At 46.6% G+C, this 61,661-nt stretch overlaps 1 protein-coding gene across 1 annotated transcript; it reads left to right on the top strand.

Annotated features, from left to right (window-relative positions):
* Window positions 1–921: 921 nt before the first annotated feature.
* On the top strand, window positions 922–51,820 carry LOC149340583 (protogenin-like). Its single transcript, XM_089549407.1, has 17 exons — window positions 922–1,390; window positions 2,921–3,069; window positions 4,747–4,963; window positions 6,561–6,698; window positions 7,239–7,391; window positions 11,470–11,661; window positions 13,104–13,229; window positions 14,603–14,791; window positions 15,708–15,824; window positions 17,330–17,492; window positions 17,702–17,832; window positions 18,774–18,947; window positions 20,675–20,833; window positions 32,228–32,333; window positions 34,621–34,786; window positions 41,575–41,706; window positions 42,775–51,820. Exons 2-17 carry the CDS (start codon window positions 2,944–2,946, stop codon window positions 43,123–43,125), a joined length of 2,640 nt encoding a protein of 879 aa, XP_089405533.1. The 5' UTR covers window positions 922–1,390; window positions 2,921–2,943; the 3' UTR covers window positions 43,126–51,820.
* Window positions 51,821–61,661: the final 9,841 nt, after the last annotated feature.

Here is a 61,661-nt window from a genome sequence, read left to right as displayed (position 1 = left end):
AACCTTTTACTCGCATATTTTGCATTTCCTGCTGTGCAAGCACACCGGCATGCAAGTGGGTGAGCGCAGGGCAGGTTTCAGAAGATCGGCACGGCCATGTGCGGCTGCCAGAGGTGCGAGCGGCATCAGAAGAAGTCAGTAATTTGCTTGTAAATTTATTTCGGTAAGGAAAAGTAATTTACGTGCCATTTACCCGGCTCGATTGCACCGGCGGTCACCTTCCGGTATCCTCCGCGTGTGCATCATGCCAGAATCCGAAACTGCCGAACCGCTGGCTGTTCTGTTTGCCTCTGCTCAGCCGGGCCACATGTAAAGGCGCCGTTTTATTGCCTTGTATTGCCATTTGCCGTGGGTCGGAAGGAAGAGGGAATGGAGTCAACCTTTAAAGGAGGAGGGGGGGGGGGGGGGGGGGGGGGGGGGCAGCGAGGGACACGAATTGCGGGGTCAACTTATACATGGCAGTATACCGTATAAATTGCGCATTATGACCTTCGTGGAGTTTTTTAGGACGCATTCGCGCAATCTTTTTGAAACCCTAAGTTTAGGAAAAAGAGTGCGCATATTACACAAGTACACACAAGTACATAGTTGCTTTATTGCCCATCTTACATCCTGCTTTGTTCTGAAGGTTTTCATTGAGATTTGGTGTAGTCTTAAAGGCCGTGGTCCCTAATGGTCAGTGCTTGGACCAGCAGTTGGTATTTGTAAAATGGAATCACTGGCACCACTGCCACATCAGCTCTGGAGAGTACATTTGAAAACACTCATAGCACCCGGGCTTTATTGCACCCGGGCTCCTTGAGCTTTATTAGGACTCTGAGCCGTGCAGTGCCATTTCGGACAGGAAAAAGGAATGAGAAATTCTCTGATTTTGGTGTTGACCTAGTCAAAATTTTCGTTTTATTTCTAGTTATCTTTCGTAAACAGCCAATGGAACTGAATGATAAAGTTTTATAAGCTTTGTACTTCTACTTATCACACATTTGATATGAACTTTACAAGTTGACTGCATTTGGAGCTTTTGTGCTGATTTAAGCTGCTGGACTTCATATAGTGTGTGAGACTTGACTGGGGAGAGCCACTGAGGAAAAATGTTGAAATGGGGGTCGCTTTTCTGGTCATCGATTGTTGGTGACAGCTTCATTAAAATGTTCTCGTTTCTCTTATTGATTCTCACAGCTCTCATCTGAGTTTTCTCTCTTTCTTTTTTTCCAGGGGGAGTGGTTTTGCCCCGAAGGCCGCAGCACTTATTTCGGTCGAGGTAATCTGAGGATTACTAACCTGACTCGAAGCGACGCTGGCACCTATAAATGCCTTATCAGCACGTCACGAATCACGGCAACCGAGACACTTTCATTAGCATCCCAGTCACACACACTGATCATTTATGGTAAGTGGTTCCTTGATGATCTTTTTTTTCACCATTGCTGTTAAGTTTTGCCTTCAACACACAGTTTTCAAGTTGTTTTCATGCAACCCATTTATACAGTAAAACCTCGTTGATATGTCCCCACAGAGTTACATTATTTTTCTTTTGGTTAATGTGTTCGTGGATAGCACGATTTCTTAGCTAATACGTTCAAAATTGCAACAAATTCTGGTCACGTGATATGTTTGGTGACCAACCGCATAGGTGAAGGCATACAGGTTGGTCGAACCTGGGGCCTGTGACACACGCCAGAATGCAGCGGCAATCACAGGCTGTTGTGGCTTCTCTGCAGTGCCTAGGTGCATAGGGGCGGAGAATGAAGAAAAAAGTGTGATAACATACTGGGCTTATACCATGGGGCGCGACATGAAAGGAAGAAATGAATCGGCTTCTTCGCGGTACCTAAGGGCAAGGGAGACGAGCATCTGGGAATAACAATGATACATACGAACAGGCTGGGTCTGAGGAACGCAGCATGAAAAGTAAGAACACTGCGGCAGTCAGCTGTTGCAGCGGCTTCCCCCCCATGCAGTTATGCCAGGGGGCGAAGCATCCGAAAACAAGGACAAGATGTCTGCTATTTTCACCAGTACCGTCGACGGATAGGATGTGTTGCGAAGTTTCTTCCGCATTAAGGACAGTGCAATTTTGGCCTGAATTCTGTGAGCACTAGAAACGGGACTCTTCTGACCTTGTGCCAGGAAATGTTAATCGACAATTCTATGGAGTGAAATTGCCAGTAAGTGCGTGTGTTACTTCATTCAACACATATTTTTCAAAAATATCTGTTGGTTTGGATTGTACGTTTTCCTGGATAATACATCTTCTTCTCACATTTTTTGAGAAACTTATGAATGAGGTTTGCTATATATGCCCTTGTATTTTAAGTTCATTATTGTTTTCACTCATGTGTTAGGACCATTCTTGTTTGCTTCTCTTGCATGCACAACTTCACATCTAATGGAAGCTCACAGTGTGCTTTTTTGGAAAGCCGAAAAGAACAGTGCAAAAGAGTTTGTGGGTAGACAGAGAAAGGCAGAGGACAGGTGCTGCTTTTGTTCATAATCTCACGCCCTTTTGTGGTGTACTCTTTAAAAGAAGCATGATTGCCCAGCTCTCCTTTTTGCTTCAGAGAGTGTTGCGGTGAGGTTGGAAAGTAAATATTGTGGTGTAGTGTATGCTTAGCGTAATGCAGGACACTGGAGCTGGAAGTCCATACAAGTGCAAGGATGTCTTTTTTGTAAGATGCGATTTTTGGTTCTAGTGCAGGGGCTGATTGCTTTTCTTGCGCTACTTATAAGCGAGGCAGGAGCTTTCTGAAATCGCTTATTTTCCCCGTATTTGTTATATTTTATGGCATTTGTACATTTTATGGCATTTAAGCAGATGCAAGTTATTTTATTTGCGTGCATTTGTTTCATTCGTTTAAATTGCGAAGGTGAGGTCTGTGTGTTACTTCATAACTTGTTGTTCTGCCCTGATCCCTTGCAGAGCCCCCAACCTTTGCATCAGAGATGATAAGCCGAGTTCGCCCTGCTGCTCGCACGGTTCGATTCGATTGCAATGCCCAGGGATTTCCTGCACCTGAAGTGCGCTGGTTTAAAGATGGCCAGCCCCTAGTCATCAATGGACGCATTAAGGTGCGCATAGAGTCTTATTGTCAACTGGTTTCTATGCTTTTGCAGTGCAAGTCAGAGAAGGAGCAGGGAGCTTGTTGTACTTGTAGAGGCTAGGAATGATGAGTTTATGTTGCACACTGAGAAATTACACGGTGTTATGCTCTTAAAGGAACCAGCAGGTTCCTTTACAATGTCTCAGTGCCTGCAGGATGAATTGAGTTAAAAGTCCTTTATTAGGTAAGCAAGGCGCATGGCCTTGGGAGCGGGTAACGAGGAGTAGACAGAGTCCGCAGTTTTCACGGTCGTCAGTCACTTCACACTGCTCTGATCAGGCCACAAGGGAACCGTATCTTGCAAACACCATTTGGACATCAGAATTAGTTGCTAGAATATTATGGTGATTGTGATGATATTCTCAGAATATATATATATATATATATATATATATATATATATGTTACGATGAAAAAACTTGCTCGACTGCTGATAACATAAGGAAAGAGTTGAAGTACACTTCTTAGAGAAACATCGGTAAATAAATGTTTCTCTAAGAAGTGTACTTCAACTCTTTCCTTATATATATATATATATATATATATATATATATGACTGTAATGACATCTCTCGGACCAATGGAAAAAGCCTGTTCTAATCACGGAAACCTAAAGAATGTGATTGCAGGTGGTCCCTGCATACAGTGTGTCTGATTTCACCCTGCATTTTGTACTAGGTTCTGTACGGGCAAATTTCTAAGTTTGTTGAAGACATTGGCTTACCTAAAAAGCTTGAGCGGTATTTAAAATATTTTATGTCCATTTATTTATTTATGCTTATGTGCATACATACTGCAGCCCTTTCAGGGTTGTAGCAGGAGTAGGTATAACAGTATAAGGATGCCTTTTGCCATGACAAAAACATAAACAAACAAAATAAAACATACACACACCATTCACATATTTAGACACATTCATATATTACACTAACTAGGTCTAGTACTGTCTAGAAACTGGTTCAGTGGAAGTGCACAGCTCCAGCCAGAAAGCGACTTTCAGTCCTCTATTGTTCACAGGAAAAAACTGTATTGGAATAAGTTAGTCCGTGTGAAGAAAGGTGCAATGCTTAAAGGATCGTAGCTCCTTGATGTGGTTGGTTTAGCAAACATTAGATAAGCCTTTTGCGAGAGGCGGTAATGGGAATTGATAGTGTGATTTAAAAACTTTAGAGAATCAGTGCAGCGAGGTTCTCAAAGAGAAGTTAAATTCACTGACGAGAGTATGGAAGAAGGTGAGAAATTATGGACATATCACCAAAGAATGATATGGAACTGCTTGCTTCTACACCACCTCAGGTTTCCTAATTTCAGTTGCCAAGTGCAGGCTCCAGACCATGGACGTATATTCAGTGAGAAGGCAGACTGCAGATTTATACACCAGAATTTCAGTTTCTTTTGGGGCCTTAGACAGTGTACTGTGCAAATATCCAATTTTCTTCAAGGCACAGAATGTCACATGTCAGTTGTAATAGTATCTCTGAATTAAGAATAAAGGTGCTTAAGTTCTGGGACTTTTTTTAATAGGGGGGTGTGCGAATATTCAAAAGTTTAAGTGCAAAAAGAATAAGTCTGTGCCAGTTTCTGGTGAAGCATCACACTCGTGAGCCTGACAGTGAAGTGTCATTATGTCGTCTCGTTGCCTGAAGGTGATGCGGTCAGAAGACAACAAGTACCTGCGGAAGGTTCGACGCCACATGGCTGACGAAACTGGTGGCAGTGCACAACACCAGCAACGACGTGCTGCAAACAATGTGCTGGTCATCTCGCACCCAATCAAGCGGGACGCGGGCTTCTACCAGTGCTTGGCATCAAACATGGCTGGTCTCAACACCCTAGCTGCCCGGCTGGTGCTAAATGCCTCAGGTAATGCCTCAGGTAGAGGCGACTTGTCTAGTTGATGCTGTAGCATGCTGGAAGCGTGCAGTTCAAGAGATGAGGACACACATTAACTCTTTCCCTACCGCACCCATTGAGCATCGTTAGCCCGCTAACGATCATTTCATGCCCCGATTTCAGAACCTTCTGCATTGCTAATGACCACGCTGCAGATACAGCTTGTAGGCAATGAACCAAAGTTTTGTTTCCGATGTAGTTTTCTTTTGTCCTGCGAGGGGGCACTTTCTAACACGCTGCGAAGAAATGTAGACGCGGACCTGCGCTCATTGCCCGCCATGTTGCCCGCAGATGACACCTTCGCCGCTCAACTTCGGAGCCTTCCGTGTTGCTTACAGGCACGATGCGCATCTGGCTTGTAGCCGGAGAACTCAAGTTTTGTTTCCGATATAGTTTTTTTTTGCCCCTACAAAACGGCATTTTTTAATGTACTCCGAAGGTGCGGTACCATCAAAGTCACTTGGCAGCCTCCGCATGCGCGGCAATGCTCTAAGGCATAGCAAATCTCAGGACTCCGTTTCGTCTGCGAGTGATTTATTCGACGTCTTGTGCAACAGTGAGCCTGAAAATGTTGCATGGTGCTGAAGATGATTCAGTTTTCACATCGGTGATGAGGAAGCCAGCCTGAAACACAGGTGGTCGCGCTCCGATGCACAACTAAAGGGATTCCAGTTATTTTTTTTTGTAGCAACAATACTATTCAAGATAGAAATAATTTTTTTTTTTTTTTTTTGCAGAGAGTGGCCAATGGAGTAACAAACATTTCGCATATTTCAGAAAATTTCTAACATTTTTTTCTTTTTAAATACAAGCGTGTTTTTGCAAGTTTTGATGAATTTTTTTCTAAAATCTCGTTTTTAGCAAATAAAATTTTTTGTTGCAACATAGAATTTGTTGTTTAAACGTATATTAATAGAAAGCACCTTTATTCAGCTCCGTTTTTGGGTATTGCAATCAATATTGAATGCAATAGTTTTTACAGAAAAAAAAAATGTACTGAAACATTCAGAAAATGGTCATTTTCCCCATGGTAGGGAAAGAGTTAAAGATGCACCTGATTCACACTTGTCCAGTGTGTTTTATTCCCTTGCTTTATTTTTTGCACTGAATGTACACAATTTTTGGTTCTGTTTATAATATCTTACTCTTTTCTGTTCTGACGATATGATGCTAGGGACATGTTTTGGTAATGCGGGAGCAAGGCTTTGGCTTTGAGTTCTCCGCTTCAATTTTTGGCTAGATTCTTTCGTATCAATGTCTCCATCATTGGAGTGAATAGCAACTTTGGCAAAACTGTTTAGTTGTTGACAAATGAAAATACTTAGTAGTGTAAAAGTAACTCGCGTTACAGTTGTAACATATTGAACCTGAAATAACTTCCTTATTTTTTACTGACAATAATGAAGCGCCCATTTTATTTGTAAGCATTAGCAAACGGGGTGGGTATTTTGCCCTACTTGAAAATGGTCTTGAATATGAACCATGAGAAAAAGAAGTGCACCTATCTGTGAGCGTAGTTACTGCAGGATGCCAGCATATCATATAATATTTTTTCTTACCAATGCAGGGGATCAGCCCAGCCCTCCCACTGGTTTGAAAGCTGTCACAAATTCAAGCACAGCTATTCTGCTTTCCTGGAATCCCTCTGTTATATCACCGGGACAAGTAATCCAGGCTTACTCAATCCACTACCTCCCCACATCAGGTACTGGGGGACAGTTTCTTCTCTTTTCCTCCTTTGGATGGATTGAGCTGTTTTGAGAGATGTGGAAAGATTTTTTTCTACTGGGCGTTTGTGTGCATAGGCTGGCTGATATATATGCCACTTGTAATATGGGAACATTGGGAATTAGTATTTATAGTTATGCTTATTTGTGAATACTGCAATCACCACTTGCCGACTTTAGCATAGTGGTAAAAACATGGAGTGTAATATAGTGGCATGTACAGAAAATGTACTGAATACAGGTAATACGACGGATATTGGAGTAAACACAATTATCATCAGACTAAGTAATGCATTTAGAACTACAAAATGGTGGTCAGGTGCTGTTGGACTGTTATTGTTTTTCAGTTATCATTTATTTCAACTCAGTGTCAATCAACTCAGCTAAAGGCACTGCCAGTGCGCTTTCCAACGACCATTAAAAGCATGCAAGTGCCACTCTGACCAAGTGTCTTTCTCCTGAATTTGATGCTGTTGCTGTCACTGTGCTGTGCATCTGAAAAACTCCCCACTCTGCAGGTGGCAATGAGCTTCAGAAGGTTTCTGTGAACACGTCCCTCCTCATCGAGAAGCTGATGCCCTTTACAAACTACACCTTTTATGTGCGAGCCTACAGCGGCAAGAGTGCCAGTGAGCAGTCGGAGAAAGTCATCCAGACCACTGGAGAGGATGGTATGCCACCGTGCCTCTTTAGCTGGCTACTCTTCCGGCTGCGTTGAGGTTGCACTGAGTTTTAGTGTACATGATTTCTGTTTTTCTGAGGGACATTTAAATTACTAATACTATAACTTTTCTGTTTGTTATAACCTGGAGGATTCCCAAATTCTTGCAACACGTTTGTGGGCTGCAGTTTCTAGGGCTACCACAATTATCTTAAAAGAAGTAAGTTCACTATCCAAAACAGGTAAATGCAAAAAATTCCATATATTTTTTCACTAGTAAACAAAAAGTGAGATAAAGTGTTATTGGCCATGAAAAGGGCCTATTTACCGTATTTACTCAAATGCTTTTGTACTCATTGTAAAAGTGAGAACTCATACCTTGTGTTATAATTCAATGAATATCGTTGAATGATTGAATAATTTTTGATCTGGTTCTGTGTCACCAAAAGCAACATTCATGTTACTATCATGGTCGCACTACATTCAATAAAATGTAATGTATAATCTTACTTCTTGTCACTGCATGTCGATATGCATCATAGCTAAAGCATGTTTTTAGAGGCTACGTGTTCATTATCATTAAAAATTTCTTATTGGATGCCGTAAACAGTGCTGTTCAGAACTGAAATTTAGAAGCCAGCATTGGTTATGAATTTAGCTGCTCTGAAAAACCCTTATGATAGCAATTAAAGGGACAGTGAGGAGGGCTCTACAGTGGAACCTCGATTATACGTCCCCGACGACCCGCATTTTACGACGAATTTGTGCGGTCCCGGCAAAACCCCCATAGAGACAATGCATTAAAAACCTCGGTTATACGACGCAAATTTTAGAAGGACCTCGCTTCGTACGACGTTTGGTTTGGCTCGTACCATCCGTCAAAAAAGGTCGTCAGCAAACGCAGGCCGGGATGTACCGTATTTTCGCGATTCTAAGCACCCCCCCCCCCCCCCCCCCCCCCCCCCTATTTTCGGAAAAAAATTTCTGAAAAAAAAAAAAAAAACTTTGCATGCGAATCTAAGCATCCCCTTTTTTGCGCGGAAGAGAGAGTTGCCGAGGCCGCCAAGTGCACTTGCTCTCTTTTTCGTCGAGCCTGTGCAGTCGGAGTCCCGAGGAGGCGCGGCCTGCGCGTTGTTGTTGTGACTGAGAGAAGGATGAAAAGGAAATTGCACGGGCCTGCCTAGCCACCACCGCTGCCAAGTGCAGATAGAGGACAGTTAAAAGATCAGAGGAAAGATAAAGATAAAAGATAAGACGCGCGGCGTCGTCGCAGCAACAAATGCGTCGGCCGGAGCGGACGCTGATGAAAAAGCAGATAAGCGGGCGAGGCCGCGCTCGCTCGCCGAAGCGAGGACAGCGGCGTCCACGGCGCTTTTTGTGTTGCTGCGTTCCCACACTACAAGACAGATGGCGGCACAGAACTGTCTGCAGCTATTTTTCTTTTGAATGTTTCCTAAATTTTTTCTCGCGCCCGTTTCATCGAGATTTCGCCGCGAAAAGAGGACCCCGGGGGGGGGGGGGGGGGGGGGGGGGGGGGGGGGGGGTCAGATTAGATTTTTCGAATCTAAGCACCCCCTCTCACTTTGGGCATCGCGATCGTGAAAAAAAGGGGGTGCTTAGAATCGAGTAAATACGGCAGGCACACTTTAGCCAGTCGATAACCAGTGCGCCTTAATCTTTCCACCCATCAAGAAAACCGCGCGAGCCGCTGCCCCACTGCTCACGGCAGCCTCAACGGCCATTTTTATCTTGTTTGTTGAAGACTAGCCGTCTGCCGGCAAAAATGTGCTGCATTTGTGTTCCGAAAAAAAAAAAAAAGAAAAGACGACGATGAAGTTCAGACATTAAAAAATATCACGCTTGATTTTCGATTATACGACACCCGGATTATACGACGGTTTCGCGCGGTCCCCTGAACGTCGTATAATCGAGGTTCCACTGTATTAATATTTTTTTATAGCAAAATCCGATAGTTCGGCATTTCATGGATTTGTTGCCACTTGGCCGGCAGCGAAAGATGCATTTATTTCTAAGAAATTTGGATTCGAAGTTGAAAAAGTTTTTCCCGCCGCTCTGATTAAAACTTTGGATTTTTTTATGACGACACAGGACTAAGTGACGTGAAACATGACGTGCACATGACGTAACGCAGACTCCATGATTTCTGGCTGCTAGCAGTGCGGCCTAGCAGCAGCCGAAATGAAAGCTACCGCCGGCCGCACGTTGAAGGCATCTATCGGCTATTGTGGCCGTCGCTACCGTCGCTTCGTTTACGTTTGCACCGGCGTTTTGCCAGCGTTATGATGGATTCCATTCTCGAAGTCGTCAACGAAGTTCTAGCAAATAGACACCTTTAGCATACCGTGTACCTTGTTACCGTTAGCAGAATACCGGGAGCCCGCCTATAGCCGGTGAGCAGGCTATAGGCGGGCTATAGCGCGCGCCTGCAGCATTGGTCCTGATGCTGCAGGCACGCGCTTAGCTGCCGGGTACGTGGCGCCATCTGGCGACGTCAAGGAGATTTGAGCATGCATTGGTTGCGCGTCAGTGATTCGTGGCTTCTCATGTCCCAGTGTTGCTAGAACCATTGGTTCTAGAACTGAAATTTAGAAGCCAGCATTGGATATGAATTCATTGGTTCTAGCAACACTGTTTTGTCCTATGACGTCATCACACTTGTACTTGCGAGTTTGGCCTGTGGCGGCGATACCTGTATTTTGGTTCTTGCTCTTTTCTACGTTACAAGAGCTTTGTTGTCAGTATGAGTGGCGTTTTTGTAATCAGGAGCTGGTACTCTGTCGATACAAGCCAACTTCAATTTCTCCTCAGTGTCCCTTTAATGAGTTCGGTTGTGTCGCACGTGAGTTGTTCTCTATTTGATTTTCTTGGCTTATTTGAATGGTAGGATTTAGGTTCAAATAAAATTGTAAGCAAATGCTATTAATACTTTAAAAACAATTTCGGTGCAAATGTTTTGGATACTTCTTTTTTATTTTTAACAGAGTTCATGCGACATTCCTTATATTTTGAACAGACTGCCTAAAATGCACAGATAACATTGTTGAGCAATACATAAATAATGATAAATAATATTAAATCCTTAAAAGCAAATACTTTATTAAAATAAATAGTGCTTTTAATAAATGAATACCTTGGGACTTTCAATGTTAAACCAAGCATACACATTGAACTGAACCTAAAATTAGGAGTGTGCAAATATTCGAAAGTTTGAATACATATCGATTATGTTTGATATTCAGTTCACATTCATATTCGAGAAATGTCAAATATTAAAATGTTTTGAATATTTCGAATAATTGTTAGCGGTCGTATACCACGCTGACTTTCTTAATTTCGACTATGGTAAAACCACAATATCTGGGCAGATTATCCGACTATTTATTTATTTATTTTTGTTTTCTTCACTGGCGTTTGTAGTGTGGACCGATTGCATTCAGCTGCTGCTAGGCTTGGCCTCGTGTGAAATTTCACAAGTGGGCTTTCCCACATATGACGCCTGATGTGAGCAAGAGTGCCCGCTGTTTCGTCTTGATCCCTTCATAATGTGTTACATACTTCATGCCCATACCCGTGACATGCGTGCTGTCACCTTCATAACTCTCCTAGCCCGAGGTCTGCCATCTTGTTTTGGTCAACTACGATATGTGGGAAAGCCCACTTGCGGAACTTTTCATGGGGCTCCCGGAAGGACGAGTCGATGTGTCACAATAGGGCAAGTGATGGTGTAAGAATGCTGCCTATTGCATGGTGCATTGTGACCCGTGCACCTCCGAAGTGGGCATTACGGCAGGCATGACAACAATCAGAGGGCCCGTGTCGCCTAGCCGCATAGTTTGCCTTCTTATCTTTTTATGAAATTCTTTTTCATGCTGGACAGGTTCAGTATTCAATTCTATATTCAAGGGCCTTTTTCCTTCATATTCGAAAATTTCATGTTCGCATACCCCTATTTATATTACATGCATTTGTTCCACTCGTATTGTTTATATGGCATGCATTCATTTCATTGCAGTCCAGCCTTGGAGTGCAATGCTTGCTCCATGTTTATTGACGTTGCTTTCCCACAGTGCCGCTGGGGGCACCCTCGGTGACCGTGACGAGCCTCACACCGACGACCATGCACATCTCTTGGAGTGAGCTGGCGCCATCAGTGGCCAGGGGTCACATTGCGCTCTATCGCATCCACTACCGCTTGCATGGGCAGAATTATAACAACGTCTTGGAAGTCAAGGGAACTGTCCGCGAGTACACCATCACTGGTAGGTCACACAGCTGCTAACATTTTTTAAGTCCTTGCGTGTTTTCACAATTGGGAGTAATGCAAAATTCTGTGTGTTTTGGAATTGCCAGTGGCAAACTGCAGAATGTGTGTTGGGTTTAGGGTTTGCAGTTGCAAAATTTCAGCAGTCAGCATGTTTGAACTACATAGTCAGCCCATACACAGTGTCTTTTGTCTTGCTTGAGGGTGTCTGCTGTAAGTATTGTTGTGCTCTTGATTAGGGGTTCTCAGTCTTTTAAGCATTGGGCAACCCAAAACAGTTTTCAAAAAATGCTGAGGGGCCCCGCATGTCATGGCTTTTGCTCCTTCCTGTCCGAGATTCGCATAAAGAGAGAGCATGTGGACACACACACAGCCCCCAAGGCACATGGCCAAATTAAATAACAATGACTGTAGGATGAAAGTTTGTTTTGCTTAATATCACCTCAACGTCTTCTGTGCTCTTTCAGGCAACGCAGGCTCAACTCTGTCATGGCAAGGCATGACACAAAGAAAAAAGAATTGTACTGCATTGTGCATGGCAAAACATACATAAACAACCTTGCATGATGCAGCTTTTACATAAGTGTTAGGATATTTTACGCAAGGATTTTTATCTAAGTTTGATTTGTTCTGTGTCAAGCTTTTGTAATGATCTCAGTTAAATCACAAAAGAAAGGTAACGCAAACACAGCCGAGCGCATATGTGCTCAAAGCAGTGCATGCACTTTAGACAGTTGCCAAGTATTAGCAACATGTCTGTGACTGAAGAAAAGAAAACAAAAGGCTTTCCTTAGATTTTAATGCGAGAGAATTAGGGATCCATTCAGCGGAGAGCCTGGTGTAGTTGGGCATTATTGCTGGTGTGTGTGGAAAAGCCAGATTGGTTGACAGGGTTATGACGTCACGTGTGGAACTGTGTAACGAAAAGTGATTAAAAAATTTGAAAACTGATGACTAGAAGGTCACAATATGACTCAAACGTCACTACGATATGGAAGTATCTAAAGTAAATGAATTGCACTGAAAAGAAAATTGAGGTAATTAGTCAGAAATCGAGCCCCGGACCCTTGTGTTGCGAATCAGACATGCTATTCCTAAGCCATGCAAGCGCGCTCATATGGCTTGGTTATAAAGGGGAGCTGTATATGTATGTCATGTGGTGTTTCACATAATATGGAAACAGTGTTCGTGTCTTCGTGGGGAAGAGGAGCTGCTGATGGGACCCATTAACACTGTCATGTCATACCCTTAAAGGCGGAGCTTAGTGTCTCCAAAATTTTTTTTTACAGTGCAGCCAAACTGCAGTTTAAGGTCCATTACCCTTCCCATTAGTGTAGAATGCTGAAACAAAGAAATCAAATTTCCTTTTGGTAATCTAAAGAAAGAGGGTAACCGTGCAAAGAGAAGAGTTTTACAGCACCGAATTCTTACATTCCACAGGTCTGGAACCTACAAAGGAATATGACGTTCGTGTTATGGCCGGAACAGCTGAAGGTTTTCCAGCCCTTTCCGATGAAGACTGGCCCTGGGTCACTTACCGCATGCCCGAGAAGTCCTCTTCAACCAGTGAGTTTCTTGCTCCCTCTTCATTTTTTTAATCATTAATCATTCAGATTCATTGTTTCATAGACCTTGCCTCAGTCGGTACTTATCGCAAGAAATATTGACTTCGTACTGCTCAAAATTCACTCCTTGACATCTTGCCTCGTAAGACTACAGTTTGTATGCCGTTGTTAGATGCATTCGTGGACTATCACGGCACTGCCTTGAGTTGAAATTATAAATACTGTACATCATACTTGTATTATACTACCAAGGTGCTATGCACCATTGTTATTAAAATACTGCACTGCAAAAGTTGTAAAAATTCACACTTTCTTTCACCAGTGATGTGGCTGTAGTGGCTCTTTCCACTGTCTTGTCATTAGCACTGACAGCACTCGTATAGCTTTCAAGCCAGTTTGCAGATGTAGGCCATGCGAAATTGCTGCACCCATTTTCCTGGTGTTATGTGGTGAGTGTGAAGATTTTTGTAACAGGTGTGGGGAAGAACAGGGAAATGTGCATCTTGAATGCACGCACACTACGTAATGTTCAGCTGTTACAGGGTGCACAGTGACGTAAAGAATTCTGACAGTGCCTTGTGTGACACGCATGCAACAAAATCAAATAAGAAAATGGAGGAGCACAGAAAAAGAAAGCATCCCGTCATGACTCTTCAACTGGTGCTCATAGTGATGAGTACGACGCCTTAAGATTTCGATTGGACATCAGCACCATTCAGGCTATGGGGGGTAGACTTCAGAGTCACTCGCTGACCAACATCGTCACCCCCGCCTGTCCAAATTAATCAAAGTGCAGCCAAATTCCTCCAAATCGACGAGAGTTTCATGTTTCAGATGGGGTGCTCGAATTATCCACTTTTCAAAATTGACGAGGATCGAATTAGCAAGCTTTTGCTGTGTTTTAGTTTGGCAAGCCCCCTTCAATGTCTGCAGCACTACCAGTGTTGTATGCCAGCAAAGTAATCGTTTAAACAAGGGTGGGAGTGCTACCCCATTTGCACTGTCCTGCTCCAAACTGCTATCCCTGTGCCATCCTGCTCCAAAATACAATTTTGCACCAAAACAGCTCCATACTGGCCACCTCTTTTCTGGCGCACTAGTCTCGCACCCTCATCCAAAAAAATTCCAATCGTGTTCGATCCTCGCAGGCATCAGGTATGACTTCGCTTTGGTTTCGCCTTGGCAGTGGCATCACCGATCTTCTCAAGACTGCCTTGGGAAGCAGGGGCATAAAAAATGCGAGAAAAAGTTCTTTTTTTGACAACCCTGGTAACATATTAGGAGTGCGCAAATCACGCAAGTAAATAAAGTATGTTGCAGCTGTTGTTGGTGCAGGGGAAAAAATAGAAAAGTTTGTTGTTTGGCTTGTTGCAGTGCCAATGCCTCCAGTTCTGTACCTGATTGTCATCAATGCCACCACCCTGGAGGCCCGCTGGTCTGTGTCCTCCGAGGAGAAGAACCCAGTGGCGGGTTTCAAGCTGCGCTTTCGTGAACAGGGCAGCCACTTTCCGGAGCCCGTTGTTCTGCCCAACACCACCTTTTCCTACGTGGTCCACAACTTGAGTGAGTTGCGTTGCCTCTGTGAAGCCAGTAACTTCAGTTGCACTGGCCTGTTTGATTATCCTCACTCCGTGACAGCTGTAGGAATTTACAGAACAGGAAAGCCATTAGAGGAAAAGTTTTGTCGCAGCCGTGGCATGGAACCTGGGACTGAAAAGTGCTCTGCATTGGTCAAGTGTGCAGGCATAGAATGCGCTATTCCATTCTGGGCGAGGGATTCATAGAGTTAAGGGGAAGGGGGCAGTGTTTGAGGTGTCCATGAAAAGAGGTACGGCAGCCTATAATGGGGTGGGTTATCATTTCAGAGAAGCCATATGTCCAGCGCTTTTGCAGTGTACAAGGGCAGTTACATATAAAATGGTTAGAATATCTCCGACACATATAGCACCTGTGTGTTGTGACATCAGTGTTTAATCGTTACCAACTAGTACACATGACAGTTTTGTTTGTTTGCAAAAATGTTGTCTTCTTCCTTCAGCCTACATTTGCCAGGCCATAGCAATCAAAGCACAGCTTGTATGCACTTTTTGACGGCAGTGAGGCATTTATTCTTCACACCAGTAGTAGTCTTTACAAAGGCATGTGAGTGTCGAGTTTTAATCACTGTACAAGCCGCCGCGGTGGCTCAGCGGTTATGGTGCTCGGCTGCTGACCCAAAAGACGCGTGCTCGATCCCGGCCGCGGCGGCTAGAATTTCTTTGGAGGAGAAATTCTAGAGGCCCGTGTACTGTGCGATATCAGTGCACGTTAAAGAACCCCAGGTGGTCGAAATTTCCGGAGCCCTCCACTACGGTGTCTCTCATAGCCTTAGTCGCTTTGGGACGTTAAACCCCATAAACCAACCAACCTAATCACTGTACAAGCATGCATCAAGGATGGAACTAAGAACGCCCTTACCTCTCGGTTAATCTCGTCGCAGAACCGCAAACCTGGTACGAGGTGCACGTGTCCTCCTTTAATCAGCTCGTGGACGGCCAGGAGGCTGTGCAGACAATCTTGACCCACCCTGAAAACCTGACAGTGGAGGGCGATGTGGGTGAGTGGGCTTGCCAGTTTTCTCTTTTTCTTTTTTTTTTTCACACTGCATGCCTAAATTTAGTTACTGATCTTTCTGTCTGTGCACATAAACTTTGCCACATGTGCATGTACTAGTTGCAGTATTACAGGGAACAGCTTGTTGTGGTACAGGGACAAATTTCGTCGGTCCTGCATGGAGGTTTTCTTTTTTGTTTTACAGTATTGCCCCGTGGTATAAAAAGAAGGGAAAGAAGTAAAGAAAGAATGGAGTGCAAATAAGAAGGAAGGCGGTTTAAAGAAAATGAATGCATTTAAGGCAAACGTGCAGTCATGAGCAATATCAGAGGGAACAAAGTTTCAGCATTCATTTATTGATTAATGCATAATTATTTGTGACACACACAGTTTCTTTTCTTTTTTTTTTTTTTTCATTTTATCACTAGTTCTCCTCTGGACATATAGTACTCAAAAGTCTCTCAAATTTCTCAAATTTAGTGGAGAAATAACCAAAACATTCGCAATTTTGTGCAAAAAGTATGCTCGCTCTCAAATTGCTTTGTCTGTAAGCTGCTTTGGTGAGGCTAAACACACCACTTGTGGAGACATTGTCTGTCATTTAAAAGTAGAAGTGAAAAATCACTGTCTCAGCACAAGCCAACCTCACAGAGAAGCCAGCCACGCATAGCTGAAGTCACAGGGCAGGACCATAATACCGCATTGATTCAAATATAATGCAATGACTGTAACATGAGGGCCGACTTTGCAGGCGTGAAATGCGGAGCATGTAATTGCATCTTCGTCCTGCTCTTTTATCTGGCTCCCACATGTAGACCTTTGGGCACATATGAGCAATAAACAGTTGGGTTGCCGTCTCTTCACTTCACATGACCAGATATTCTGCAAAAGTATGCGATGCTTATATACAGTGTATGAGCATTTGATAGGGGAATTGTCCTGCCCAAGAAACGAAAGAATAATTCCGGAAGCCAGTGTGCAGACAGCCATTCGAGATGAAATGTGTCGCTTATTGTAACTGCTACCCATCACTTGCATTTCTTCACATCTAATTGAGCCCAAACTAAAGCTGATGTTGTGCATTCTGACGTTCAGTAGTGTGTTGTTTGTATTTACACATTTTTCCTTCCTGTTTTGCTCTGTGGTGCTGTGGTAAGCATATCCCTGGTGAAAATCTTTCCCAGCCCAAGTGGTTTATGGAACAATTTCCAGCTGGTTCCAGTTGGAACCAACTGGAACCCAGATGGCTCCAACTGGAACCCACTGGAAATTGTTCCATAAACCAGTTGGGCTGGAAAAACTGAGAATAATCTACTTTGTGCACTGTGACAGATGTGTTCATGCTGATGTGCCAGTGCTTTGATAATTGCTTTTGCTGGCTCAAGGCCAACTTATGTAATCTGCAGAATATGTTTATGCATACTTTTGAGTTTTTGTGTGCAAAGCTGAATTGGTACAACTGCTGTGTGTGTGGTCTCTGCATTGACACGGCACATGTTTCCTGCACAGACCCACCTGGTGGCTTGGAAGCTGAACCAACTTCGCCACGTTCCATACGCCTGTCCTGGAAGCCACCAAACTCAGTTCACAACATCACCTACTACACAGTTCGATACAGTGCTGTCCACCCCAAGAATCATATAAACTCTACCGTGGTGCAGTATGTCCGAAGGTAACCAAAATATTAGCCTGTTGAACAAGTGCAGTTTGCATGTGGGCAAGTTAGCGTTGCCGCGCATTAAATTCTGATGTTATATGCCTTAGTCCTAACGCAGGTCATCTCTCTGCTTTTGTGCATGTGGCGAGCTTTTTTGTTGCATTGCCATGTGATTTTAAAGTTGTCCTGTCTCCTTGTCCTTTCCTTTTTCCCTGCAATTCCAGCACAACTCCTGAGGTGGTTGTGAAGGGCCTCCAGCCATTCACGCTTTATGGGTTTGCTGTGAGATCCCACGAGGCTGATCACCGCCCCGGCCATTTCAGTCAGCTCATCGAGTGCAGGACCAGTGAGGACAGTAAGAAGCCCCCCCTCTTCTTTACTCTTTGGTCTGTGTGCTGCTTGGTGTGATGATACTGGCTGGGGTAATAAAATATATACACCTGCAGTAAAAAGTTAATGGGAAATGTTGGCAAAAAAATTTAATTTCGAAGTCTTCTTTCCATGTGTCTTGGAAGACGTGTGCGCAATATAATTGTCGCTGTGCGAATTACCTCGTGCACCTTGAATCTTTGGCAGAATCTTGGGCAATATGCTTTTGGTGCAAAAAAAAAAAAATTAAATTTCTTCAACAGTCACTCCTTCCATAAACTTTTGATAGCGGGTGTACAATGAAGGAACGAAATATTTTTGAATTTTATCAAAGGACCCGATGTGTCTAATAAGTTCATTTAACTGTAATCATGGTTGTCAGCGTAAAATTTTGAGGTTATGTCCACAGTGCTAGACTAGACTACAGCAGGAATGCATTGTGTGCTGCCATTCACGTGTGCTAGTTGTCTGCTTCGTTCTACACATATGGAAAGCTGTTGGGGATTTTTGGGGCAAGTTTGAGAGAACCCTTGGGTTAAGAGAACCTCGCATTTCCAGCAGTTGCATCTGATCATATTGAAAAATGGGCCATATTAGCAGGTCCATGGTCATGGTCATGGTGATCATGCAGGTCATGGTGTGCTTGCCCTGGCAGTCAATAACGCCATTCACTGGTTACTTTTTAAGTGCGGGTAATGGAAAAGTGCTTTTTTTTTCTCAAGGCATCAAGAAATTTTTGTTTTTTATTATACTTGGTCAAAGCATGCACACACTTTTTTAAGCCTTGGTAGGAAAAGCTTACACGTGTTAAGTGGGAACTTATAATTTCAGACCTGTGCGAGGTAGCTTCAGCAGGTCCTAAGTCTTTTGTAACCACTAAAAACTTACCCGGTTCTTTGTTTTCTTCATTCGTTTTTGCCTTTCCAGAGCCCAGTGTACCACGAGAAATCACGTGGAATGCCATCGACCTTGGCTCCGTACGGCTGAACTGGCTGCCGCCAGAGTTCCCCAACGGCATCATTCTGGCCTACCACATCTTCTACAATGCCAGCGTAACCGACACAACGCAGGTCGACAAGTGGAAAACAAAAACTGAATCAGGCAAGTCGCATGACAGTTCTCCTCTTATCTGTACGACTTTTTAAAAAAAGTGGTGTAATCCATGCTACACATAGACTACTCCAAAGCAGGAATGCATACATGCTGACCCATATGTTTTGTTGCCATAAAGAAAGAACGGTTTTTAAGAAAATTTACTTTTATTCATGTGTGTGTTTTGTGCTCTTGCCCAGGACAGTGAGTAACGGCATGTGGCACCTGAAGTAAGACACGTAATTCTGTTGTCAAAGATCTTTCCTGAATTTTCCTTAGGCGATCACACTGTTGGTCACCTTCCATGGTTAAAGGTCTCGCCTGTCGCTCCTGAAGGTGGTCACGTTCGTGGCGATTAGTAGCGGCACTTGTGGAAGGTTCTGCTGATGTTGACGCCATTGTGTCGGGTCATAGCCACACAGTTAGCAAGCAAAATGTTCAGAGGCGAGTAAAAGTGGTCGGTCTATGTGACTTCTTAACAATATTGAGCAAAAACAGCAGAGAAAGCATCTTCAAATAAGTCGCTCATCCCCCCCCCCCCCCCCCCCCATCAAATGGGTTTCGAACCCATAGCACCGCGAACAGATCAGCTTCGCTGGCCACTGCACGAGGGCACTGTGATATCGCCACAGCCAATCACGCCTCCTGTTAAAACTGCAACACACTCTCATGCTGTGCACTGCACATCGTCGTCCTCATCAACTTCCATCTGCGGCGCGAACAGATCAGGTCAGCTTGACCTCGATCAGAGCTTAACCTGAGTCTAATATCGTCACCAGACGTGCCAACGACCCAGCAAAGCAAAACCTTGAGCCAACCAGGTTAAACACATGCTTTCGCACGGTTTAACTACATTAGAACCCTACCACTTTTTTTCATTTCCCCGAGTTAAAGTTCTACTTATACAATGCATCAGCCAATGCACGAGTAAAATTCCATATCTTAGGCCTTTTTCTGTGCTTAATACTCAACTGTAACGCGAGGGGTGACCTGTCACTTATTTATTTGGTAAAAAAACCTGCATTTCATTGAAGTAAATGCGATAGTAGTTGAGTAGTTCCAATACCTATGCAATGCAGAGAAACAAGCGGAGTGGTGTTATACTTTACTCACCATGTAAAAAGTGATCACTTTGTGACCTTTTTTGTTCATTTGGACTAGTATTGTAATTTCTTTTTTTTCTGTTTTGCTGTGCACTTTTTAGCAGTATTTGCAACACATTGACTGAGAGCACAGAAAAGGCCTTTTGTTGCAGCGTTTTGTAAGATCAAAGAGTAACCTGATTAGCTGCTGCGGAAGTACTCATCTGGGAAAAAAAGAGGAGAAAGGGTGCACACACAGACGAATTGTCAGGCAGCAGAAAAGAGCATTTGGGGCTGCATTTAACTTTTGGACTGCAAGCTGCAAACAGGGAATAATTTTTGGTCAGCACTTTTGGTAGCATATTGAGCAGGCCTTAAGGCATTAAAGTCCTTACATATAGGTTTGTAGAAAAATGTAATAATAATAATGAAAGAAGTACAGAAAAGCAGGAAGACCTTGATGGTGGAGTAAATGATGAAAAATATATGGGGAAAAAAAAAGGACTAAAGGCAAGTGCCAGGTTGTGCTTGCAAAATCAGCGAAACACAAGCATGTTTATTACATCTAGTTTTGGTGTAAATGACTGAGCTTATACGTTCTGCAGCACAGCTGTTCTGATAGCAGGCAATACTGAATGATTTCTGTATCTGCAGGCTCACACCTGACATCCATATTGAATGGGCTTTCCATCAACACGGCGTACTCGCTGCGTATGCAAGCCCAGACCTTGGCTGGCCTTGGTCCCCTGACTCAAGTCATCAAGTTTGTCATCAGTGTTCCATCACGCAGCACCATCTCCCCTCACCCACAGGGTAAGCACTGTTAATCTCTTTGCTCTTTGGTATGTTTTAATATGACATGGCGGTAGGAGATGGGAGTGCATAGGTTCGTCCTTGCTCACGTCATCATTAGCACAGAAGATAATTCACAGTTGAACAGCTAACATTCCTTTTTTTCCTCTCTCTCTCTCTCTCTGTGCTACATTTTCATTTAAAAGGATGTTGGGGACGACTCCATCCAGTTTACGTTCGAAGTGAAATTCAGTAGTTCGGTATTTTGTGGCTCCGTTGCCTTCGTTTGGCAAAAAAAAAATGTATTTTTGGCTGAGAAATGTGGAGTTGAATGTGGAACGTTTTTTTCCCAACCAATACAAACTGCAGGTCCATCCATTGCAGAGCTTGCAGTGCAACATGTTTCCTTTGAAAAAAAAAGAAAGAAATGTGCATTCCTTGTTTGGCATTGAATCGTGGCAGCACACTGATGGCCAGTGTCCCTAAGTTTTTGCCATGAAAAATTTTTAATTCCCCGCATTCAGCACAAAGAATCTGCAATATTCCATGCGAATCATAAGAAACATAAAATAAATACTTTTGAAACACGCCTCACATACTCGAAATGTACTTCATGGTTTAGCAGTGTGGGGGGGATGCGACATATGAAGAACACATAACACGTGCCATGTCTTCCTGCGCTGTTAAACCATGAACCAGTACCAGCTTGAAATCGCAGGTTTAATTAGTATTTACTTCGTTGTATTAAAGCTCAAAATACGTGGTGTTCTATGGACACTAATACTGCTGTCACACGGGCACTTTCGATCGCGATCGAGTCGATCGAAATCGAACTCAATGCAGATCCAGCATTGCTACACGGCGAATTCAATCGCGATCGACCGCGATCCTGCTCGAGCGCATGGAGTACAATCGAGGGGATGCGTTGACAAGATGGCGGCACCCTGCTCGCCCGCTTCGGAATAAATACATGTCACCGCTGGATTCTTCGACACGATAGCTCGCTCAAATGGTAGCGGTTCGCTTTTATTTCACACACTCTCGCCCGCGCGTAGAGATTTAAGCGACAACTAGCCCCTGTTTTTCAGGTAATTTGGCGATTTTCAAGCTCTTAGGCCTAACTAAATGCAGTGTGTTTACCTCGCAAGAGCGACATCTGGCGAAGCAGTTGTCTTGCTTTTAGTCAGTTGTTACATTTTCTACTATTTGCAGTTTTTCTTCTTGCAACGAAAAAAAGGCTTGCAATGCACTGACCCTAGTTATTAGTAATTACGGAAGAAAACTTCTTCATCACAGCGTTGATGTGCTTTGGCGCCTTGTCACTAGATGGCGCTACCGTTCACGCGTGCACCGAGCGTTGTTTTGCTGCTGTTCGCTATCGAGTCCACTGCTGGTTGCAGCAGAAAGTAATTAGGGTGCTTTTTCTGCTCACAGTTTGATATTTTCACAAGAAAGTTTTCTTAACTATTGTTATTATAAATTTATTAAAAAAATCAATGGTGATGATGATAGTACAAGCAGCGCCATCTCGTATGTAGCATTTCAACTAGTTGATCGCGATCGAGTGGATACGTGTAGCAGCTGTCCATCTCGATCACGCTTGAAACTTTAACCGCGCTCAAGACCGATCGCGATCGAAAGTGCCCGTGTGACAGCAGTATAAGTCAGAGGTGAATGGATGGGACACATTGTTGTGCCATTTGCCATGCCGCTGCTGTTTGAATGACATTCGTGGACCAAGGTCACATCGCTGCCGCCATCTAAGACTAGTTGCTTTAGGTGCCTTGCGAGATGACTAAAAACAGTCATGCAACCTTTATAATCCAGTGTTAGATAGTAAACATGTCTTCGTCAAGAGGCGGGAATAAGCTAGTGTATGAAGTTTCATGGCTTGTATGGGTTCTCTTGTTCACTGTGAACGCCGAATGAATTACCGTATTTACCCAATTCCAACGCGCACCTTTTTTCGGGGAAAATACGTCTCAAAATCGCATGCGTGTTGGATTCGAGTGCAAACCGAAACTGCCCCATAGCTGCCCATCGTCATCGCCATTATACGATGTGGGAGCTCACTAACTGCTGGAAACATGGGAGCACGTTTGCTCGTCGTTTTCTGCGTCGCAGGAGCCGTTTTCAACCGGTGTGGCGCTTGTCATTGGTCGCGTGCTCAGCGACCACGGACCGCGTTCACGACGACGGTATCCCGTGCACTGCCGCGGGCGGACGCCTCATCACTGCCGTTGCACGATCAAGATACGCGGATCGAAGAATGTGTTGATGAAACAACGGTTGTCGGAAACGCGTCATTTCGGCGGTAAAGTTCCAAAAACGATGAGACTCCTTTCTGTTTTGCGGCCGACTCTCTGACAGAGATTACATCGTCCGCAGGCGGGGCACGCCGCGCCGCTGACGAGGTCGTGCATCATGCCGATCTCACAGATAACAGCGCTCCCGCGCCCGTTTTTACAGTCGAAGATCTTTATCTTTCGCTCAGACGCACTGACGAAGTCATGGATGCTCCGCAAGAAGCATCGCCGTTGCCGCAGTTAACGCCTAGCAGCAGACGAACCTCCCGTAACCGGAGCTCTCCGCTTGCGCTTGGGGCGTCTTCCTTTATACTGATGCTTTGTCAGGAAATTGCGTGAGCGAAAATCTCGTTTCTCAGTCACATCCATAGCGGAGATAGGAGAAAAACCCGGGCAGAAGCGTTGGTTCACGTCTCGGTGGCGGCAGAACGAAGAAAGAGCGTCTGCGCCCGACCGTGCGGTGGAATGCTCGTAGCCAATGGAACGGCTCCGATCGTACCACGTGATTTGAAGGGCCAGTCGCGACGCTCGACTCGGGCGGGAAACAATCTTTTTTTTCGTATTTTTATCAAGAATGCGCCGCTGCCGAAGTGGCTTCTCGTAGACCATGTCGTAGACGATGGGTAGGCCTACTTCCCCGCGAATATTCAAGAGCGGGCGACGCCGTGGAGCGAAATGCCGCGTTCCCGAAATTCGGTCAAATTCGCACTTTCGCGAGCCACCGCGAGTGCTTTAATAGTATTTTTTACTAACTTCCCATTGATTATTGGCTTTGATTTTTTTACACATAAAAGAAGAGGCTTGGGGGAATACAAAACGCAAGAAAATACAAAATCGACTTTATCGAAAAAAATCGCGGTTTTTTCACCCGCATCTCCCCTTAAAATATAAAAACGGTTGCAAATTATTTTCATTCGTGGAAGTCACATGCACGTTAGAAGCGGGGCTTGTAGTTTTTTTATTTTCATTACCAATATCGGGCGCGCGTTAGAATCGGGGCTTGAAAATTTTTTTTTTTTTTTTGGTGCCGTAAATTGGGTGCGCGTTGGAATCGGGGGCGCGTTGGAATTGGGTAAATACGGTAGATCTTTCTTTTTCCCGTTCACAAATTGGCAAGTGCGTGCTCTGTTTTCATGCAGGTGTTGTTATGCGTTGGTATGAGCATGTTTTCAAATATGCCTGATCCCACCAAATACCGTATTTACTCGCATAATAGGTGCACTCGCATAATAGGCGCACCCCTAGTTTGGGCCCGAAAAATCAGATTTTTTTATTTCCGCGCATAAAAGGCACATCCCGAACTTGGCACTGTGATCAATACTGTATTTACACGATTGCAAGCCGACACCTCGCCACCCCCCGCTCCCCAATCTTTATTTTAACACAGTTTTTGCTGAACTGACTACTAGTCCTCACTAGTGCTGCTGCGGACCCACAGCACGTACAACGACATCGCGTAGAACAGCCGCACACAGTTTTCAGGGATGCTCATTTTAAACGTCTGTTTGGAAAGCTTCATCTCCAGCCGGAAACGTTCCCGACTTAGGCCCGCGAAAACCTCGGCGCTTAGAGTCGCGTACGAAAATTTAGGGACGCCGCAGTCGCAACTGCCGCACTTCTCGGCCACGTCGTATTTTCCGACCTGCCGCACGCTAGCCGTGTTCGAGAGCAAACTCCCAGCCGTGTAGCTGTTAAGGTGCTTGGCCGTCGAGCTAAAACAGCAACGCTCCGCGGCAAAGCCATAAACCACGATGAACTATCGCGCTACCGCAGATCCTGGCACTTGACAGCAGGGTGTCGAACCGGAATTTTTTCGGGTTCGGTTCGGGTTCGGGTTCACGCCTTTTGGGTTCAGTTCCGGGTTCTGCTCCAGAGCAGCATTCTGTTCCGGTTCGAACCGGTTCGGTCAGCTCCGAACCGGTTCAAACGGGTTCGAACGGGTTCAGACAAAAAAAGTGCTAAACGTAGATGGATTTTAATCAACCTTATTATGTTGTTTACTGTTCTGTGTGACACTGATATATTAAATAAAAAAATGCAAAATTTGCTCTCCGCAAAATGTGGTCAGTGCACCTACTTCAGCTTACTGTCCGCGGCAAAAAGATAGGAATTGACGGTAAGAGCCGCGAAATAAAATTAACTCGAAATTAAAGTAAATTGGCTATGCATACTTTAGTATTCATCTAATGAGATATATAAGGAAAAAAGCTGGTGGATTTTGCATCTGCAAAACCCTTCAGTCCGAGCAGTTTCTGAGACTCGATCCGTCGCTCGAGTAATAGGTCTCCCAAGAGAAACTTGTGAGTCCGGAATTTCTCCTAATCAGCATATTACACGGGAACCCTCTACGTCACCCTACACTATAGAGAGAGGAGGCTCTCCTGTATTGGCAGGTATGTACAGAGAAGGCACGTTTTCTTCATCACAAAACCAACTTAAGTCACCCCCCCCCCCCCCCCCTCTCCGGCACACCTCCAACATGCATGTCAAGAGCTTACGGAAAATATTTTATTTAAATCATCTGTTGGATACCGCCTCTGTAGCGCGCGTTATACATCTCGGACCCCTAAATCTTTGTCTCTCCAAAAACACTGCAAATCGTGGCTTCTCACGAGGACAGCGTAAAATTAAGACTTTGGCCTCTGCTCATGTCGTCGCCATCTTTAATTCTGACAAAAAGCGTATGATAATAAAATGCAAGCTTGGGTGGGTTGGTAGCACCTTGTTTCTGTACGGACATATTTAGCAACATCTTGGTTGCAACGTTGCACTGTGACACTGTGGCAAGTGCTGCATTGTGTGAAGAAAAAGGTAAATTAGCTACATACATTTTGTGACCTCTCTGGGACGCTATCAAAGGAAGCTTATGCGTCAACCGAATTTTTTAATATGTTGATAGAGTTTGGTGAACCTGTCGTGTACTTTTGGCACGAAAGGAATACTTAATGGGGTCAAACCCAACCAACAATCTTGTGTGACGCCTCGGAGTAACCCGAGTAATTTCGGAGGAGCGTCGCGCCCACTTCCGCCGAGTGGAGAGAGGGTGCGAAGGTGAAGAGCGAGAAACGAGATTAGGCGATTTAGCCCATGTAGTGTCGCCTTCGTGTTGTCCGTGTTTCCGAGCGCTGCAGTCTTCATAATGAACAACCTAGTTGCGCAATCAGCCACCCTCATCGAGAAACGAGATTGTGTGCACTTGCAGATGCCAGAAAGATGAGGCACGGAATTATCACATCGTTTCGCATGTCTACTCGGCTTAACTACTGTAAAACCCTATCACGTTTTTGTCCACCAACTAGATTCAAGGTTTTTAATTTTTAAAAACCACAAACGACCCCTTCCTGGCCGCTGTGATTATTAGGTTTTAAGTCCTCATATGTCTTTTATGGACATGGCCGTGAGAGAATTTTGCGCTGATACATTCGGTTTCCTCTCCGCTTTTCCTTGGAATACCTGTACGGCCTCTCGAAACGCAGATGAGAAAGGTTCTGATCGGTAATTACTTCCTCTTCCCGTAGCCTTACCTAGCCTTTCTTGACAACGGTGTATTAGAGTGAGTTCAACGGATGTAGATTCAATGTGCCGTAAAAACCTTTTTTGGACTTCAAAGCGTGTTTTGGACTAAACGCGTCATTAAAAAAATCTTTTTTTTGGACTTACGCGCATAGGCCGTGCATCGTTCCAAGGGACGTTTGTGCCAACGTCAGTGAATTGCTACCTGTGCATCCAATAAAAACTATTTAGGTTCATTTGAGAGAAACTTCAGGAGACTCTTAAAAAGGACATTAAGATCGCGTCTGACACTGTAACATTTCTTCTTGTGATGAAAGACGCTGAAATTTCGTGTGAACTTTTTGTGTTAATAGGACTGCTTAGAGTGTGGAAAAGCCGCATGATGGATGAACACGCAAAACCACCGCGTTCAACAAGGTCATTGTTCAGAGTACAGTGCATTTTAGCACAGGAGATATATGCTACGCAAGTTAAACCTCCAGACTGGTTGCCGCTTCTTCGTGTGCGCCTACCGGAATTTTGATGTGCGGGCGGAATAAGGGAGTGATGGTGGCGTGAGGGCGCATGCCGAGATCGCTGAATTCGACCCGCTAAAGTAAGATACGAGGCGGTCAGGGAAGTTCCTAGTATTAAGGCGAAAGCCTTTAATGTCTCATCGTTGTAAGCAGCAGTTGTCGACAGAGAATGTCACGCTTTTCAGTTGGTCGAAACGGTCGTGACGTCACAGTGCGCCAATTTCAAACGGGGCCAACTGTACTTTGGCAAGTAACCATGCAACCAATCGAAGGAACCATATAGTGATGCTCCAAGTAAGTGGAACTGAGCTTAGTTAATTGCTTAATTACCCAATTAGCCTAATTAACTTCTCTAGTCAGGCCATATAAATAAACAAAACCTAGTAAGAAATTGGTCGAGCTCGGGAATCGAACCCCGGTCTTCGGAGTGCGAGACGAGCATGCTGTCCACTCCGCCATGCCAGCTCGATGGTTTGGAATGAACAAAGGCACGTCTAGTGAATATGGTGTCTTCGCTCACTGCCATCCTCCTCCCTTCCCTTCCGGCGAGGTTTAGGTGTCCACCGAGATATGAGAGAGAAATACATTTCCTTTCCTCAAAAACCAATTTACCGACGAGAGGTAGAACCGAATGGGCGATGGCGTTCTAGCAGCGTTGCAAGACGCTCTCACTTTCCACTCTTAGAGGCGAAGCTTAACATCTTAACCACACATCAGTGACCACACTTTAGGTCAAAAAATTGCACCCCCCCCCTGAATTTTGACGGGTGTCCACCGAGATATGTGAGACAGTTACTGCGTAATTTTCTTTCCTCAAATACAATTTTCATTTTCTTCATTACGAGGCCATCTTCTTTCTTCTTTCACTCCCACTTCCTCCGTTCCTCTACTGTGCGGTTCAGGTGTCCACCGAGATGACAGAGATTTACTGCGCCATTTCCTTTGCTCAAAAACCGTTGCGTTGAAACGGCAAGGCATCGCGCCGAACGGGTGGTGGCGTTCCGTGGACTCCCTGGCAGCGCTACAACACGCTGTCGCGTTCCACTCCTAAAGGCGAAGCTTAAGCTTAATTAGCAGTTAATTAGTAATCAGGCATAATCAGTAATTAACCATTAATTACTGATTTGTCATCACTTAGTAATTAGTACTCAATTACATGTGACGCCGCCAGTGCCACAGAAGCACTGAAAGTGGTGCGGAAAACGCTTTCGCCTCTACGCACTTTAGACAGTCAAAGTGCCCCTTGAATTTTTCCATAAGAGAAAAGAAAAACAAGCTTCGGAGATGGCCGAGTAGATTAAGCCTGATGACATCGTCATTATCATCATCACTATAGGCGTCAGAAAATCGAAGCTTCCCTGTTGCGCCGCGACTGGTTCGAATCCCAATAGGGGTTGAGTGTTTTGTGTATGTGTGTGTGTGCGTGCGTGCGTGTGTGTGCGCGCGTGTAAATGTGCGTGTGCGTGTATGCGTGCGTGTGTGTGTGTGCGCGTGCGTGCGTGCGTGTGTGTGTGTGTGTTTGGTTTGGTTTGGTTTATGGGGTTTAACGTCCCAAAGCGACTAAGGCTATGAGAGACGCCGTAGTGAAGGGCTCCGGAAATTTCGACCACCTGGGGGTTCTTTAACGTGCACTGACATCGCACAGTACACGGGCCTCTAGAATTTCTCCTCCAAAGAAATTCTAGCCGCCGCGGCCGGGATCGAACCCGCGTCTTTCGGGTCAGCAGCCGAGCACCATAACCGCTGAGCCACCGCGGCGGCGGCGACGCGCGTGCGTGTGTGTGTGTGTGTGTGTGTGTGTGTGTGTGTGTGTGTGTGTGTGTGTGTGTGTGTGTGTGTGTGTGTGTGTGTGCGCGCGCGCGCGCGCGCGCGCGCGCGCGGGCCTGTGCATGTGCATGTGAGTGGGCAGCCTCCACCCTTGATGCACACTGGACACTTGCGCACTTCGGTGGGCGCACATCCGGGCATTCACTGGTAAAAATGGCTGCTGGTTTAGCATTGCCAAGCACGAAATATTGTGAAAAAGCACGGTTTTTTGCAGTGCACATAACCGCCTTGTACCTTAAAGCGCGACAGAGGTGTCCACTGAACCAGGCAGCCAGTTATGCGCCTTTCCTTTCCTTTCCTTTTCTTTCATTTCAGATCTTAGGCCATCCGGCTACTAAGCCGGAGTTGCTGGGATCGAGAGAGAGAGAGAGAGAGAAACAACTTTATTGCCATAGATTGGCGGGATTTAGGGCAGGTGGGCTTGGTGTGGCCCCCAGGTGGGGGCGACTTCCTGGGCCCACGAAATGAGTGCCAGTTGGATGCTCTTGTCTGGCCTTCTGAGGAGTTGGTTCCATCCGTCTTCGGAGGGAGCTGGCAGTAAGGTTCGAGGGGGCGGATTTCCCGCGCAACCCCAGAGGATGTGAGCCTGGGTGGCGATTTCTCCCTGGTAACAATTTTGGCAGACGGGGTCGTATTCCCCGTCTGTGATGAGTGAAAGTCTAGAATGCTGGGATCGAACCCGGCCGCGTTGGCAGCGTTTCGATGGAGGCGAAACGCACAAAGGCGCGCGTGTGCTGTGCGATGTCAGTGCACGTTGAATATCCCTCTAAGTGGTCGAAATTATTCCGCAGCCCTCCATTGCGGCGCCTCTTTCTTCCTTTCTCCTTTTACTCCGCGGTTCGGGTGTCCACCGAGATAAGTGAGACAGTTACTGCGCCCTTTCCTCCCTCTTACCCTCCCCTCCCGAAAAAAAAAAAAACTAAACCTTCCCGCTGGTTCTGAGACAGGAAAGGTGCATAACTGCCTCAATTGGTGGACGCCACCGACTACTCACAGCGGGATCGAGGCGTCCAATGACCCAGTGAGCCAGCTACACTTGCTACTGTGAGGCTTGACACACACAGCTACACATCGCTTAAGCCTTGAGAACGCGGTCACGTAAGCCGTCGCCAAAGCATTCTACAAAAGAACGCCTACAAACATAAGCTTCTCATCTGAGACACCAACAACACGAAGTGCGACACCGAGAGGCATATACAAGCTACAAGCGCCCGTGAGAGAATTCAAGATCCAGCAGCCCAAGAACACGTGACGAAGCCGTCCTCTAACGATTGCATTTTTTTACATATATATAAGCAGAACAATTTGAGCGCATCGGGGTAACACAATCATTTCATCACATTACACTAATAGGTTTTAACTTGATTGTATACTTTTATTCCAGCTCCTCTGCCAAGCTTATGCACTTTCCTTATGTATTCCTGATGGGAGGTCCCCCAGACAGTTTTCACTTTGGGACCTCCTACTGTACTAACTTTTTTATGAAACTTACAACTCATTTGTATTTCGTTTTAATAATAAACCTTCAATAACCTTCAAACCTTAACTAGAACGGGAAAAAAAAAAAAAAAAGCTGCATTTCATTGGAATAGCATCTTTCTCGACCTAATCATTAACGCATGCCAGCGAGCGCATGGATATCCGCATTGCCCCTTTGCGTAATAAATGTTTTTCTTAAGTATCTCTACTTTTTTTTTTCTTTATTGTTTCTTAAGTATCTCTACCCTGCTTACAAGCCCGTCTTCAATTGATTATTTCCATCGCGTGCAACGAAGAAGGTTCAGATACTGAACAAAAAAAAAATCTGCGCCAATTTATACTTCCTTTATTTTGTAATAACAGTAGTAATGTCTGGAGTTTAACGTTTCGAAGCGACATGGGGGGCTAACAGGCACGCCGTATTGGAGGACTCAAGATCAACGTAGACCAGCTGGGGTTCTTCAACGTGCGCTCACATCGCACGGTACATGCGTGTTTTTGCATTTCGCCGCCATCCAAACTCGGCCTCCGCGACCGGGATCGAACCCGCGACCTTGGGTTCAGCAGTCGGCCGACCCAGCCACCGAGAGATCATGAGGGGTCTTATTGAGTATGCTGTCTGAGATATCGAATACCTCCGAAAGTAAATGTTGCACAATGTGGTTAGGTCGTTGAGCCTCTGTTTTATATATTTATGCTACATGACCCAAAGAAAGGGAGCCTATTCTCACTAGGTTGTTGATGAGTTAGAGCAGTGCTAACAATTTTATTAAAACCGTATGCACTGATGTAGAAAGGGAGGCAGTAACAAACCCAAGGTTTCACATTAATCAGGAGTATACAATTGTTTAGAATTGCCGAAAGCGCATTGCGGAAGCGCCGAAAAATCCATTCCTGCACACCAGACTTCCTTGAGTTTTGTTGTCGCATAGAGTGGATGTCATTTTCGCTCTGCCTAACGCGAACAGATTTCGGTGGACAAATCTACGCGCGAGTTTATCGCATTTTGACTAAAAAAAGAAATAAAAGCATGCCGGGTTGCAAAAGAAGTGGTGCTGAACCGAGTCCCGAACCGGTTCGGAACGGTTCCTTTCAATCGTTCCGGTTCGGGTTCAGTTCCAAGATGGCGAAAAAAATATGGGTTCGGTTCGGTTCCGGTTCCGGGCGAAAATTCGGGTTCGGTTCCGGTTTCGGGTTCAGGTTCGGTTCCGGTTCGACACCCTGCTTGACAGCAACAACAACAACAAAAAAAAAACGAGCTGGAGATGCTGATGGCGATATGGATAGCAAAGCTCGCAGCGGAGGAAAACGATGATGATGATAAGCTCTACCTCGGGCGCCCTCCGTGGGTGGCGTCTGGAAGCTCCTGTTCGCGTGTGTGGCCTCCACGATCAAGCGCCCGTTGCGCGCAGCCGGAGCCGATCGCAGAGGCCTCGGCGCGTGCATTCCGAAGGCTGTTCCCGCGTGGGTCGTGGAAAGTTTCGGTGCGGCCCTTACACGGATCTTTTTTTTTTAATATTTTCTTCGGGAAAACGGGGTGCGGCCCTTATACGAGTGCGTTTACACGGTGTGTTCAATTTTGAGAGTCGAAAAATTTCCGGAAATTTTACCCCGCGTAATAGGCGCACCCCGAACTTTGAGCCGGATTTTCTGGAAAAAAAGTGCGCCTATTATGCGAGTAAATACGGTATTAATATATCTCATTGTGCAGTGTTGTGAGCGGTGCCTGATTAACATGGAGCTACTAATGCCATTTTTTTTTTTGTCCAATGCAGCTGCAGGCCAGGAAGTGAATGACCCATCCTTGGGAATATTGCTAGGTGTCCTGGCCGGCCTCTTATGCATGGCTCTGTGTGCAGTCATCATCCTCTACAAGAACAGGTAAATGCCTTGACCAGCTCAGACATGTGATTGCTCTATATATAATTCACGTATAGATTGACACCTTGTGTATACAACCGACTTACTAACTTTGGAAACTGGAGAAAGAAAAATAAAGTTCAAAAGTCATATAAGGCAAGCAGCGCAAGCTTTGAGCCACCAATATAGAATTGAGATGGTGGGTACAGTCCGTCACATATCACCGCTTCAGCAGCGTCAAGAGGAACTCTTTACCGGGAGCGATGCACTGCAATGAGAGTGCAAAGACGCTGAGCGGACTGCTCAAGAGAATACGCGAGACGTAAATGCATTTCTTTCTATTAAAAGTTCAGAAGATGCTCTCAGCGACCACAGTGTAAGCGGTGCTGTATCTTAATGGCAGCAGCCCTGCACAGGTGCATAAAAATATTGGCATTTTTGCTGCTTTCCCCAGTATCTGACAATTCTTTGGATACATCGAACTTGTGGGGTGCCTTTAAATTTTTCAAAACCTCTGCACATAAGATGACGGTTCGCTTAAATCCTGCCCAGAATGGTCACTCAAGTTTTGGAGGCATGACTAGCTGCGTGGCTGAGCGAATTATGGAAGTTTCATTTTTGCGGCCAGGCCTCAAGTGCATGGATGTTACTTTGTAATCATCTTCTTATCGGCCTTATCTGAGAGCCTTTTGTGTGGTTCTCTTGAAAAATAAGGGACACATCAAACCCTTGCACAGTAATGGTGGCAGCAACTGTGCGGTAGACCGTCATGCACAATGTAGCAGTGCCCTGTTGCATTAGGCAGGGTCTGGCTGGAGGACTGCTGATACCAACGTGAATTTGCATACAGCTGACTGAATATTGCGGCAGAGTGTCTGGAACAGTGATGTATGGTAACGACATCATGACATTCAGGTTGCAGTGACTCTGCTAACTTAGTTAACTCTTCTCCTACTGTGGGGAAAATGAATGTTTTTTTTTTTTGTAGGTTTCTGTAGATTTTTTTTTTCCCTGTAAAAACAATTACATTTAAAATTTTGTGCAACATATGAAAACAAAGGTAAATAAATGCGCTTTTTAGGCATGTAAGCTTGAATAACGAATTTTGCTTTTCAGCGCAAACTTTTATTTGCCAAAAACAAGATTTTAGAAAAAAATTGAACAAAGCTTTTAAAGGTACTGATTTATTTAAAAGGAAAGAAAAAAAGCGTTAAAAAATTTTCTGAATTATACAAAATGTTTGTCATTCTTTTGGCCACTAACTGCGAAGAAATCAAAGTTCTATCTTGAATAGTATTCGTGCTACAAAAACTTGGAGGATGCTTAAGCTTTGCTTTTAAAAGTAGAATGCAATAGCGTTATCCAGCAGCCGCAGCTTATCGTCAGCCGCTATCCGTAGCCGCACGCGGAGAGGAGGTGGGGGGGGGGGGGGGGGGGGGGGGTGCCAGTTCTGTGTGTTGACAGAGCAGCTGCGCAAGGCCTCCGCTGCTGGCGCTCCTGGTAATTTTCCCATGAACAACGCGACGGAGCCACAGCAGCCTGAGACTGCGGCGACGACGGCGGCATTGCCGGCTTTTCCACCTCGAGAGCAGTAACTGGAAACTCTACAGTTGGGCACCGGAGCATGGCCACCTGTGTTTCAGGCTATTTTCCGTCATTGTCACTGTTGGAACTCAATTCCGACGGGAAGGCGGCATTTACTGACTCACTGCTGCTCGGGTCATCGCTAAAATAAATCACAGACAAAGCGGACTCCTGAGATTTGCTATATTTTAGAGCACCAGAGCACATGCAAAAAATTCCCCTTCGTGGGGGGGGGGGGGGGGGGGGGAATCTAAAGAGAAACTTCAGTTGTCTAACTAAAAGCCAGATGTTGCAGTGTGCCCGTATGCAGTGCGAAATGCAAAGCGGCGAAGTTGTTGTCTGTGGGAAATAAGCATGGTACCATGTCTCCACGTCTTTGGAGCACTTTGAAAAAAAATTCCACCTAGTGGGAAAAAAGAAAACTACAATGAAAACAAAACTTCAGTTGTCTAACTACAGACCAGGTGCACAGCGTGCCAGTAAGCAATGTGGGAAGTCCCAAAATCTGCGTGCGAAGTCGTCGTTAACGGGCTAACGATGCCCAATGGGCGCAGTAGGGAAAGAGTTGATCGTGTCTCCTTGACATGTTAATAGTGGCAACTACCTACTAATAAAGAAGCGGCGATGATCAGTGTTGAGTAACCTTTACTGGTCTGCCAATTTTGCAAAGTTAAGTTAAGCCAGCAAATCGAAATGCGCACTAATGCACCAAGCTTTCTTGCAGCAAATGTGGTTGCGCTGGCAGTGCCACGGAGCAGCAAGGTGCCTCCAGCAGCAGGTCGTGCTTTGCGGCATTCTTTGGTCAGTGCAAGATGCCCGCCCCCCCTGCACGGGAGCTGGAAATGCTGTCCACCACATCTCCTGGCTCGGGGAACCACCTTGACACAAAGGTGAGCGTAGGATCCGGGCCTGATGATGTGACTGACGTTATTGGAGTGAGGTTTAACAACAGTGTGACATTAACCCCAGGAGCTTTGTGATGTTGCTGTTGAAGTAAGCACGCACAAAAAAAAAAAATGCCTACGAGTTCAGTATAACATGCAATTCGATATAAAAGTAGCAGTAAATTTAACAACATGCAAATGCATTGAGAAGGAAAAAATGTTTTTATCTGACAGCTACTTGCTGCATACAAATTACTGAGCAAAATAGTTGCTGTTTTTTTTTTCTGCTTCGGAGAGAACACTGCTTCGGAGAGAACACGTGACAGCAACAAACCATGCCGAGTGCAAGAAGTACCGTATTTACTCGCGTAATAGGCGCACTCGCATAATAGGCGCACCCCTAGTTAGGGCGCGAAAAATCAGATTTTTTTATTTCCGCGCATAATAGGCGCACCCCGAACTTGGCACTGTGATCAATACTGTATTTACACGATTGCAAGCCGACGCCTCGCCACCCCCCGCTTCCCAATCTTTATTTTAACAAAGTTTTTGCTGAACTGACTACTAGTCCCTACTAGTGCTGCTGCCGTCGCAGCTGCTGCGGACCCACAGCACATACAACGACATCGCGTAGAACAGCCGCACACAGTTTTCAGGGATGCTCACTTTAAACGTCTGTTTGGAAAGCTTCATCTCCAGCCGGAAACGTTCCCGACTTAGGCCCGCGAAAACCTCGGCGCTTGGAGTCGCGTACGAAAATTTAGGGACGCCGCAGTCGCAACTGCCGCACTTCTCGGCCACGTCGTATTTTCCGACCTGCCGCACGCTTGCCGCGTTCGAGAGCAAACTCCCAGCCGTGTAGCTGTTAAGGTGCTTGCCCGTCGAGCTAAAACATCAACGCTCCGCGGCAAAGCCATAAACCACGATAACTATCGCGCTATCGCAAATCCCGGCACTTGACAGCAACAACAACAAAAAAAAAGAGCTGGAGATGCTGATGGCGATATAGATAGCGAAAGCTCGCGGCGGAGGAAAACGATGATGATGATGATGATGATGATGATGATATTGTGGCATTGCCCTTTGTAGCGGGCGGGCACAGAATTTGTGTCCTAGCCGAAGAAAAAAAAGAAAGAAAAGAAAAAAAAATAACGAAGAGAAAAAAACAACGAAGCATACGCAACCAGAAGTCACAACGTATGTGCACCGCGACTACGTCTGTGTCGGTTCAGTTCGCGGAATAGTACACCGCCGCGTCATCTGCCACCATCGTTGTAGCCGGGCCTTCGTGGTGGACACGGCTTTTGTTGGTGTGCGCCTATTAGCACCGCGCTCTCCCTCCTGTTCCCCTTCGCCTGCTTCAAATCCCAGCGCCCGCGGGAAGGTGGCGCCATCTGCCTGTGGAGGGGACAACCCGTCGCAGTGAAGCACCAAGTGCTCCGGGAGCTCCTCTTCCTTTCCGCAGGCCCTGCATATAGCAGCTTGTACGTCGGCGGAGAGGTCGAAGCGGCGGCGGTACACGAGTGTGCGCAGCGCACCAGCACGCGCCTCGAAGAGAAGAGCGCTGCCCCCGCTGTTGTCGTACAGCTGCTCCGGGGCGATTTCCTTTTTATGCGCGCGGTACAGCTGAAGCGTCGTTTTCTTCTGCATGTCGGAGTGCCATTGGGCGGCTTCCGCAGCCTGCACCTGGGCCCTTACTTTGCGGCTCGGTTGGCGTTTGGTCTCTTCGGTGCTCTCGGTGGTCTGGGCGAGGAAACCGAATTTGCCGCGCAGCCGGTGGACGCGCGCACGCCATTGCGTTCCGGTCCCTTTAAAGTATAGGTACCGGAACACTCGGCGCGCCCAGCGGGTGTCGGGTAGCATGCGCAGCCGCTCTTCGAAGGCGATTTTGCTGCTGGCCTCTCGAGCTTCGAAGGACGACCAGCCGAGGTCGCCCTGTATTGCCTCAATGGCGACACGACCATGGCACCCCAGGGCCACTCGGCCAACTTCGTGCTGTCCGCGCTCTAGCCATGCACGTGTGGAGGCCGACATACACACGACGGCATTTGCAAAAGTTAGGCCCGGGACGTGCACGGCCTTCCACAGCTCACGCACCATCACATATCGACTACACCCCCACAGACAACGTCTGCGCAGAATGCAGCAGGCGCGCTGGGAGGCGAGCTGTACACGCTCCTCGTGTGCATCGTATAGGGCCCCTTGGGCACCAATGGTGACGCCGAGATAGCGGTAATCAGAGGTCTGCGGTATGGGCTCTCCGCTTGGCAGGTGCACCGTGGAGACGCTGGTCTTGTCGCCCGCGAATCGCAACACAGCTGATTTCTTCACGTTGAAGCACAGTCCCAGCTGCCCTAGATGTTCGGCGGACAGTGAGATAAGCTGCTGTAACTGCGCCTCATCTTCGGCCAAGAGCACGATGTCGTCCGCGAACACAAGGCCCGGGAGTGTCCAGACCTCCGGGATGCCGTTCTGTGTGTATGGGAGGGTAAAGCCGATGCCGGACCGAACCAAGAGGTGCTCCAGCTCTGCCGTGTAGAGCATGTAGAGGATCGGCGACATCGGGCAACCTTGTTTAAGCCCGATCTGCACCTCCACAGGCTCAGAGTGGGCACCGGCAAAGAAAGCCACGACTGTGCTGCTGCAGTATAGGCGGCGAAGCAGTCCGATCCACGCTGATGGCATTCCAATAGCTGCCATTCGATGAAGCATTGGCTCGTGGGGGACGCTGTCGTAAGCCCTGCTTACATCGAGGAAGCACGCCACCAGTCCCCGCGACTCCTTGCGAGCGATCTCCACGCACTGTGTCAGCGTGAAGATGTTGTCCTCGAGGCGACGCCCCTGTCGGAATCCATTCTGCAGTTCCGAGAGTAGGTTCTTCGCCTCGGCCCACGCCACTATCCAGCCTTTCACAACCTGCGCAAATACCCTGTACAGCACACTGGAGATGGTGAGGGGTCTATAGTCCTTGATGGAGCTTCGGTCCCCGCCCTTTTTAGGGAGGAGGCACACCTTGCCGCGAAGCCAGTCCTCAGGTATAGGGTCGCCGGCAATGATGCCATTAAAGAGCTCTGCAAGCTGTTCTCGTGCCTCCTGGCCGAGGCATTTCACCAGGCCAGCGGGAATGCCATCCAAGCCTTGTGCGGTGTTGGCTCCCACACGGGCTATGGCCCGCTTTAGCGCCTCTGTTGTCACCGTCCGCGAGTCGGAGGATGGGGCACTGCTACTACCCGGTGTTGATATTGCATCGGTATCCGCTGGATCGCAGGCCTGCTCCTCCGGCCCGGCCTGGCACCCATATATGCCTTGGAGATGCTCCGTAAGGTGTTGTGCTAGATCAGTGATGGTTGTGCCTGTGGTGGCGTCGCGTAGCACATGAGGTGGTGACCTTCTGTCCAAGGAGGATACATAGGCCCAGAACTTCCGTGGGGCGTTATGACCAGCTCTTCTGAGCTCGTGTAGTTGTTCTTGGTTGCACGCTGCTATTTTCACCTGGATCAGCAATTGGGCCTCCCTCTTGCGACGGAGGTACTCCTGCCAGGCCAGGTGGCATTCTTCAGCGGAGAGATTTTTTACAGCTCTGCGATGGAGGCGGTTAGCAGCACGCCGTGCCTCGAGGGCAGTCTGGACCTCCCTGTCCCACCATTTTTTTCGCCGCTTTCCTCCTCTGGAGTGGACACAGACTTCGTGCTGGCGTATGACTTGTTGTAGTTCTCCGATGTACTCGGTGTATGAGGTGGCCTCCATGCGCGCTGTGCTCTGCTCAAAAGCGTCGGCCACAGCTTCATACGAAGTCACTGGGAGGTATCGTAGTGCCGGATCGCGAGTCTGTTTCGCATAAGTGTTACGCACGGGACCCGACAGCGACAGACAGATGCGGTTATGGTCACTGCCGACATGATGAGCTTGGCCTTGGGCGCCCTCCGTGGGCGGCGTCTGGAAGCTCCTGTGCGCGTGTGTGGCCTCCGCGATCAAGCGCCCGTTGCGCGCAGCCGGAGCCGATCGCGGAGGCCTCGGCGCGTGCATTCCGAAAGTTTGGGTGCGGCCCTTACACGGTCCTTTTTTTTTTTACATTTTCTTCGCGAAAACGGGGTGCGGCCCGTACACGAGTGCGTTTACGCAGTGTGTTCAATTTTGCGAGTCGAAAAATTTCCGGAAATTTTACCCCGTGTAATAGGCGCACCCCGAACTTTGAGCCGGATTTTCTGGAAAAAAAGTGCGCCTATTATGCGAGTAAATACGGTATGTGGAAGCATATGGGTACAGGTTCTGTCAAGTCCTTGTCATAGTTCGCATGATCGGCGTCCTGGTTATCCACAGCACCATATACGTATTTGGATTTCTTCTCACCTTGTCCAATTAACTTGGTAGTTTTTAATTTCATGAAAAAGGGAGGTTTTTGCTATTTTGCAGCTGCTATTGTGCACACATACAAAGGTGACAAAAAATAGATGAAATTGCCGATCGCAGCACAACACACTATGCAAAACTGTGCACTATGCACACTATGCAAAAAAACGAATAATCTGGTTAACTGCCACACACCCGCCGCCTACACCATGGGAAATCCGCGTCATCATTGGTATTAGTCACCTGTATGACCATGTTTCCGGGAAAGCTAACCTTCGGAGATGTGTTGAGGGAAAGCCAACTTTCCGAGTCAACTGGTGTTTGAAGTTGGATCTATGAGATGTGGCAACTAATTTTTGTACTGCATAGTTGAACCACATGTTCTCACTGCAGCTTTCTATTGTTCTAAAATTATTTGTTGCAAATGATTTTATGTAATTTATGTAATTTTATGTAATTGGCTTCGACTGCGTCACTTCTAGTCGGCAAGTAGAGCATAGCAGAAAGGAGCCTGAAAAAAAATCCAAAGTAGGCATTGAAATATACAAAGTTGTACCCTGTCTAGCAGGAATGCTTGGGTTAATTATTTGAAGAGCATCCAGACCTTGGCACCCTGTAATCCACTAGAATATGATTTTTTATTTATGATTTCATTACTATAAGGCTGATTGATATTGCATTGATGCTCCAGCCCCCATCGTGCGCATGCTTTGTGCATTGGTGCTGCTAGAAAACCAGAGAACGGAAATCAGATTGGCGACGTTGACACTGGGATCATTCGCTCGCTTCTGTGCTTCTGTACCTCTGTCAGCTGAGTTAGTTGCGACGTCTTGGAGTATTAGAGGCTCGAAAGCATAACGGAAAATTTCAAGCAGCTTCGGGCATTAAAAATGTATTATATAACCCTATAACCACAAACTTATGTCAGGGCGGTCACGACTGCAATGCAGCAGAGCGTCGTCCGCAAGTTGCGTCCACAGAGAGTGTGTCGTCCGCTAGTTGTGAGGGCGGTGGAGCAGACTGCAGTTTTTGACATTGTGGCTCTCATGGCCTATAGCTGGCGGCTGCCATGCATAACTGCTGTGTGAGCACAGCTGCAGACACACATATTTCGGTGATTGACAATGTTTCTTCCTAATTTTCTTCATATCATGCTTGATATTAGTGTTCTAAGGTGGAGAGCACATCAGATGATAGCTTTATCTTAATTTATTTTTTGTTTAGTTCAATTCAACAACCTTTTGAGACCCCCTGCAAGCATTCATAATAAATTTTAAATGGCAAATGGAATACCGGGGTTTTTTTCTTCTTCCGAGCCACATTAATGTCATTTTGTTATTTTTACCAACTGTGTTCCAACAGCAGTGTGCTCCACATAATATATCCTGATAATATATCATTGTCCTGATAATATGAATATTTCTGTATGCCATTGTTTGTGATGTGTTGCAGTCACTGTGTTTGGGTTGAAGATTTAGCAGGTGCTTGTTACTTTAGAAGGGAATTTTTGTGGTCTGTTTATATACCGTATTTTCTGGTGTACAAGACGCACCCTTGTATAAGACGCACCCGCCCTATATGCAGGCTGTCATTAAAAAAATTGGTATATAAGACGCACCCGTGTATAAGACGCACCCCAATTTACCCAGTTAGGCTAGTGAGGCTTAATTAAACATGCTTATGCGACCATCGCAAAATGCACCGTACGTGTGAGAAGTTCTTAAGCAACGCTAAGTGATCGAAAAAGGCAACACTCATGCCATACCAGCCCACGTTTTAGCACAAAAGAAAAAAAAAGCGAAAGAACTCTCTTTATGTCCATAACAATTTATTTTTACATAAGACCTTCAAAGTCTTCATCTTCGGATGCGCTAAAGAAAAGGCAACACGTCTGAAGCATTCTCTTCGCACTACGTACTTGCAAAGGGTGACTAAAAAAAAATCGGCTTCTCTTGGCTTGTCTTGACAATGGCGAGAAGTGCGACTGTCGCCATCTTTTGGCATTTCACATTACCTTTGCTTGGGGCCTCCGAAACGGCCGCGTGTTTAATATCCCGGAAGTGGTTCACCCCGCCGTTTCATGATAAAGTTCACCTACAAAAGTTGCGCACGGTGGTCTCCGTATTGAAGTATTAACCATGTTACAACCGCGTTATTGGTAGTAATATTTTTTCGGTGAAAAAAGCTTGAACATGAACCTGAGTAATTTCTGAACTCGCAAAAAAAACGGAAAATACGCATATAAGACGCACCCTTGTATAGGACGCACCAGCAAGATTTTTGAAGAAAAAAAAACGCGTCTTATACACCGGCAAATACGGTACTCTTTTAGCCTGTTATCAACTTTTGGCGAGCTTGAGCAGTGTGCCTGGTTTACAGTACGTGTTGCTCATAATTTAATAATTTATTCCGTGGTGCTTGTTTTCGTATTACTTGCACAACAGGGTGGTTACCCTGGGTCACAGTGCAACGGCAAGACAAATGGACATGCCCGCGGGAAACAACCAAATGGCACAGCTCCAAATGGACACTTAGGAAATGGCAGCGCCGTTTGCTTCATCAAATCTCCGGGCACGGTAAGATTAATAGAAAATGCCATTGCGCCCTGCCGCTGACGGGAGATGTGGGGTGTGAAGTATTTGCAGCATGAAACTGAACACCACCTAATGTCACTTAAAGATACCTAGCCGCATCATTTCTTGTGTTATTGGCGTGCTGCTGTTGGAGCTACTGCAGTTGTGGTTCTGTGTAGCTCAGTTGTTTAATGTCTTGAATGCCTGCTACTCAGGCCACTGCTGCACTGATAGAACTTTCTATTATACAGTGTTATTATGCTTGATAACAGATTGCATTGTGGTGCAGATTTTGAGTGCACTCCGTAACCCTTTGAGACTCGATTTTTTTTTTTTTTACTTTCCCAGATCGTCGGATTATTTTATTTTGGGTTTTTGATGTACAAAATGTATGAAATCAGAGTTGGAAGAGTCATCGCTGTCGGTGTCAAGAGAAGCAGCAGTGCGTTCGCGATAAAGATAAAAATCAAGCTTCGCGTGCCTTCGTTGTGATCATGCAGCAAAACAGAAACCATGAAAGGGCGTTGCCGCAGCCGCAGACCACGTGGCACACTGCAGCTAGAAATCAGTTCTGTTTATCTCCTCAAGAAGGTAGCGCAATCAAAAGGCAACCAACCTCACGGTGCGGTCATGAAGTCAGTTATTTTTGCCTGACGTTTGCTCAAGAGCATCGGCGTTATGTGCTGCTACTGCTGCTTGTTTGTTGGTAGCAGTAGCAACCTTCACGTTTTTACTAATAAAAGTTTACAAAGTGGTGGATTGCCCAAACTTTCTCTTTGTGCTTACGAAAATTTCGTTGTATACTGAAACCGAGGCATGAAACTACTTCGTTACATTGAGGGAAAAGTTACGTACACATCAATGGAAGTAAGAAACAGAAACTTAATTGCATCGCGAACTTTGTTTTATCGAGGCTTGTTATATCAAAATTCAACTGTATTTGAAATTTAGAGTAATTACACACCCTTAATTTCATTTCGGTATTCAAGTTTTCTCTAAAAGTTGCTTTCACTGGCCTTGACAGTTTGTCTCCTAATTCTCTTCCACTGGTGCTGGGTCCCATCTTTGCAGCAGAAGCAGAAGGCTGGCAAAGAACCGGAGGCCCACCTTCCGCTACCACGCAGCCAGCACCGGTACAACGCTCATGACTGTTCCGTGCAAGAAGACCGGAGTGCCTGGGACCCAGATGCTGTGCCAGCGCCTACGCCACTGCTCGCCAATGAGTCCACCAGCGGAACGTGGAAAGCTGACGATGCATCCGCCACTGAGGACGGCGGCACTCTCGACACCACCACCGTCAACTCGGCTGATGACCAGTGTTGCTCCTTCCGCTTCCCAAGTAGCAGTGCACGTTGCGATCAGACAGCCAGTGTAATGTTGCATGGTTCAGAGGAGACCAAAAACCTTGTGGGACCTACCTAATAGAAGAACTGTATGGACAAAGAAAAAAAAAAATGAGATGTACAAAGTGCAGCAACCCCCCCCATGTAGGTTCCTTGCTGACAGTGTTGTGTGCTAACTATGGTAGCCGAGAGTCCATGAGAATGGAGCGTATTGGCTCAAAAAAAGAAGAATGGAAAGGGGCTGGTAGGCACAAAAATGGCATTGGAGCTTACGCATGTGGGAGAGGCTCTGTGCCTTGTCTATGTACGTTGTAGAGACACTTTATTTCTGTCACTCCACAGCCTCGAAGGTATGGGTCCATTGGCCGGCAAGTGCTAGTCAGGAACATGTGCCCAACTTGGCTGTCTGTACACCACCTTGTGGCAACAACACTTGCGTGCAAGGAACCTTAATCAGTAGCTAGGTCCAGGGCTTGGTTTACCTGATGTTTTGGTGACTAGCTGATACCTTTGCAGCATCTCAAGTCAGAGCACACTTGCTGTTAGGCACATCATGGCGAAACCCCGTCGTACTTCCCACCACTTGCCAGGAGGTTAGAAGCTTCAAGGCATGCATGCATTGGCAACAGTGATTGAAAGGACCGCTGGCAGTGGCAATGCCAACAACATCTAGCATGCTCTTCTATAAGTGGAGTGTGAGTGGTGTCATGTGTACACCCAGAAGGTCACAAGGTAACAGGATACATAATTTAACTTGGCTTTCAATCGTGTGCTTATTTACTGAAGCAGATAATCTCAAGTGTATGCCACACATTGAGGGAAAAGGAACTGAGGTATTTAGGATAACTTCCGAGGAACCGTTTAATGGTATGGCATGTTACAGATATGTCTCATAAGCAATGCCACTGTCAGCAGTTTTTCTGGTTTTTCCCATTAGAGCTTGTTGAAAGGCTGTTGAAAAAATTTCTCTAGCATGGGTTTCTTTGCCGCTGGTGGCTGGGAAGAGCCGACGGCAAAGCTGGAGTGTGCCTAAATGCAGGCAGGGACTGCGTAGGGGGAACATCACGGTGAATCTCATTTTGCAGTATACTCCACGCTCAGGTTACTCAGTTTGCAATCATCACACCACATCCCCGGTGAATTCAGAGTTAACAAGAAATGGGAAACAGTAGCACAAAGAAGAAAATCTCTGGACACAAAGCAACAAAAAAGCGGGTATTTTTTGTTTACTGTTTCCATTTTTTACACACATATATATTTATACACAGGCACTATGCCATTCCCAGTGTCCATATAAATGCAGGCAATGCACTGCTGCTGCTGCTGCTGTTCTCTTTCAGCTCTCTTGCTCTCCAACACTGAATCGGCAACTTAAGGGGAGGTTGTGTAAAAAAAATTTATTGAAAGCACCTCATTGCCAAATCCGTGCCTGACGCAGAAACGTATGGGCTAACACCTCAGGGCACCTCCATACTTTCATCACCTTTTTTTTTTTTTTTTGCCAACGCCAGTGGGCTGCCCCATCACTCCTGCATCACAGTATAATGTGCAACCAAAATGGGGACTTAGTGTGTGAGCCTAGCACGTGGGCATAGGTAGGCATGCTTGGTCACCATTTTCCTTTTACTTTCGTTTCTCAGATCCACTGTAGACATAGCACTGCACCATTGGACGACAACAGGAATCATAAGGGAGCTGGAAGTCATGCCAGAGTTGGCTTTCAAGGAAATTTTGCTTTCGTGCAGAGGCTTTTTTTGTTTCCTTCCTAATGCTCATCAGGAGCATTTCAATTTGGGGAGGTTCAAGGGGAGGGACTTCTTGGTGCGCACACACAGACACACACACACACATTACCCGAAGTGCAAATGGTGTGCACATTCACAAAGCACGTGTTCAGCGTACAAAGAGCTGCTTTCTCACCTCCACCCCTCGCATAGGGACTCGTACGAACGGAGTCTCTGCCAAGGTACAAAGTACTGCATTGTCCCAGTACGCCAAAGACATGGCTACTTGTCATTTTATACACAGTGCAGCCAACTGGCAGCCTATAGGGTACTTTCCGTTTGTTCCAAAACTGTACCATGTTATGTTCAAAAGAAGAGTACTATATATTTTGCATGGGCATGTTTTCTAAGAAATTTTAAATGTGAAGTCTCCTTAGTGCATTTTCAGTTTGGGGCTTTTATAACCTACATGATAGCTCAATTAAAGCCTAAAATTGCATAGTTTGTCTGGCAAGGGCGTTACAGTTCTGGCAGAATTAAAAGTGCCAGTGTCTGAAAATTTCATTGCTCTTAAATTAGCTTAATGAAAAAATTTAACTTTGACCCCATTTGGCTATTGTTGTATTGGGGCACTTGTGGTCCTTGCCACGCTTAAGCTGAGGAAAACATTGTTGGCATATATTTAGCTGGGGGGGGGCATGAATTTTGAAGACAAAAAAAAAAAAGACCATGCCCTAAAGAGGCTTCACATGCCGCTGTGGAAAGGTGATGCTAGTAGACACAGTCGCATAAAAAAATGGAGAAAAAGTATTTCATTCCTTTTATTTTTTCTCTCCTTTTTTTTATTGCTTGTTTAACTTGCATAAGCTAAAACAAAAAGGGTCAGGCATGCAACGACAGTGTATATAATTACAGTGTGTACCTTCTCACAATGCTCAAAACAGCTCCCATCATCACATCATGCACGCCAGTGTCATTTCTCCATCTCATCTCTCATGGTGTCACTATGGACCGCTAATGTACAGTTTTCCTCTCTATCACAACACATGTAAGGTGCCAACTGCATTGCTTCTCACATAGCAAACGACACATGTGTAGTCATTTGGAAAGAAAGAAAGAAAAAAAAAAGTTCCCTTCCCTTTCTTCTTCTGAAGCATGTGTTAGCCAAGGGTTTCTGTGTGTTAAGCGCTGAGGCAATGATGCAGGTTTGGAGGAGCAAAAGAGGAGGAAGGACCTGCTTAGAGAGTGAGAGGGAAAAAAAGAAACCGAAAGCAGATTTTTTTTTTTTCTCACGTGATGTTAGTTATAAGTCACCAGCCATGCTTGAGAGCTCTGTTCACGAATCATCTGGGAGGTGACACTTTTGAGTGAAAAAAAAAAGAAAAAAAAACATGCTGCCTTCGTTCTCGCTCTTCATTTTTGCATTTTCCTCACAGATTGTCCATTCCAGCTGAGAAGTAAAAAAAAAAAGATATATTTTACATTAAAGTACTAGCTTAAACTCAGGTGCTTTTGATGCATGGAGCTCTATGAGAACGTGCCATGCACTGTCAAATGGGTTGCGACAGGAGACTGCCAAAGCACGTCATGTTTGGGCAAGAGCTTCGTCTTTGCCAGAGTGGAAAGAACAAACAGTGTTGGTCGCACGCAATGCTTGGCAGCTTGGAGGAGGAGAAGGCCTGTAAATCACATGAATGACAACGATGGCATTCAGGCAGGCAGGAATGCCCAACAACACAAACAGCGTGAGAAGAAAATAAAAAAAAATAAAGAAAAGGAGCCATAGGACAGGAAAACAGTTGGTCTTGAGTGTGCACACTGATTTTTGCCACAATCAGACTCATTGTTGTCCACTTGTTTCCTGTGCCTTACAGTGTTAACAGTCTTCTGTAAGATGCAGTGTCCAAAAAAAAAAATGTTGGGGGAGGTGTTGAAGGAAGGCTGGAGAAAAGTGTGTTGCCTGAACATTTTGCAAAGGGCTGAGTTTGTTGCCCAACCCCGAAAAGAAGACTGTCATGGAGCTGGGACCCTGCTGTGGGCCATGTGCCCGTTTGCTAAGAAAGCGCAGAGATGAGGCTGATAAAATTGTAGCAGGGTACTTAAGGATGCAAGTTGATGTAGCGCTGTTACATTCAGGTTCTGTTTTCCTTCAGTTTTTTTTTTTTTTTTTTTTGTCAACCCCATTCTGTGTACTGCCTTTTTGTTTGACCAGAGATTCATTATTATGTTTGTTTGTTTTTTTTCTCTCTCTCTGAGGGCTGTATGTTTGACGCTTACTTTTTGTCTACAAGTGGACGGGTCCACTCTGCACATGTTAATAGTTTTCCATTGTACTCATCTGTTGGCATTTATGCAGCAGGGTGGACACACGGCTTTATAGGGGTATCTGTTTAATCTTCTGTTTTGTTTTTTTTGTGCGTGTGTGTTTTTGTGTGTCCACTGAAGACATGCATTTTTTTGGAGCCAGCTATTTTTTCAATCTATCTACCTCAATTTGTTTTATACCTGTGTGTATGTGTAGATTATGTCATGTTCTTTTTTTGTCACTTTGCATTGTTTGGAAGGTGGCTTAGCAAGGGCTAGTTCTCAGGGAAATATGTAAACACAGAAGAGACTGCAGATAGAGAGAAAAAAAAAGAAAGAGAAAAACAAATCATCAAGCCCTGTGGCTAATGCCATTTCATTTGTGTAATGTTGTGTATGCATTGTTTCATCGCCTTTTTTCGTTTACTTTTTTTTCCCCTGCTTGTCTTTGGCATTGCTCTGGTGGTGAACTTGTAATACAGAGGTGGAGTCTAGTGTGGAGTTGTTTCAAGGCGTGCTTAAACATGAATGTATCTGCTCGTTGAGCCATTTTTTCTGTGTTTAAGCTTGTTTCTCTACTTCACACACTGTTTCCCAGGATTGTTTTTATATATATACATAATCCCTTGTGAATAAGTGGGCGTTAGTTCCTCTGAGGAAAAAAAAAAAAAACGAGAGAGAGAGAGATAGAATGAGGAAGAAAGACTTGTATAGGTCAGGAGACTCAGGCTTGCGTCGTCCCGTGGTCACCTGATTTTGCGGCCATGCCAGTAAACGGTCTCTGAGGTTTAACCACGGATTTGCATATATCCTTGCTGCATGTGTATTTTCGATGCATAAGTGCATGTTCATCTCTGAGGTGTCCAGGGGGAAGTGCATTTCTGAGAGATATTGAAGGGCTGCTTCCACAGCAGGCTGACGACGGTGCATACTGCAGGGGCATGTTTCATGCAGTGTGCTTTGTTTTTTATTCTTTTTGCTCTTTTTCTGTGCCTCCTTACTTACAACCATTCATGTTGCATGGCAGTGCTGTCAGACTTGCGAAGCTTTTGAAGTCATTGGTGCTCAGTGGTGTACTTGCACGGCAAAAGCACAAACCGTACCCTTGTATAGTGACTGCGCCACGGATTACAAGTTACGTGCGTAAAAAGGGGCGTGTTTGTTGCAGATTTGTCTCAGAGGCATAGTCAAAACCTGCCAATTTATTGACGGATCACAAACAGAGTTTGGCAAAGGACTTCTCTTGGCACGAGGTATTGAAGTGGTTGTTAATTCTGTGGCAGTTAGTATGGTGACAGTAAAGAGGTTGACATCGACAAATGATGCGACTGGAAATAAGCGTGGCATTTTAATATGCTGTGTCCTCAGCCTAGATGTACGCTGAAGCCCGACTAAAGCTCCTGCTTTTATCCAGCCTCATTGCAGCATTGTTGAGTTTTGAGTGCGACTACAGCTGATCGATGAGTGAGATTTGTTACAGCTGCCTGCTTCTATCCCCTTCCCATTTTTGCTGTGTTCAGCACCTGCGGCACAGCTGTGCTTTCGTCAGTCAGCCCTGCTGTGGGAGAAGCCATTTCTTGTGCATGACTTAGCATGTATCTACATTTACTCGGTGTCCTTTAGACTGTCGTGTTTCAGAATAACCCGTGTGGACTTTGGTTAGGCTGTCAGATGTCGTGTCTGTCGTGCGGTGGGGGGCACTGCTTGTGTATTGTTTCTCTCGTACCAGGTAAAACAGCCGATGTATGTGTCTGGAGACATGCTCCAGCGCCCGCCATGGGCATCCTGTAACCTCTGTAAATGCTCGGACATGTTGCTGAGACACCCAGGGTGAGACAGAGATGATTGTGAAAGGTGTCTCCTGGCTGGAATGCCACTGGCCTCTTCTTGGGCAGAGTAGCACGTGCACCTCAGGAAAGACTGCTCTCTCTAGACTGAACGCATCGCAGGTGTCGAAATGAAAAACTATGCCTGAGCTGAAGGCTCCTTTTTGTGTGCAGGACCCAGGCTTTTTTTTTTTCCGGAGCTGTGTCAGATTAAATTTTTGCAAACTATGGTGATTGTTGGAAAGTGTCGCACGAGCATGTATTGTGCAAGGCTTAAGCATGACTTACTGCACAAAACTGAGCATGTGTCAAGCAGCTGATGAAGTAATGGCAAACCTGTAGTCTTTTGTTACCTAAAAGCTGATTTTTTTTTTTCATTGTGGCTACATATTAGTATTTTAAAAAACAAAGCAAAAAGACCATTTCTACACATTTGGAGTCGAGAGCGATGTTAAGCCTTGAGCACCCATTACCTGCCTTGAGTGTAGACAACTCGGTGTTAAGATTTACGGACGTGATGAGTTTGGTCTGAAAGGCAGTCCTGCAGTGTGCACGTTTCAGAGTCACGACTATGAAAGCTGCAAAAAAAAAAGGAGAAGAAAATGTGAAATGACAAAATGAAGGTTAAAAAAACTGTGGTTGCAATGCATGGTATTTTATGAGGAAAAATGTTTCAGCAAGATCGCATATGTGCCTTAATTTGTATGGCCCGTTGAGTTGTTATATTTATTTCGCATTCCCTTCTTCTTGTGAAGGGGTACTCATGACATTGTTTCTTTTTTTTTTCCTTGTTCGCTTCGTTTTTATGTACTATTTTCGAGCTGAATAAGTCCCTACCTCAGTAATGGATCTTCCTGACTGTTACCTTTATTGATGCTTAATTACACCGCCCCACCTCTTTCAGGAAAAAAAAAAAAAAAAATCACCTTTGCAAGGAAATAGCATATTGGACACTGGTGAATAGTTTGCCATTTTGCAACAGAACTTGAGGTTGAAAATTGGACCTTGTGCAGAATTGCAATTAGCTCAATTTGAGTGCCTTTTTGATTCTGAATTGCAGCCGTGCACAGAGCTGGTGCAGCAACATGACATTTGCAGCTTAGTCTGTGGTGTGTGCAAGGTCGCACTTCCATCATGGAAGCCAGTTGCTGGGCTCACGGTGGACACTTTGCACGTACGATCCTGGGTAGCACGCGACATTGCAACAGCAGGCAGATGAATGCTGTGTGGCGTGTGCCGACGTCAAAATTATTTTGCCTGGGCATATGTTTAGATCTTTAAATTATTTTTGCCAGTGCCAAAAAGCTTTTAGACACATGAAGCATGACCCTTGCTGCAGCTTGACTTGTCAACTTAGGATGCCAAGGCTACAGTGGCAACCTCCACTATTGGCCGTTTCAGCTGCATTTAAGCGAGGCACGAAATACGAAAATGCCTGTGTCTCAAGATTGAAATGTAAGCTAAAGAAATGCGGGTGGTGAATCACTCCGGTGCCATGGTCCGCTGTTATGGAGCCAGTGGACCAAACTGCAATCTCCCTACGGATATCGGAAATCACTTGTGCGAGAAATGTTTGTGCAGTTATAAGCATCACTGAAAAATCATATGCCATCATTTCAACATACACATAAAGCTGTTATGTCAGTACCTGAAAGGCACCTTTTTTACCTGGTGTTCTGATGTTAGACTAAAGGTTGTTCCATAACTGTTCAGTCGTCATATTGCTAAGCAGTGAACATGGTTTTGCAGAATATTTTATTGCAGTGATGTTCTTGTTACATTTGTAAAATAAAGCATAGCCAATGTACCAAAATCCGAACATTACTCTTGTAACTTGAGGAGCTGCTAGGTAATTGATGTGGTTGTCTGCTGTCAGGAGTCTGACGGCATAACTGATTGGTGTCTAAACTGCTTCGGAGAACAAAAACGGCATATGTCTACAGCCTGTCAGTGTGCTACCTGGGATCAAAGCTACTCCACCTATGCTGTCTGCCCCCATTCCTAATCGTGTGCACAAAACAGACCACTGCCCCTCATTTCAAAACATTTTCAGTGTTTAGGGGACCTTTAGCAAAAAGGCACTCTCTCGGTTTAAGTTGGTGTTTGTTGTTATTTATTGACTGTTACATGAAAAAGTTGAACAATGCTTGTGTCAGGCAGCTTGCACATTGCACATAGATGCACTCAACTTTATTTAGAGCAAGGAAAACCTTGTAAAGAAGCATGTACGTCGTTGGCCCCCTGAACTTGCAGATGGCCCATATTTGCTTTTTTAACTAAACCTTGTCCTATTGTTTAGATGCCTCATTATTTCATATTGACAGCTTTACAAATCAGGTTACGCATGTTTTCGGTCAATGCACATTGTTATGGCATTTCTATAAAGTATCTTAGGAAAATCTTGTGATGCAAGAAGAAACCATGACACAGCAGAACATGGTAAAGAAGAATGCATTAAGCAGCTTTACGTAGACACTAAACATCAGCTGTTGTACTGTTTGGTTTCATGAAGGAGACCTGCCACATAAGGACACATTCTGGCAGAGTCATATAGCACTATAAGCATGCATCGTGCATCAACAGGCAGTTCATATTGTTTTTTGCACAGTTCTCTCCATCTGATTCCTTACACCGTGCATCTGATGAAGACAAATTCAGTATTTATTTTCATAACGTATGCATATTACCCTCGTAGTCATTACCAGATGGTAACTAGCAGCTATATGCATTCTCTGTTCTTTTCCCATATTGAACCGAGTTCCATGTTGGTGCTATGTGTGTTTCTTCAATGTATCATGTTGTGTAACACAATTGTGACACACAGCATTGGCAGTGTTGACATGGCATGTAACCTAAAGATTTATGATTTTTGGCAGACTTATATTGCTGATATGATTAAAAATGTAAATAATGCCTTTTATATACCCATTGTCACTTTTTTGCTGAGGTGTGCTCACACTGAAACAGCAGTTTGAATATGTTGTTTGAGGTGCCCTTTTCTGCAGTACATAAGAGAAAGATGATGTGCCTTGTAAACCTGCTTAGAGTGAGTGGTTTAGCTTGACCCTTTTAGGCACTACGTACACAATTATCTACAGTCAGGCCAGAATGAAACACGGACACGCATATGCCATACTTTTCTGCTTTGCTATAAGATATTGCTTTACAAATGGTTTATGATATGTATCTTGGTAGACGCTTTACCCGAATACATGACACACGCTAGTTGTACACTGCAGTTGAAACTAGACAGGGAAGATACTTTGTCTTGCTGACGCGCGCTGTTCGCGTTTCATTCTGGCCTGACTGTAGCAGCTAAAGGTAATATTCGAAATTTGGAATACAAATCGAACATGTTTGTATTCGGTGCATGTTTCATTTGAGATATTGATGTTCGAAAATTGCCGAATATTCCGCAGCGATGTCCAGATACCACCGACTTTCAAAATCTGACCATGTGCAAAATCACCGCAATGGGAAAATTATCGAAAGATCAAGTTTTAAAGGGGTCATGACATGGTCTACCGCTGAATTGTGCTTTTATGTTAAAGGTACTAGCCACGACGTTATTATGCGTACTTAAAAAGGAAGTAGAGCTAGAAATGTAATTTGAAGTTACCAGCTCCAAGCCCCTCCCCTTGGCAACGACGGCCATTTTGATGACAACGATGACAACTTTTTTTTGCACCGGAAATTGGAGGCCCCTTACTACTCCCCGCCCCCAGCACGCTGGTCTGGAGGACAGGGCCGGAGCCTCCGCGACTAAAGGCTAACAAAGAGATTTTCTCTCTTCGCAGCCTCAACCGCCAGGCGGATAGCTTGTTTCTGCCAAGCGGGATCTTCGCTCAGCAGCAGGGCTTCCTAGCTTATTTCTCTACTATGAATATTTGCTTCGACTCCAGGGGAGTCGGCGCATTGCCATATTATGTGGTCGAGGGTGCCCCTCTCCCCGCACGTTTTACAAAGATCGTTTTCGTGTTCCCCTGGTAGGACGTGTTAACGAAATTTCCGGCTTGCAGGCGCGGAGCCAACCAGCGGTGTTTTTTAGTGAACGTCCGTGCTCCGATGTAGCGCAGAAGCGCAGCGCCTGTGTTGCAGCTTTGGCGGAATGCGTACCGAGCTCGAGGTTGTCTGAAGGCTCCGCGTCTCAACACTTCTGTTGATTACACTCGAGTTTTTGGGTGCACTGTAGAAAACTGCAGGTAAACTTTTCATCAAAGGGTGCGGCCGCGACCTCGATCGTCACTGTTCAACTGTGGTTCATAAAGAGAATGGAGAGGAATTCCTTTCGTCGTTATACACACATGCGGAGCGTTTATTTCAGCGCATGCTATACACCATTTTTGTGAAGGCAAGCTGGGGAGGAGGAAAATACTCTCTAACCGCATACCTTGGCTTCAAAACCCATTTCCGTTTCCGCCGCTACATTGTTGCCAGTCTCGAGTGGGCTGTGCAGTCACGCGCTTTCTGCATTGCAGAGCAGCCTTTTCCGTCAGACTTTTGCCGTTTTAAAGATTTCTATCCCTTTATCAATGCCGTTCTCGGTTGCAAGGTCGTTGGGACAGCACTGTGTGACTATAGACTGCCCAAATAACCAAAGAAATCGGAAACGGATTGCCGAAAGCATGTGCGGGAAGCATGCAAAAATCAGTCCCAATGCAGTTCCGACATATTTCTGTTACACCAATATCCCGCCGACCAGGAATTAAATTGCCAGTAGACATCTTAGGCAAATGGGAACGTCTTCGTACCAATTACAAACCCTCGGATATGTTCAACCTATTTCGGGAATGATAGGCGAATGGAAGAAAGTCCGGTACTGGTGTTGAACCGGGGATACAAGCGCTGGACAACTGATTTTTGAATTTTTATCGCGCCACGCATTGTTTAATAAGTCCTTTTCGTTACCGTGAAATTAGTGAGACCATGTAGTAACAGCGATAGTAAATTTACCTCCGTTTTGTGTTAAATTTCACCTGGTTAATTATCTCTGGTATGACCGCGGTGCCTCCCCATCACTTTAACGTACTATGGGCAGGTCCTCCAACGCAAACTCGGTTTGTACGTTGCAATTACAATATCGTCACAATACAGTGCGCTGCAAATTTCTGGCCACTCCTTGACTTTATCCAGCAATTCGACGAATTCCTGCGCTGTGTGTATACGAGCAATCTCTGAATAAACAATTAAAGAGAGAGCATCGTGAAAATATCAATATCTTTCGGCACAAAACACAAGCAACATCTCGGCACTAGTGCCCGTTCCCACAGTGCACACAAAAGTTAGTAACCTGAATTCGGTGCTAAATCCCAATGCTAGTTTTTCCCCAACGTTTGTTAAATGGGAGAGCTCTTGCGGCTGCCGCTCAACACGATCATCGACTTCGATCAGAACGAGTTGCTAAAATACTTTTCGGCGCGCATTCAATACCCCGAGATGGACGAGGCAAATCAGCAGCCCAATACCACGGCATAGCCCAGCAGGTAAAAGAGACGACGTATGATTTCATGTGGACCGGGACAGGATGACAAACTGCATAACAGTGAACGATACGCATGTGACTTGTTCTGCTAAACTTAAAATTCTTTCATGCGATATGAAGGTAGCATACTTTTAAGTCGTGACAGGCCCCATCGGGAGACACATACATGAAACAAGCCTCACTACGCGATGATCAGTGCGCGATGCAGCTGTACTGCGGAAAACCCTAGTACACCTGCATCGCGCGATCGGTCGCTACGCATGAAGTTCCAGCGCTGTGCACTTGTATGCACAGCACTTGCAGTTAGTTACAATTCATAATTGGAAATATGGGCTCTACAATAGATAAAACAAGTCATCTGGGTAGTAAGCCCTTCGGCGTCGCTCTGGTCGCTACTGCTGCTTACAATTTCTTCCGGCGTGCAGCAGTGACGATCTCTTACTCGGAATATGTGTTGTTACTCGGAATATGTTGTTGGCTCACTTAAGCAAAAACAGCCATATTCTCATTTCACGAACACCGAAAAACACCAAGCTGCCGGGCAGCGTTCACAAGCATCGCGCAGTAGCCGCTGCATTATCCCCGTACGCACAGCCCAAGATGGCGTCGGTGCTGGCTTTTAGGCTTGGCTCATACGGGGCGCCACCAGCAAAGTAAGATGGTGGCGTCCAGGCATCGAAACTAAAATCGTCTAAAAAAGGGCGCAGTGGCTTCCAGAGCGCTCGCGGCGGACGGACGTATTTAACGAGCGCTCCGGCGCGCTGCGCAAGATTCTGTTTCTCGGGCAGGCGGACTTCGGCCCGCCCATGGGCCCGCCGTTCTCGAGGCACACGTCGCGCCGAATACGCTCGCGCACATACGCGGTCCCGACGTGAAATGCAGCAGTGAAGTATTTCTCTCTCTCGCTGTCGAGAGAGAGTGCCGGCGGCTTTACGTCTGCCCATGGAGGAAAAAAAACGTTTCCTCCTTTCCTCCATGCATCTGCCCCTGCGCGGGGTCTCCCGGCCACTACGCACAATCACTTGCAAAAAAAAAATGGCTGAGGCTTAGCTAAGGTTAAGCCTAGTCAGATGCGAAGCATATTGATGGCTAGGCTTGGTAATACATGGCTTTCCTTGGTTGACGTTCATCCCGCTCTTCATCGGTCTCTGTGGCACGCTGAAGCTTTCGCTTCTAGCTCGTTCAAATCAGCCCTGCTTCTAGGCGGCATCCCAGCGCCTGGCCGCCTCGTAAGTGCCCGGAGAGCGAGGCAAGCTATACCGCTGCTATAGCGTCACGTGGTCAGCTGCAGCGCCTCTGATGTGGAGCCTCCACCGCCGCGGCCGACCGCGCGAGCCGGCAGCCCATCTCTCCTCTGCTGTGACGTCATGTTGTCACGTGGTCACACTAAAGGTCAATGGTAGCTCCACCGCCGCGCTCGACGGGCTGTAGTGTAGCTCTAGTAATATGCTTCGCATAAAAATTAGAGGCTTATCAAGGTTAAGCCCAGTGGATGCGAAGCATGTCCTTAGCGTTTGGAGGCATCTTGACCGCATACACGCCCGGCGCAAAGACGCTGGCGCGGTTGCGGGCACAGAGACTGACGCGACGGAGGGCGCGCGCCGCCTCATCCCTGGCATGACGTCACATATCACGTGATGCAGCGATGGTGGCGCCGCCGCCGCGTCGCGCGCGACGGCGCGAACCGAAGCGTGGAGGCCTCCGCCGGGCGACGTCCGACGGCGCGATATGAGGCCCCATCTGCAGCCGGTGTGACGTCATCACGTGACGTCATGTCACGTGACCTACTTGAAGGTCAATGGTGGCCACCGCCGGGCGTCGCGCGAAGGCCCGAAACCTACGTTAATATGCTTCGCATAAAAAAGTGAACTGTATGTACTACATAGCTGCGCGCGCGGCACACTGCACTAGCGGCCGGGGTGTGGCGCCCGGCCGCGTATACCGTCCGAGGTAGCACCCACGGAGCGTTCGTGTCACGCGTGCACTACCTGGAGAAGAGCGAGCGGGAAGTCAAGCCCGCCTGCTCGATGAACGCACAGAGGCTCACCATCATTTTTCCTCCATGCTCACCATTGTTCTGTCAGGGTGCGCGCACTGCCGCGCGGCCACAGGAGCGCTTCGAGACTGTCCGGTATGATTCCCAGCGCCCTGTGGGCCGCGAGCATCTCGCGACGCGGCACTGCAGAAGCGGCACAGCGAAGGAGCATGCGGTCTCCACTGCGCCGGAGTCATCGCACGCGTCGCTCGTGTTGGTGGCCGCTGCGGCGAGCGAGCAGTTTGCGCTCACCACGGAGCCGTCAGTGAACACAAGCAGATGGTCGCGCAGTTGCTCGTAGAGCGAAACCGAAATCCGGCTAAGAGCTACCGCTGCTTTGTCACGTGAGGGCCTATTTCCCATGATGCTTTCCATTATATTTTTTTATGACTAGGCTTCAAGATTGTGACGTCGTGCTCCCTCCTAGTTTTTTTCTTCCTCCATGGCTGGTGGTGGTGGAAAACATTTATGTACAGGTATAATACAGGAGGTTATGCATGAGCTGACCCAGAGGCGGCAAGCCCTTACAAATACTAGGTGGAGGTCCCTAGTTCGCGACCCCAGTGGCATCGGCCGCCGCCCAGGCTCGCGCGACCAAGGCCCGTTGGGCCTGCAGGTCAGAGCAGCCGAGCAGGGTCGCCTCCCAGTCCTCCCGGGTTGGGTTGGGGTGAGGGGGGATAGCAGGGTTGGAGGGGCAGGCCCACACCATGTGGTAGATGTCCGAAGACTTCTCCGCACAGTGCGGACAGCTGCCCGAGAAAGAAGGGTCGAAGTGTTTCAGAGCTGCCGGGCACAGCAAAGTATTAGTATACAGGCGGAGCAGAAGCCGCTCCTCCGCCTTTGACAAACCTTTACACGGGCGGGGATAAAGACCATGGCCAGATTGATAGAGTAAAACGATGTCTTTGAAGGTGTAAGCTGGAATAAATTCGAGTTCCTGATCGTCAGGGTCGGAGGGGAATGTCCGGTGAGAGAGCGCGCGGGCGGCGGCGTCAGCTGCCTCATTTCCCTCAAGGCCCATGTGAGCGGGAGCCCAAACGATACGCCGGTGCGCGGGGTCACCGGTGTAGACGCTGTTTTGAAGAATGCGGTAGGCTAGATACGGTACCCAGCCCTGCTCGACGTTCCGACATGCCCCTCGCGAGTCGGAAATAATTGTTTTTGAATTGGAATCAGATGCAGCCAACGCAATGGCGACCTCCTCCGCGTGTGTTATGTCACGGGCTCGGAAAGTAAGGCCGTTCACTGTTTTGGATTGGTGGACGACTGCGGCTGTGTACCATCCCCCATGGTGGGGGCCTGAGGCATCCACGTAGAATACGCCGGGTTTCGATCCATAGTGGCGGGCCAGGGCTTCCGCCCGCGCCAGGCGCCGGCCATTATGGTCCTCACGGTTCGTGTTCGCGGGAAGAGGGCGCACGTGGAGGGCGCATCTCCACTGGGATGGAATACGTACGCGCTCTTCCATGAGAGTGGTATGTTGGATTTGTAGCCGGGCAAGGAGGCGGCGACCCGACGATGTCTTCGAGAGACGTGTGTATTGGTTAGTCAAGTGGGCTTCCCGGAGCTCCCGAAATGTGTTCACCATGCCTAGGCCCAGGAGGCGCTTGTTGGAGGTGGTCACGGGGAGGCCTAGAGCCCGCTTAATAATTTTGCGGAGGATGACTTCGAGTGAATCCTCGTCTTGCTTCCGCAGGTGGAGGTATGGAGTCGAATATAGAATTCGACTGGTTACAAATGCATGCGCCAGCCGCAAGGCGTCCTTACATCGTAACCCCCCGCGCTTGTTAGAAACCCGGCGGACCAAGCGGCCCACCTGGTCCCCCACCTGACGGAGTTTGGCCAATGTTGTTTCTGACCGTCTGTCTTGATGTATAAAGAGCCCCAGTACCCGGACTTCGATATTTTCAGGGATTGGACCTGTCTCAAGAGACAATGATCCCGGCAACGAAGAGGCACAAGCCCGAGCTCGCTGCTTCCGGATAACCGTGGAACCGCCGGACTGTCGGAACCTGGACGAGCGCGCGCAAACCTATTCCGAAGTCGTTGAGCAAACATTAAAAATTCAGAGGGCACTTTGGCTCTCTGAAGTGCTGCAAGGCGAAAGCGTTTCCTGGCCACTGTTTGTTTTTATTTACTTCTTTATTTTTTTTATTTTCCTTTTCTTGACTTTACTCCTTTTATTTTATTTATGAAGGCCATGCATTCACTAGATGCGCCTTTATTCATGCTGGAACCTTGAGCATTTTAAGCAGTGACGCCGAAAGGCGGACGAATCTGCCGATGCGTCTGTCGACACGGCTGCCGACGCGTCTGCTAACGAAATTTGTATGAGGCATTAAAGGCTTTCGCCTTAAAACTGGGGCCACCACCGGAGAAAAGCGACCGCATGGTGACAGGTGTATGCGCGCACGGCCGCCGCGGAGCAGAGCGCGTGCCTACTCGAGTCCGCCTCGGCACATTGTGGTGAAGTCGCCGAGACCGGGCAGACAGAGCCACCGCTCCTCGGGAATGTTCTCGGAGAGAGAAGGAGAGTTTATTGACGTGAAAGGCAGAGAAGTTGGTCGGAAAAAATGAATATCTGACCTGCTACTCTGCGTTGGGAAACGAGAAGAGAAGAAAAAAATGGCTGAGGCTTAGCTAAGGTTAAGCCTAGTCAGGTGCGAAGCATATTGATGGCTAGGCTTGGTAATACATGGCTTTCCTTGGTTGAATATTTGGTCATTTTAATACAACCACTAGCAGTGTAGCAAGGATTGCCGTGGCAGCTATATACGGGATCATCGGTGAATTCAATGCAGAGTGTACACCGCTGCCCCAGCATTCTTGGCACCCATGGAAAGTACATTGGAAACACCCTTAGTTATTCCACCACCGCCACCATTCCCTATAGACTGTATTGATGTACCCCCAGCAGCAGCAGGCAGCGCCTCTGATGTGGAGCCTCCACCGCCGCGGCCGACCGCGCGAGCCGGCAGCCCATCTCTCCTCTGCTGTGACGCCATGTCACGTGGTCAGCCGCCGCGCCTCTGATGTGGAGCCTCCACCGCCGCGGCCGACCGCGCGAGCCGGCAGCCCATCTCTCCTCTGCTGTGACGTCATGTTGTCACGTGGTCACGCTAAAGGTCAATGGTAGCTCCACCGCCGCGCTCGACGGGCTGTAGTGTAGCTCTAGTAATATGCTCCGCATAAAAAATCGGCTGTGCATTGGCGCAGCAGCGACGGCACCTCTGAGTCACCCGCGCGCAAGCGTTATTTATACCCGTGACGTCGCATCCGGTTTAAAAAATAACGTCACGTCCGGCCATTTTGTTGTTTGATTTATGTTAGAGCCGAGCCGAGCGCGCCGTGCCAAGCCAACGTTTTTGCCGTTACCCGACGAGCCGAGTTGGTAGGCAGTCTCTCGCTCCTGGTATGACGTCACGCTGTGACGTTTGACCTCCTGGAATGACGTCACGCTGTGACGTCATTCGGCATGGTATGACGTCAGGGGTCATTCGAAAGGTCAAACGTGCCAAGTGGCCGCCGCTACGCGAAAGGCCGTTCTTGGGAGTAGTATTGCTTTCACAATAAAATAATCTCCCAGCGCTGTTCATGCAAGCACACGCCGTACGTGAGGCGCAGACACGCAGGGCGCCTTTCATTCCAGTGACAGTTTTCTGCGGTAAAGCTGTGGCATTACAGATACGATACGCAACCAAATTTGTACAGTACACCCGCTTGTTCCAGATGAACGTTCAACAAGCTGATATTCGATCGCTTTTGTCGAGATTATGCGTGCATTCCTTGCCAGCAGCAAAAGCCGGCGGCCGACTGACTGCAGTTGAACGGAACGTATCCCGATTATGATTACAGCTTACAGGTCACGAGCGTAGAAATCGCAACGACCACAGCAGAGTCATGCAAGGTCGATCGTCTGCGGTCATACCTCATACGCAGTAAACAAACACGCGATAATCCTGAGTACGGCGTGTCGTTTGATAAGCAACGCACGGGAAGTTTTTCCCTCCGATGAGGTAGTGTTCTAGAGCACTGTAGATGAGGTGTCGACTGAAACACTATTGCTCATCGCATGCTTTTGAGGATTGCTCGAAGCTTACGCAGCACACTGTACAGTGCTCTATCCCAATATTCTAGAGCACTGTAACACTGTGCACCGAAGGCACACGCTCGTGTGCACAGTCCGTGTCTTTTAAGCGCAGGTATATTTCAATAAGCTCGCTTTGTCGTCGCCGATGTATAGGCACCCTGCACCCGCCAGGCACCGCCACCGTCGAGGCTGCGTTCAGCTCCCCCGCGCGGCCAGTTCCTCGTCCCTGTCAGGAAGGCTCGCCCCGCGACTTCGAAGGGATGGCGTCTGCTAGCGGCTGCCGCTGTTCGTAGAGGCGGGATTTCGACCTATTCATTCATGAGGCTGAAAAATTCTTTCGGGGAGCGAACGTCAGGAAAGGAACGAAGCTTTTTGAAGCAGGCCATGTACACAACGTGAAAGAGGCGGTATCTTGCGACGGGAGCGAAGTAGCAGCCCGGTGCACTGCGCAGACAAGCATCGCTGCGCCACCGAAAACCATCAAATTAACGCTAAGAAATATTTGTATCTGGTGCCTGTTACCGCTGAACTCTCACTCATTTTTTTTATGTAGCTATATTCCAGTAGACAGCTTGTTACCGCAAGCTGTAGTTGCAAGGCAGGCATCGCAGGCAAATGTAAATGCGCTGCTGCCGTTGCCGTGTTTTTGGAGCGGTGTGAAACGCTCTCCAAAACGAGCCACCCGCAAGCCTGCAGTGTTCCTGCATTTAAAAAAACTTACCCTAAACTTTCAAAGACGGCCAGGCGGCATAACATTGAAGGTAATTAGAAAAGCCCAGTTTTTGAGCGAGCGGCGCAAACTTGACTTCATAACATTCTCGTCTGCCGCAACTTCGGTGTTCGATGTGAAATGTCCGGTTCAAACTACGCCTTGAAATGATGTACCCATGGCGTAATCTGCCGCTCATATTTTCTAATTTTTCCAGCAACTGCCAGGTTCTTATCGTTGCAACACGTGCGTCAGTGTTTTGATGATATGAGATGTCCAATGAACGAGCTTTTGCAAGCAGAAAAGGATCCAAGCTGCGGCGAAGCGCCTGTGCTCACTGAAACTCCTGCGGAAAACAAAACTTTTTGACTGGGATTGTGCAAAAAAGGAGTATCCCAGCTATTTCATGCAGGATTCTTGCAGAATGCGTGTGCTCAGAAAGCGG

Source organism: Amblyomma mixtum, chromosome 6, assembly GCF_055824585.1.
Source record: "Amblyomma mixtum isolate Tamu chromosome 6, ASM5582458v1, whole genome shotgun sequence".
Taxonomy (NCBI): Eukaryota; Metazoa; Arthropoda; class Arachnida; order Ixodida; family Ixodidae; genus Amblyomma; species Amblyomma mixtum.
The sequence above is the reverse complement of the archived record's forward strand: the minus strand, read 5'-3'. Positions and strand labels throughout refer to the sequence as shown.

What these genes read in the sequence shown, in the direction of transcription:
- LOC149340583 (XM_089549407.1), top strand. Translation starts at nt 2,944, where the DNA reads ATGATAAGCCGAGTTCGCCCTGCTGCTCGCACGGTTCGATTCGATTGC. An exon ending in GCTGGTGCTAAATGCCTCAG is followed by an intron (nt 4,964 to 6,560) that starts GTAATGCCTCAG and finishes TTACCAATGCAG; the next exon opens with GGGATCAGCCCAGCCCTCCC. An exon ending in CCAGACCACTGGAGAGGATG is followed by an intron (nt 7,392 to 11,469) that starts GTATGCCACCGT and finishes GCTTTCCCACAG; the next exon opens with TGCCGCTGGGGGCACCCTCG.